General features: G+C 38.3%; 2 protein-coding genes across 3 annotated transcripts; both read left to right on the plus strand.

Moving 5' to 3' along the window:
* The first annotated feature begins 7,496 nt into the window (after positions 1-7,496).
* On the plus strand, positions 7,497-10,262 carry gpr78a (G protein-coupled receptor 78a). Its single transcript, XM_081360435.1, has 3 exons — positions 7,497-8,498; positions 8,582-8,695; positions 9,076-10,262. Exons 1-3 carry the CDS (start codon positions 7,828-7,830, stop codon positions 9,332-9,334), a joined length of 1,044 nt encoding a protein of 347 aa, XP_081216561.1. The 5' UTR covers positions 7,497-7,827; the 3' UTR covers positions 9,335-10,262.
* A 458-nt stretch (positions 10,263-10,720) lies between these two features.
* cpz (carboxypeptidase Z) lies at positions 10,721-26,388 on the plus strand. Of its 2 annotated transcripts, none has more exons than XM_081361663.1 (11): positions 10,721-10,940; positions 11,524-11,553; positions 14,963-15,337; positions 15,562-15,777; positions 16,401-16,636; positions 17,413-17,574; positions 17,869-18,030; positions 18,118-18,253; positions 18,526-18,665; positions 23,976-24,075; positions 24,210-26,388. In XM_081361663.1, the coding sequence occupies exons 1-11, from the start codon at positions 10,799-10,801 to the stop codon at positions 24,554-24,556; spliced, it is 2,046 nt and encodes a 681-aa protein (XP_081217789.1). In that variant the 5' UTR covers positions 10,721-10,798; the 3' UTR covers positions 24,557-26,388. The 2 variants fall into 2 exon arrangements, with proteins under 2 accessions (XP_081217789.1, XP_081217790.1); XM_081361664.1 differs by having other exon boundaries at positions 16,401-16,597.
* Positions 26,389-72,089: the final 45,701 nt, after the last annotated feature.

Here is a 72,089-nt window from a genome sequence, read left to right on the forward strand (position 1 = left end):
GTGTGTTCATCTAATGAGTAATACATGAGTAAAGAAAAATGAAAGCAAATAAAAAACATCATTTCAATTTCAATTAACGGCTTCATTCAATTTATTTTCAGTTTAATTAATTCAAATGAAATAAAATCACACTTCACAATAAGGTCTCATTTAATAACATTAATTAAAGGAGTAGTTCACTTTAAAATGAAAATTAGATTTACTCACCCTCAAGCCATATGACTTTCTTCTCTCAGACGGAAGCTAGAATTTTACTTTGTAACGTGTTAAATACGAATATTTTTCTTAAACTCATCACTTTGCTTTAGAAGGCCTTTATTAACCCTTCGGAGCTGTGTAGAGCACTTTTATGATGGATTGAGGCACTTTTTTGAGCTTCAATCTGATGGTTGCAATGGTTGCAATCCACTGCCATTATAAAGCTCGGAAGCATCAGGGTGTTTATTAATATAACTCCGATTGTATTCGTCTGAAAGAAGAGAGTCATATACACCTAATGGCTTGAGGGTGAGTAAATCATGGGCTAATTTTCATTTTAAAGTGAACTACTCCTTTAATAAAATACTTATCATGAACTAACTATGATCAATATATTTTTACAGCATTCAAAATCAAGCACTTGTGCCATGGTGAGTGAAGACAGTGTTCTAAATGTACTTTATAGATAACCGTACACAATATACACAATATATGAAAAGTACAGATTATACATAAAATACACTTAAAAATACACACAAGTACACATAATGCAGTATAGATGTGCATTGGATTTGGATTCGTGATAGCAGATAGATCATTGTATTAAAGTGCAGTGTGTCCAGTATGTTGAATTGACTTATTAACTTTTGTTCATAAAAATACAACTGTTCATACTCATGTTAGTTCACAGTGTAAAACTTTAATGTTAAATGTAATGGAACAATTTACTATAAACTAAGTTTAATAAATGCTGTAGAAGTATCACTAATGGTGACTTATCAAACCTTATTGCAAAGTGTTACCAAATTCTCTAAAAACAATATTATGGACACTAATATGGGGGTAAAAAAAAAAAAAAAAAAAGGATGCAAAGTATCATAAAAGTGGTCCATATGACATGTACTACATTTCATGTCTTGTGCAACCATACGATCACTTTTTGGAGAACATTGCAATGAAACTTTAATGAAAGGACTGATCAACTACAGATCTAATCTGGTTCTCGGGGTCTTAATGTTTCTAACAAAACTATCATATGGTTTTTGAAGATTTGGAATAGTATAAGTACAGTTCACGTGGACTACTTTGTTACTTTATGGTGCTTTTGTGTCCTTTTTAAAGCTTCGATCACGAACAGTAAATTCTTTAAAATGTCTTTTCCTGTTTTCAATTTAGCGTAAACTATTTTTTTCCCCCCAGTGAGTTGTGTCCAATACATTCCATCTTATTATGTGTGGACTGTATGTATCGGGGAATATGGGAGGACTGTGATAAGCCTGTGGAGCCAGTACTGATTACAGAGGTGCTGAATACATTACTAGGGGGCTTGTGCAATCTCATTATAAACAAGGCAGATTGAAGCTAAGTGGCTTGTAAAAACAAAAGGAGAGATGTTAGTGTTTACAGCAGGGTAAGAATGGCCTAGTCGCACGGATGAAATCAAGAGCTCAAGTAAATAAAAATGTAATGCAGCCTGCTGTTATAAATACTGGTGCATGCTAACTGTAAGTGTGGGAAAATTAAGAAATGAAAAAGTACCTTTTCTGTTGGATAAAAGGAACATTTATATTAGATATTATGCAAATTTGCTGATAATGTCTTATGATGTCAATAGTAGATGAAATTATTTGGGATGTTCACTGTGTTGTATGGTCTCATAAGTCATAATGATTTGGATCTTGAGTGAACACAACCCCATCCACTCCCAACGGAACACTCACACAAGTGGAGAGCCCATTAAACTGAAAGGGAAAACAAGTTCATAGCAAAACTGAAATTCCTGTCGCTTTAGTGTAACATGTTGCTCCATTTACAAAGGAATTAAACAGGAACTATTACCCACAGCAGTGAACTCCTTCAAACCCCAGAGCGCTTGAGAGGCTCGAAAATTAATGGGATTTTTGTGGAGGAGTAGCGTATTTCACAAGAGTCTTTGGGTTCACTCCAAACTAGCCTGGCTCTGGGTCCACTTTTACTCAATGTGATCAAATCTTTTTTCAGTGTTGTTTTATCAACTTTATTCTCACAAACTTGATCCGAGACCTCCCGTCTACCTACCATCTGGACATGTTGTTGTCAGCCACTGAGCCACTATAGTCCCACAAAGCACAAGATGTTAATCAGCACCCACAACATAATTAGCAGATATATAAGCAGATAAGAAATGCAAACAAGACAGTTTTCCTGCTTACACTATCAGTTAGTGACAGGACACAGCCTACAGATATACTCTCATACTGAACTTAATAATTTATGGAATGCTTTATTGCTTCTGTCTTTGCATTTTATGAGCTGATATTTTTTAGATATGTCATCATGTCTGTTGAGGTCATTTAGAGCTGATGCCTGTGGGAAAGATGCACCGTAAAGTGTCCTGGAAATATGACACGTGATAAACAATACAAGTTCAACCCATTAGAGGAGAGGAGGAAATCGTTTCCCATCCTTAAATCATGGAGTTGATTTAAACTAATACTTAACATTAATATTTAATCTCTGAAACACAATTACACATTGAAACAAGTGAGGAAACATGCCTACACATGTGAGATCACATGAAGAACAGCAAGAACTGCAGGCAATGAGCCCAATTTTAGACAGGAGTTTTTGGTGAATTATTTACTAAAGCCTGCAGTGCGGAGGAAAAGCCTGTTGTACTTAAGTGACTTGTGTATGGACAGGTCTGTTTTTTTTTCTTCAGATTTCAGTAGGCCTATTTGAAATCCAATATATAATAGGCTATACAGTGGATATAAATTATACACACCCCTGTTAAAATATTTATTTTTTTGTGATGTAAAAAATGAAACGAGGATAAATTATATCAGAACTTTTGCACATTTAATGTAGAAATTACAATGCAACTGAAATCACTTGGCATGACTCATTTCAAATAAAAAAAAGGTGTTTTAACAGGGATGTGTAAACTTTTTATGTCCACTGTATATACAGTAGGGCCATAGGTCATTCCACAGATATTCATATTTTTGCAAATATACAATGTTTGCATCAAAATGCCCATTTTAAATTATTTATACACTAGGGCGTCATATATTGACGCTTTTGACATTTCGTTGACATCGAACGCACATGGTAGCCTGGTTCTACCAGACTCTCGTACATTTCATTTGTACAGAGAGTCTGGCCTCTCTCCATTGAGAAACGTTTACTTCCTTGTAGGCGGGTTCTCTGTTAAAGTTCAAAACTATTGGATCTGCCCAGAGTCACTCAGGATCTGCCATAGCCAATCGCTAACGTGTGGTCGTCCGAATGATCAGAGGATTATGTTTAGAATAAGATGTCTGTCTTTTATAAAGTTTATAAAGCGACGAGAATACTTTTTGTGCGCAAAAACAAAAAAAAAAAACGACTTTATTCCACTATTCATTTCCTTCTCTCTGTTCCTCGAGTCTTGATAAAGCAGCGCGTCTGTGTGTTGTACGTCACACGTAGGCTCACTATTGGCCGACGCTAGTCATGTGTGTGATCACATCAACGTCATCGTTCTCAGCCACTCCCTCTATTCGCTGATTGGTCCTACAAAAAATTTGTTTCTGGAAACCTAAGAATATACAGCAGTCCCAGACGTAGTACTGAAGGAAAATGAAATTGAGCGGAAGTACGTAGGAGGGCGGAGCCAGGCTACGCACATGGCACCCTTTAGCGTCAATATGAGACGCAGATAGAAATGGGCCAGAAGGCGCCTCCTAGCGGTCTAACCCTAACCCTACACCAAACTTAAACCTACCCATAACCGAACAAAGCTCTGTGCGTCTCATATTGACGCTAAAGCCTGTTTTATACTTCTGCGTCAAACTCACGCCGTAGCTACGTTGTAAGCTGTGTGTAGCGCGCGTACCCTTCGGCGTACCCTGACGTGCACCTCTCCAAAAATGTAACAACGCGTCAACTCTACGCGGACGCAAGCGCTGTGATTGGTCTGCTTGGACCGCTCCCTCAGGTTTCACATGCTCCCTCTGCGCGCGTCAACGCGGACAACGACGCAGAAGTATAAATGAAAACCAACGCGTTGCCTACAGCGTAGAGGCTCCGGCGTAGGTCCGACGCAGAAGAAGGGTGCCATGTGCGTTCGATGTCGACGAAATGTCAAAAGCGTCAGTATATGACGCCCAAGGATGAGAATGCGTTGGAATTAATTAGCTAATTATTCCACCATATGCAGTTTCATTTGTTTGTCATGGGGAAAATAAATGTTACGGCTTAAGTTGATCATAACTGAAAGCACATTATTTTCCATCTATGGGGATGGAAAGTTTTTGATCTATTTTAAATGCTAGCCAGCCTGCTGTGTGTGTGCCTGTGGTGCAGGGAAGCTGAAGACAGTGTAGGGTCAACCTGTCTTATCATATTAATATAACTGGAGCAATAGCAGAACCACCAGTGGCTTCTTCTCTTCCTCTTATACTCATGTTCTTCTCTTATTGCATGTATTACATTACATTACTTGTTTTTACTGCATAAAGAAAATTAAAATTAAAATTTAACATCATGCCTTTGTTAAATATAGGGGTGTAATACAGGAAGTCATTGTTTACTTTGGTTAGATGAACTGAAGATATTCTGCAAACAGTCTGTTGATTGTATGACGCTGTAGGCTGCTTAATTTGATAAAGACTTAAATATAGTGGCAGATGTGATCCTGAATCGGGTCAAATGTAGGTTCGTAAATGTTGTTGACACAATATATATGACAATTTGGTGTGTGCGAGTCAGGTTTTTTAATCTATGCCACAAGGAAATCGTAAATCCTGAAGTCACAACACATGCTCATTGGAAAAATGATGATTACAGGGGCAGATTGTTGATTAATAAAAGCTTTTTTCTTTTAACAACACTATGTTGTGACCTCAAAACACTTTTACCATCATTTGTAAACTAATACATTTTGACGTATGCATCACATAACCAGACGTAATAAACGTTATAAAACGTTGCCAGATTCACGTTCAACTGTTTTTGATAAAACTGAACACACTTTTAGTGACATTCAATGTTCATTTCACTTTGAAGTTGACACGCAACGTAATGTCATTTTTGCAGAAATGTCATCACTGACTCGTTTTTCCATACAGGCACGTTTTTCCAATGAGCCTGCATGGGTTGTGGGTATCAAGCACCATTCGCCAAAACAATATATTTCTTCATGTAAATTCAAAGATTTTTCTACGAGGGGTAGGGAATAGAATATATCATTGTCTCAGTATAAAAACAGGTGAAGTCAATGTAAATTGCCCAATATGATAGGAAATCAAATGTGTGTTTTTGAGAAATGTGACCCTGGATTACAAAACCAATCACAAGTAGCGCGGTTATATTTGTGGCAATAGCCAACAATGGATTGTATGGGTCAAAATTATCGCCAAAAATCATTAGGATATTAAGTAAAGATCATGTTCCATGAAGATATTTTTGTAAATTTCCAACCCTAAACGTTTATTTTGTGTGTGAATGCAGCACAATTGCGAATATAAATGGACAACTTTAAAGGCGATTTTCTCAATGTTTTGATTTTTTTGCACCCTCAGATTCCAGATTTTCAGATATTTGTATCTCGGCCAAATATTGTCATATCCTATCAAACCATGCATCAGATGATGTATAAATCTCAATTTCAAAAAAATTACCCATGTGACTGGTTTTGTGGTCCAGGGTCACGAATGTGTATGTAGTTAGCCTACTTTATGGACAAAAAATGGCTCGAGGTGTCCATGTGGATGTGAGTACAGTACACCTCCATATGCACAGCAAAAATTCATCCTGACCTCAAGACATCCTGTTATGTAATCTCTCTCTCTCTCTATACAGCTATGAGGAGAGTGAAAGAGGGAAGGCAAGAGAGGTATACCCTGACTGTTGACATCTTAAGTGGTTCTCTCATCAGCACTTTCTTGCGTAACATCCTCTCAGGGTCTGAACATGTGAACACAAAGAGGTTTCCTCCTTTACCACAGGACACTTCCTCAGCACTCTAGAGGTTTTCCGGCAAGACATCTAAAATGACCATGAGCAGAATAGCTAAACATGATGAGAGAACACTTTTCTCAATGCATGATAGTAAAATGTTGAAGAGCTGTCAGAGACTTGCGAATCTGCAAATTGAATCACAGCAGAGACAGTTTCATTTGCATCTTGCTTCACTACACAATGCAATGCAGTATGACGACACCATGTTGTGTTACCAAAGCTATTTGTAAATGAGGTGATGAACACATTCTGTTGGTGATACTTTGAAGTTTTTATACACAGTCTTTATTTAACCTGCACTGCATGCTCATCATCTTCATCGCCTGGCTCTGAATGCAGAGGACTCTTGTCTGAAATCATCTTAAATAATAGACAGAGGTTGAATTTATCTAATGTAATAATACAGGTAGTTTTACCAAACTGACAAGGAAAATATGATTATTCAGATTAGCCTTTTGTGTATTTAGTAAGAGCCATGTATAAACATAGCACTGCCAGTATTTTGTTTATTTGATTTGATCAATTTAGTTAAGTTGAGTTTAGTTAAGTAGGGTCAGGCATTGGTTTTCTTTCAGTATTCAATAAATAATAATACATTTTCAACCAGAAAGAAAATCCTTAAGGGGTCTTTAGTCCCATTGCAGATCAGCCGCCTCAAAATACTACCCTGACAAACAGGTTTCATAAATTGTTTAAAGAACTAAAATGATGGAAAAAAATCACATGCTTTACAAGTTGCCATATGATGATGAAAAATAGCCCTGGCTTTACCTGCTGAGCAATTTTGTGTGTGCGTATGAAAGAGACACGGTTCACATTTATTCTCCCTAGAAAGAAAGAAATGCAGAAGAAAATGGAAAATGTTGTGCACCTATGTATAATTTAAGTTAGTCAAGCACTATATGCTATGGAATATAGAAAATATCTTTCAATTCTTCACTGATCAATGGCTAATTTTCAGCTCTCTCCATTGTGTTATTTCCATTAGGTCCAGCCTGTTAAGAATCCTCACAATTGTGCTGCTGGGAATATATAATTCGCGAGTAAATGTAATTCGCTACTTTCCACCTCTGCCTATAATCAAGCTTCTGATTTTTCTGAGAAATCTTTTTTTTTTTTGATGTTACAATACAGACCTCAAAACTTAGGCTACTGCATAACATGAATTAGCCTATTTTATATTTGAACAGAGTTTTGCAGCTTCCTTAGGCTTAAAATAATCCATCTCTTCCATCTTTCCCGCTGGCCAAACTGCATATTTATCAAGCAAACGTCACATGCAATAAACTGTATGCACGTGAGCCGCTCCGCTCAGAGAAGAGTAATTCCAATGCGCATGAGCACGCGCTCCGACTGCGCGCACTCAATTCACCTTCGAACGTGTTGTTTTGCGTTCCCTAATATACATTCATACAAATATGATCATTTTAACCCAGTCAATGTAGACGACAGGATTGAGCTTAATTAAAGGATGTGATGGTAATCAAGTTATTCAGAGATTACTTCAGCACACTGGACAGCACTCGTCGCCAGTTTTTACCAAAGCAGAATGGAAAGCAGCAAAGATGAGCCAACGAAGACCCACGGGGAAATCACGGACAAAACACCGCAACAAATCAGCAGTTATTGACTTTAGAAAGAGACATGAACTTATTGGAAATATTTCTGGAGTTACTCATCGTTGTAATCGCAGTTGTGTCACTCGTGTCGAACTTGCTAGTGTTAGTATGTTTCACCTGCAGCGCACAAGTTCGTGCACAGGTGCCAGGGATCTTCATCATAAACCTCTCATTCTGCAACATCCTCATCACCGTTCTCAACATGCCTTCTACACTATTTGGGGTCTTAAAACGGCAAAAGCCGTTTGGCGATCACTTTTGCCAAACGGTGAGTTTTATGGATACTTTTCTGACTACCAACACAATGTTGAGCATGGCGGCTCTCAGCATAGACCGCTGGATTGCCGTGGTTTTTCCTTTGACTTATTCCAGCAAAATGAGACTCAAGAATGCCGCGCTGATGGTCAGTTATGCCTGGCTTCACTCGCTCGCGTTCTCGCTGGCTGCTGTCCTGCTGTCGTGGGTCGACTACAGTCCCGCGTACGCATCATGCACTGTGCACCTGGGAGACGATGATGGGAGCCGTGGGCACTTCATAGTGTTCACCGCAGTGTTCCACGCATGTACTTTCGCTCTCTCTCTCTTCATCCTATGCTTTACCTACCTGAAAGTACTACAAGTTGCTCGCTTCCATTGTAAGAGGATAGACGTTATAACGGTGCAGACAATCATGCTGCTTGTCGACATTCACCCAAGGTACATTTAAAACATTATATAGCAACAGTTACTGTTACATATTATAAGCATGTGTATTCGTGACGTATTTTTTTACTTCTTAGTGTGAAACAACGGTGCTTACTGGAGCAGAAGAAAAGGAGACAGAGGGCCACAAAGAAAATCTCCATATTCATCGGGTCGTTCGTCCTGTGCTTCGCCCCCTATGTCATAACACGGTATTGCTTTATGATAATACATTTTAGTAGAAAGGAGATTATAAAAAATGTGCACATAACCGGAATAGATTGCCTATACTTCAATAGTAAGGGGAGACAGGGGCTAGTTGTCACAATTTTTACTCGATCCAGTCAGAGTAGGTTTATTTGTGAAAGTTAACTACTGTATCTTAATGTCTTTCTATCAAAACTATTTTTTGTTGCACGTGGGCCCTATTATGTAATATGATTAAGTCAACCTCTGTAATAATCCTGCTTACACACTACAGGCTAGAAAATACTAAGAACACTGGTTTATTGTAAATTGTTTCCAGCATAGTCATACATCAGTTTCGCCATATTGAATGTTTCTATAGCCTAATATCCTTCTTTTCTCATAGACTGACTGAACTGACTCCTTCGGTAAAAATCGACCGTTACTGGGGGATCATAAGTAAGTGCTTGGTGTACAGCAAAGCTGCCTCTGACCCTTTCGTCTACTCCCTCTTACGGCAACAATATAAGAAGGCCCTTTTTGAACTGTTTAACAGGATTTTGGGACGGGACTCATACACACTGTCTGATCACAGTAGCCCCTCAGACATGGAAAATGAATGCTGCTCACAAAGGGTTAACAAGCTGAAGGAAAACTGTCACTAGAGCAGGTGAAAATGCCAAACCAAACTGCCTATAATTTCTGAAATAATGGCTTATACTGTATAATTTCTTAGTCTTTTGAAACCTCGGGTGGCCACAAACTTTACCAATCACTGGATTTTCTTTTATTGAAATCAGAACATTTGCACACTCATCTGGGATTTGACACTTTATTCACAACATAGTCATGTAATGTGAATTATTATGTACATTCTGAAATAAAAATAATTATTGAAGAGTAAGAATTGTATAGATATATGATGCCATAGCATGACATATTTATTTGGATAAACTTTACTTTTTCGCCATCCATCAACACATATTACCTAATAATATGCCTAGCACGAATACAAACTTAAATCTCTCATGTAATTAAATATTTATAACTTTTTTCTTCTAAGTGCAGAGTCTCTGGCAGGGCCACAAGGCTATTAAAATGTGTCCTAAAGTCACTCGCAGTGTTGTCTTGAAAGGTGAAAACTTGTTTAAAATGTCTGTTTCTGTTTGATTTGATATTTTAATAATTATTTTATTGCCTTACCGAACTGCCATCATCACTCTGGTTGCCACTGTTATTTTTCTGGTAGAACTTATGTGTCTTTTAGAAGTAAATTACAGTTGACAAGTCACATTAAAAAGAAACATTTTGAAACATCAATCATAACAAGACATACTGAAATGCACAGCTTACAATGAGTTATTTCTATTCAATTTAGAATTACTGTATTGGTAAACAAATAAAATTTTAAAAACAATGGAATTCAACACATTAAGTTAGCGAGTTTTACATGTTCAGAAATTCAAGTTAAAGTCATAAATGTGCAGGTGTGTATACATTCCCATACATCCATCATGCATTGTCCTTTGACCCTTGTGTTCTTTCCTTTTACCTATGACATATTAACAACAAGCAAGAAAATATATGCAATTTAAAACAAAATATATAACTTCTGTGGTAGCCTACTTGCATGTATCAGCCTACCAATTCTACACTTTTTATTTTTACTTCCAAAGGCTCCACATCAGCTCTAGACTATAGTGAAGATTAGTTTCTTACTCGTATACGATATGCTTTTTGCAGGTCTTGAGTTATAAGCTGTCTTAGATTTTGGTCTGAAACAAATAAGTGTGGGTCTTTATTTAGCCAGGTGGACCCGCCTTTCTGAATCATATCCAGGCAAATGATTTTACCACACACAGGGGATTACAGTCAAGTTCTTGAAAATGAAAAGAAAAGTGTTTATTCCCTTTCTTTTTCTTTAACACTGCATTGAGTTTGAAACAAGTCTATACCACAAAAAGGGTAAATGTGAAGTCAGGCTTTCTGAAAGAACTGTAATTACAGTGGGTCCCAGACACAGCAGAAGAGCGGCCGCCTACCGCGGGAGTGCTGTAATTTGATCATTTGGCAGCGGTGCTCGTGCAGGCTGTCCCTTAAGCGATGGGGGTAGCGGGACTTTTCGGAAGATGATCAACTTTGTACGTCGCTGCGAATGCCACATCATTCAGTTTATGGACAACAAAATGTTGACGGTTTTAATTCTTTTAAGCGCACTGGCGACATGCTTGAGCGTCCCACGACGATGTGAACCGGAAGAAGCAGCAATAGGTAACCTTTTACATTCATTCAGTGTTTGCACCCATGTTAGTAGGCTACAGTTAACTGCAATTTTATGTGAGGGGAAACTGTAAACGTGTAGGCAATAACTACACTACTAGTCTGAATGCTCTTTTGAATTAGTTTATCATGGTCTTATTTTTTAATTTTATTTTTTTATATAAATATGAATTGTATATATATATATATATATATATATAGTGTATAACACTATTATTAATAAATAATTGTTTTTAATTAACGTATTTAAATAGTGTGTTTTATTAGTAAAGGGAAAAAGCAAAAGCATTAGTATAAAATGTTAGTTAAAATGTACTATACATTTAAAATGTGTAAATAGCTATAATACGGAATGAGAGGGTGTGAACAAACTTTTGACTGGCAGTATAAATGCTCAGAGGTCAAATAACTTTTTGCATTTACAAGTGTGAGAAGGATCGACATTGTCATGCAATATTCCTGCAGAAAGATGTCTTTCTTTCCACTGTGTACTCTACTGCCATCTAGCCTTCAGAGACTGGCTTTGCACTGACTTCAGCAGCTGTAACATCCTCTGTGAATAATTGTTTTTTAGGAAGATGCAGAACACCTGCAGAAGAGAGGCGTAAGTATACTCATTTTAATCCATTGTGCATATGAGTGAGGTTGCCGCATGTACCTATTGTGTTATATCATGTTGCATGGTGTTCTGAAATAGAGTGCAAAAACTTTTTTGTTTCACAGCTCTAGCCTGTAAGGTATGGGGGGAAAAGATACTCTGAATACCAAACATCACTGCAAGATGGGGCTTGTCTACATCACTGAAGAAAGGCCTTAGGGTGATTTATTAGTAAAAGTTGTGAGATGGCTTATAAGGTGCAATTTGGTTAAAAACAAAAAACAAATAATTAATCTGATATACTAAATAAGCATTAATGTCTTGTCATGCTGGGTGTCACATACTGTCATTTTAAGAAGGTATTTATTACTAAACTGCCACTCAGGGCCGGAGTGGGGCCACTTTTCAGCCCGGGAGTTTCAGGCCCAAGACCGGCCCACTTTAATTTGGAATTCCAAATTAGCACTTTTTCCAAATTGGTTAAATGAAGTAACAGTTCAGCTCTTAGAGCTCTTAGCCTACTATTGTGTAGTTTGTATTAATACCATGGTTCAACAAATAATGTAAAGGTTTAATAATTCACTTAGACTTTCTAAGAAACAATTGCGACTTTATTTCACACAATTCTGACTTTATAACACTCAATTGCGACTTTATTTCACGCAATTGCGACTTTATTTCACGCAATTCTGACTTTATATCTCGCAATTCTGACTTTATAACACGCAATTGCGACTTTATTTCACACAATTCTGACTTTATATCTTGCAATTCTGACTTTATAGGCTAACTCAATTGCGACTATTTCACGCAATTGCGACTTTATTTCACGCAATTCTGACTTTATATCTCGCAATTCTGACTTTATATCTCGCAATTCTGACTTTATAACACGCAATTGCGACATTATTTCACGCAATTCTGACTTTATATCTCGCAATTCTGACTTTATATCTCGCAATTCTGACTAAATATCTCGCAATTCTGACTTTATAACACGCAATTACGACTTTATTTCACGCAATTCTGACTTTATATCTCGTGAAATGAAGTCAGAATTGCGAGATGTAAACTCGCAATAGAGAGATAAAAAGTCGCAATTATCTTTTAAAATGTTTTATTCTGTGGCGGAAACAAGCTTCCATACCTCCTGGCCTCTTCCTCCCATCTATCCTCCCTGACGCGTAGGCTACCGTTACAGTAAGACCGGCCCAGCTATCGGTAGCCGCCGGTGTTGTGCCGAATTTCGACCCCCGCCAAATTATTACCCCCAGTATTGGTAGGTTTAGGATTAGTTGTGGGGGAGGGGTTAGGATTAGTAGTGGGGTTAGGATTAGGCAATCAGGTACTGACTTCTACGAGGGGGGTAATAATTTGGCAGGGGGTCGAAATTCGGCACAACACCGGCGGCGCCTCGGTATCCTACATAGACAGTAAAAGAAATGGACACAGCGACCCCATTGGATTCAACGGAGACAAAGTGAAGCCAATTAGAAACTCTTACTTCCTGGGGGTCGAGCGTACTGCGCAGACTCAAACTGAGCTTGACTACGTAGATGTGACGTGAGCAAACCTGTCTGTCTTCTAGTAGCTGTGCCAAGAGAAATCTGAATCATTCCCTTCCGATTAATTACTTGTCATTTTGTCTCCACGTCCCCTGATTGCCCGCGAGCTTCTCCTCCGGTCCATACGGTAATTTCCTACTGTGCGACAGAGAGTCGCGTGGGTATGACGCAATCGTTAGCCTATTTTTACAAAAACTGCTTCTACGGGGCCGTAACGTAAACTACAAGGTAATGAAGCCTTTTATACATTTTCGTGTTTCTTTAGAAATAAATAATGGACAAATGGAGTCTTTAAACGCCTCAGACGTGAAGTTATTCGCTGTCAAAGTGACGCCAAAATGAATGGGAGTCAATGGGATGCTAACAGCAGGTGGGGGTCCGCTAGCCAATGGCGCCGCCCGGGGGTACCTTCAAAATAATAGAAATCCATGCCCCCCTGGTATCCTACCTGAGAAAACGTTTTGAAAAGAAAAGACGGGCTATGGACCCAACCAACTCTTTAATAGGGGAGGGAAGAACTCCTTCACATGGTACAACCCATGCAGAGGCTGCGATGTCAGAATGCGGGACGTGTGTAGCCTAATGTAACTAACGTGACAAATGTGAAAAAAAAAAAAAAGTTAAAGCGGCCCACCGGGAATTCTCCCGATTAGGGGAGAGCGGGGCACAAAGTAACGCTTTTTGACTTTCTCAGTTTGTGTAAATCTACTTATGGTTCAGAGTATTTATTTTTTCCCACATTCATTTCCCACATGTCTAGTACAATTATGTGTTTTTGTTTTATTAATACAGTATATACTTTTTTCTTGATACACCCCGAAAGAATGGAAGTGAAATGTGACAACATGACCCATAGGTGGGGTACATTGTAACATGTGTGGGGCACATTGTAACATAACGACAGCTTAAAATGTTATCTGATCTAATAAAAAATATATACAAGACAAACTAAAATATTTTCTAAATAAAATGCAATTAAAAAACTTTTTCATATAAAATAATGGCAATTTTGAATAATTAAATATAAACTCATTTTTGAGTTTTGACTACGAACACATGAAGACACAGCTATACAACATAGTTCAAAACAAATAATTAGTAATTTCTGAACATTGATTCTCAGTCTTTATTCACTTTTTTCTCACGTTTTCTCAATAAAATTAATAAAATTATAGAATATAATAGCATATTTCTAATAGGGGCACATTGTAACGCAGTGTTACAACATGCCCTCGCCTGCACAACTGGGATTTAAACCCTGCTAGTGTCTTCTGCTAGTTAGCGAAGCATTAAATAACTATCTCAACTGTTAACATCTTGGAGATTAAAATAATATCAGATTTGTCTTATTTTAAATAAACACAAAAAATAGAGATGAAAATTAACTTAAGTAAGAAATGTATCTTCCAAAAAAAAAAAATTTGGCGGAATTTTTTTTTTCTATACAGTGTTGATATGGCAACTAGTAAATACACAAAGTTTCGTCATCCAAGCATGTGCGGAAGTATTTAAAACAAGCGTGTTACAACTAGCCCCGCGTTACGTTGTGCCCCGCGCTCCCCTACCCACCCCGGGCCTGCTGCCACTAATAGGCTGAATAAGCGAAGCAGCCATGAATTTCTTTCTCAAAACTTTAAAACATTCCATATATTTGATTAATGAGGCCCTCCCTTCAAAATCTAATATTAAAAACATTCCACTGCAGATGACATTCCATTTCAAGAACTTGGAGCGATACTTTCCAACTTTCCATATTAAAAATGAAATAGTGCTACACCACCTGCAACACATTCTTCATCTATGCACCTCAAACTGATTCTAAATTAAAATCCTTTCTCTCCTGTCTCTAGCGCAGTGCATGGAGATGGTGCTTGGTTACTGTCAGGATGTGCCCTACAGCCACACCACATTCCCCAACATTGTGGGCCACCGTTCACGTCAGGAATTAGAGATGGGTGCAGAGTACCTTCTCTTGAGCGTGATCCACGGGCTGCTGCATGGAGAGTGTACTCCAGACATCCGTCTGCTGGGCTGCTCAGTGTTGGCTCCACGTTGTCAAGACGGCAGACTCGTGAAGCCGTGTCGTAGCTCGTGTGAGATGGTGAAAAAAAGCTGTATCCATGCCTTTGAGGCCATCCAAATGGCATGGCCTTACTTTCTGGACTGCGACCGATTCTTTGTTAGCAGTGAGGAGGGTTGTCATGACCCATTGTCAGAGCTAAGAGGTAAGAGTTGTGGAGTGATTAAAGTAAAATATAAGGTCATAAAAAATATGAATTACTATGCTTATATGATTAATTAAAAAGTATTAAAAGGGTTGTTCACCCCAAAATGAAAATTCTGTCATCCTTTACTCACCCTCAAGTTGTTTCAAACCTGTATGAATTTCTTGTCTCTGCTGAAAACAAAAGATGATATTTTGGAAAAAGCACATAATTTCTTCCCTCAGAAAAGCAGGATGTGGCCTTTGCCAACATATCTGATGGTGGTCTTTCCACTATCCTTCGGTTCACTTACCACTCCAACTATCAGATGTTCAGCATCCTGAAGAAGACGGCAGCTAAATGCCCCCATATCTCAAATACGTACAGCATTGGACGCAGTGTGGAAGGAAAAGACTTGCTGGTTATTGAATTCTCTAATAACCCTGGACAACATGACCTATGTGAGTATGAGGTACACAACAGTTCAATTTATTTATTTTTTAATCAAAGCAAGGATGCATTAAATGCCTCTAAAGTGACAGTAAAGACATTTATAATATTACAAAAGAAAAAAACAAAACAAAGTTATGTCATGAAAATCTAGATGGTGCCAGCTAATAAGTCCTTTACTAAATGTGCTTGCAATCACATCATTCTGATCTGCTACGGGTCCACATCCACACATAAATACAGGTAATTCATGTATTCTATATTGTACAGCAGCAGCATGTCTTATTTGCTCACAGCATGTCGTGTATGTATTGGCAGTAGCAAGTCCTGTACTTGCACTGCAGCAGCAATAACAGCAGCAGTGTAGCAGATCTATTCGACCAAGACCAAACATACCAACAATTTCATATCCGTTACCATGCCAAACACTCTTAAGAGTTGTCATGACAGAAATGTAGTTCTTTTGAATATTCTCAAAAGAATATCAAGCAGCACAACTGTTTCACAGTGCCGGCTCATCAGGGAAGGCAATGGAGGCACAGCCTATACAATCAAGAGTACTATTCTAGAATACTATTCTGAATTAAGCTTTGATTAAATTCCTGTTCCCATTTGTCTCTTCACTGCCCTCTAGTGGAGCCTGAGATCAAATTAATTGGGAACATGCATGGAAACGAGGTTCTCGGCCGACAGCTGCTGATATACCTGGCTCAGTATCTGTGCTCTGAGTATCTGCTGGGCAATGAGCGCATTCAGACCCTCATCAACACCACACGCATCCATATCCTGCCCTCCATGAATCCTGACGGCTACGAGATTGCCGCTTCTGAGGTAGCCGATAGGAACGACCCCGAAAACATCTACCAGGAAGTAAATATTTTGTTGTCTGAGTCTGTCTGCCTGTCTGTTTGTCGGCTGACTGACCATGCCAAACTCCCTGCACCAGAGAGTGTCCTCCAGAACAGGTCAGGCCTCAGAGGAAGTCCATGCTATTGTGGAATAATTGTGTTTTAAAGTTGGCACAGTTTATCACTGCTTAGGAAATAAAAACCACAGCAAAAATTGGTCTAGTGATTCAGCTATGAACTGAAAAGGACTACTGGTAGAGGGAGACCTTGACTAACCGCTCTAATAGACAATTGCCCGCATTTTCTTTGTCATATAACACAGCAGTATTTTAACAATAGCTTGTTAAACTAATAGTAGATTCATCTAAATCTCTTTACTGATCACCACGGGTGATGTTGAAGAATATAATGTGTTGTGTTGGAAACAATTGTAGGACGATGAATTGAATCTTAAATAAGAGGATAAAACCATGTTGGTCTATTCATTTAACACTAACAGACGTATCTTTGCCTGGTTCTGATGTTTTCTGTCTTTTTATATATTTTCATTCACTGTCTACAGTAACCCTTCGCCTCTTCCTTAATGCCTGACTTTCGTTTTGGCTTTCCGATCCATTCAATGTGTTAAATTGTTTAACTCCTTAATTGGTAATTTAGTTTGATGAGTAGCAAATGTCTTACATGTAAATTGAAAAAGAGTGTTACAAATGTTCTTACGTATTTAGTGACTCTCTTTGAAACCCTGTTAAAAATTTGCCCATGATTTTTTTGATGACTGGTGGGATTTGTAACATTTAGGGTCATGAGTTCAATGGATGGACCAGCGGTCGGACCAACGCACAGAATCTCGATCTCAACCGCAACTTCCCTGACCTCACCTCCATTTTCTACAATCGGCGTCGCTTCAGACATTTCCGTAGTGACCACATCCCCATCCCTGAGTCCTACTGGTTAAATAAGGTAGAAGTGAATGCATTCCCATCTCTATCATACAGTTGTATAACAAAAATCCATTTGATTCATGTTCTGTTTGAATATTTGAATAATCTTTGGTATATATATTTAAGTTACTTTCATATAAATGTACTGTATTATAGTAATGTTCAATATAGTGATTCAATATAGTGACAATACCTTGTTCATACAGTGAAACTATGAAGTGAAAATCACAGAATATGGTTTAGTGTTGAGCATAGAGAAACTGTGAAATTTTGGACATCTTGTGTTCATTTCTTTTTATTTATTTACTTTTAGGTAGTTGCACCAGAGACATATGCTGTAATGAAGTGGATTAGATCCTATCCTTTTGTTATATCTGCCAGTCTGCATGGAGGAGAACTGGTCATCTCATACCCCTTTGACTTCTCTAGACACCCCCAAGAAGAAAGGATACTCTCACCCACACCAGATGAACAAGTGAGTAAATGTATGTTCCTCCAACTGTTGCAGACGAAGCTCCTGCACGCACTTATTTTGCATAACAAAGTCATCTCCTGTGTGTAGATCTTTAGGCAGTTGGCTAGGATATATGCAGATTCCCATGCCACAATGTCCAACAATGACACAGAGAGATGTGGAGCCTCATTTGCCAGTAAAGGAGGGATAACCAATGGAGCACTGTGGTATAGCTTTGCTGGAGGTAAATGCTTTCCTTAAAGAAGAGTCATTGTGTCGTTGAGGCTTAAATAAGTTAAATATGTAGCCAACCTATCCATGAGCAAAATGAGCAAGCCATTTATTTTGTGTAAAATCTCCATCTAGCTGTACAGTTTGTGAGACATTCCCTAAAAAATCCCCCAAAAAACTTCATGAGGACATTTTGCAATCCAGTGTGTGTTTTGTCAGTGTCCACATGTTGTCCACACATGACACTTTCTGTTTCCCATGTCTGTCTGTGTGTTATTGTTTCAGGGATGTCAGATTTTAACTACCTGCACAGTAACTGTTATGAGATCACAGTGGAGTTGGGCTGTGATAAATTCCCCTCTGAGGTTGAGCTCTACCCTGAGTGGCTCAGGAATAAGGAGTCACTGCTCAGCTTCATGGAGTCTGTGAGTTCACTCTTCTTTTGGGTCATCGAGCTAAGCATAGATTTCAAAGTTGCAGCTGCCTGGACTCTTAAATTTTTTTATTTTTTTTTTGTTTGTTTGTTTATTTCCTCGCATGCTAAATTTGTGCTTGATTTAAATTTCTTTTCAATTTTAATTCTGGCTGTTGACAGTATTTTCTGATTTATGGAATCATACAAATAGATATCCAAAATCCCCTTTGTAAAAACCTTTGGCACTAATATTTCAACAAAATGAAACAAGAATTTTGAACCTGGCTTTATCAAATGTTCAGATTTCTGTTCTTGAAATGTCTGCAAATTAGTGCATATTTGATCTAATAATGCCTTGTTTGCATATTGAAAGGTAGACTAAGTAACTTTTTTTGTTCAAAATTAACAGAATTTAAATAATGAGTTTATACATTATAAATCCTTCCAAAACATGACTGACTAAGCCTATTATATTATATTTTAGACCTGACGGGATGGTTTTCGTGGGAAACTGTGTACATATTTCACCTGCCCGTGCACGTCTTGTCATATCTGTAAATAGAGAAAAGTTGCTCCAGCTACTTTGACGCGTGTATGGTGTCGGAGTGGCATAGGTTAGTTGTCACACCGAGTGAGAAAGATTGACATGGAGCAGCTTAATCTTCAACCTCCGGGTATCATCTGTCTTAAAAAAAAAACGCAGAACAGATGAGAGTCTGCTGGCAAAAGAGAACGCGACAGAGCTTGTGATAAAACCAGAATCAACATTGGCTTGACTGTTCGGAGATGGCAAGAACTGAGGGATTTGAAATGTTGTAAAAGTGACGTGGAGATGGCGTGCCATTTTTATTACTCAACAGACGAGTAAGGTATTTTATTGAACAGATAAATTGCCTTATGTAGCTCTCTAACAGAGTTCATTGTAAAGCATTATTTATTGTGAAGGGTCATTTCATTATGGTTGTATAACTCTGCCATGCAGCGTGGGTATATAATGAGCAGAAGGTGCGATTGCACTTCAGTTTTTCACTGAGGAGCCAAGCAGTTGACCCGGCCACGCAGCGGGGTACAGGAGCTGTGGCGAGGGTACGTATGTCTCTGTTCCCTCCTTTGTGGAACGAGGGTCACTATATGTAACCAAGACGTTCCCTATCAGTCGGTCACTCTCGACAGATGTCGGACTGAGTAATAGGACTCCATACCAAAGCGCCACAGCTGCTACCCCCTTTCAATGGGAAAGCGTGCCCTTTCCACATGACGGAGAACGCTGCGGAAGCCACATTCTTCCCCGAAGGAGTTATGTGGAGATATACATATGGACTAACCCGTAGGTTGTACTGCATATGAAATACTGTAGTGACTTAGCTCAAGGGAAAGGCACAGGCTTCCGTTTAGGAGCAACCGAGGAGAATACACATGTGGGAACCCCAAAGGGTCGCACATATGGCACCCAGCCTAGACCTGGTTCTCAAGGATTCAGCGGGATAAAGGCCTGGTGTCGGACGCTCCGCTACATCCAGCCCCATAGGGTGGTGGAGGACTTGATGGACTGGAGCAATATAGTGCACTATAGGGCGCATTAAGCCGACAGAACCGGGCTTCTCAGTGCTTCTACCCGTTTACGGTGAGAACACGGGAGGAGACCTACTCTACACATAGGCTATAAAACCTAGCGAACATGTTAGGTGTCACCCAGCCCGCAGCTCTACAGATTTTTTTTTAGCGAGGCGCCGCGTGCCAGTGCCAAGGAGGATGCAACGCTTCTCGTGAAGTGAGCACTCAACCTGAGCGGGCAGGGCATGCCTTGTGCTTGATAAGCCAAGGCAATGGCATCCACTATCCAGTGGGCCAACCTCTGCTTGGAGACAGCCTTTCCCTTCTGCTGGCCTCCGTAACAAACAAAGAGCTGGTCTGAGGTCCTGAGGCTTTGAGTTCTGTCCACGTACAGTCGCAGAGCACGGACGAGACAAAGCAAAGCCACTGATGGGTCTGCCTCCTCCAGGGGCAGTGCTTGCCGGTTTACCACCTGGTCCCTGAAGGGAGTGGTAGGAACCTTGGGCCAGGCCGGGGTCTCAGTACCATGTGGTTGTCACCCGGCCCGAACTCTAGGCACGATTTGTTGACCGAAAATGCCTGCAGGTCCCCTACCCTCTTGACTGAGGCCAATGCAACCAGCAGCAAAGTCTTCATGGACAGAAGCTTTAAGTCTGCTGACTACAAAGGCTCAAAGGGAGCATCCTGAAGTGCTCGAAGCACCAGGGAAAGATCCCAAGAAGGTATGGAGGGGGGTCAAGGAGGATTTAACCGACTCGCCCCCCTAAGGAACCTGATGACCAGGTTGTGCTTCCCCACTGATTTGCCATCTATGTGGTCGTGATATGCTGAAATAGCGGCAGCATATACTTTGAGGGTGGATGGAGACAGCCCTTTCTCCAACACTTGCTGCAGGAAGGAAAGCATGGACCCTCGCGTCATAGCAATGGTGTAAAGTACCTCTGGGGGTAAGTCACCTAGAACCTCAGCGCCCTTCCTCAGAGGAATGGGCCAAGGAGGGGCTGTCACGAGGAGCATGAGTTCCGGGAACCAGGTCCAGGTGGGCCAATAGGGAGCCACCAGCAAGACCTGCTCCTCGTCCTCCCTGACTTTGCACAGGATTTGTGCAAGTAGGCTCACTGGGAGAAACACGCATTTACGTAGGCCCCGGGGCCAGCTGTGTGCCAATGCATCTGTGCCAAGTGTTTCCTTGGTCAGGGAGTAAAACAGCTGGCAGTGGGAGGTCTTTGGAGAGACAAACAGGTCTACCTGAGCCTCCCTGAACTCTCCCCAAATCAGCTGAACCGCCTGGGGGTGGAGTCACCACTCTCCAAGGAGCGCAGCTCATGAAAGCTCGTCGGCCACACGGTTGAGCACACCAGGGACATGAATGGCCCAAATCGAGCTCAGATGCTTCTGACTCCAGAGGAGGAGATGGTGGGCGATTTGCGACATGCAACAGGAGTGTAGATCACCTTACCGGTTAATGTACACAACAGTCACAGTGTTGTCTGCAAGGAGCAGTATGTCCCTGCCCTGCAGCGGCCTCTTTAAGCGGCTCAGAGCGAGACGCACTGCCAGCAACTCGAGGCAGTTGATGTGTCAATGCAGTTCGGGGCCCGTCCACACCCCTGACACTGCATGCCCATTTTATGTGGCACCCCAGCTGGTGACAAAGGCATCTGTGAACACCACAGCATGTCAAGACACCTGTTCCAAGGGCACTCCTGCCCGAAGAAACAAGGTGTCTGACCACGGGCTGAAGGTCTGGCGCCCATCTTGGGACTCGGCCATGAAGCCAGTGCTGAAGCGGTCTCATATAGAGCAACTCAGGCTGTGTTACCGCTGCTACCACTGCCATATGCCCCAGGAGCCTCTGAAAAAAGTTCAGTGGGACCGCCGTCCTGCCTTTGAACATATTCAAGCAGTTCAGCGCCGACCGAGCACGTTCCTCTGTAAGGCGCGCTGTCTGTGCAACTGAATCCAACTCCATACCGAGAAAAGAGATCCTTTGCACGGGGGAGAGATTGCTCTTTTCTCAGTTGACCTGAAGACCCAACTGGCTGAGGTGACTGAGCACCAGGTCCCTGTGTTCGCATAACTGATCTCAAGAGTGTGCCAGTATGAGTCAGTTGTCGAGATAGTTGAGGATGCGAATGCCCTGTTCTCTCATGGGAACAAGGGTCGCCTCTGCGACTAGGCGTACCCACAGAGGGGCAGCGAGGTTCAGGGGGCTCTCTTTGCAAGGCGGGCAGTAGCGGGGTGTGCTGTGCAACACTCTCACTGCTCTCCGTATCCTCTTTGGACCCAGAGATGGAAGAAACTGCTATTTTTTTTTGAAAAATTGGGTACCGTTGGTTTTGAGACCAGCAGCGGAACACAAACAAAATGAAACATACAATTTTCCACCCGGCCCTCTTCCAGGGGAGGGAGTGGTGCGGTCACCATCTCCTGAAAAGCAGTCCCCTCCATCTCCGGGTCGCCCGTCCTAGGGCCTCTTGCCTTTGCCGCCCCTCTTGGTGGGGACCTGGATGTGCTGGGCGGCCTGCCTGCGGTGAGGCAACGATCGTGACCATCCCTCGATCCCAGGTATCGACCGCATCCAGAAACACATAAGTAGAGTGACATCTTTAAAAAGACGCAGCTCTACTTGTGAAAGTTCTTTCAGGGAACTGCTCTCCTTGGGGCTGAAGCTGTTCATTATATACCCACGCTGTGTGGCAGAGCAGCTGCTGCAAATGATTGCTAGCTAATGTGCAATTGGCTCATGTAGTTACACTCCTAGCGAGATTCATATTAGTCGGTCACTCTCGACGTACGCCGGAACGACTAGGGATAGGGAACAGTGTTTAGGAGTAGCGTAAGCTTTGATGCCTCTCGCGGTTCAAACAGGGCTGGGCAACCGCGTTCGCTGCTGGAAGCTAGTTATTTTAATTGATAAAGTTTTAAATATGGATATTTTTCTTACACAAATGCATCACTTCGCTTCAGAAGGCCTTTAACCCCCCAGAGCTGGTTCGAGCACTTTTATCACGGATGGATAGGGTTTGATGGACTTCCAAAAACATATATCCATTGACTCCCATTAAAAGATTTGGAAGAGCCAGGACAATTTTTAATATAACTCTGATTGTATTCGTCTGAAAAAAGAATGTCATATACACCTAGGATGGCTTCAGGGTGAGTAAATCATGGGCTAATTTTCATTTTTGGGTGAACTATCCCTTTAAACATAACATTTCCAAAATCTTGTAATACAAACATTTTTTTGTAATTCTTAATGCCATCAATTAAAAGTATGGTCATATCTAGTTATTTTTTTCCACCTTATTCCTTTATGTAATTGGTTAAATCAATGTTAGGAAATGTTTATATTGTATAATTTATCCTTCATATTTTTTCATATTCCTCAACTTTCTCAAACTTTTTAACAGTATCTAACAAATTAAATGAATGAACATTGCCAAAAATGCAGCAACACACTGGACTAGTCCAATCTCATAAGAGAGGATGACTGTTTTGATACCTTTTTTTGTGGTAAAAATTGTTTAAATTATTTAGATTAATTGTTGCAGTGCACACATAAAAGAAAGAACAAGACCTGGAACACTTAGAAAAACAATGAAATAAATGGGGCTATTGGGAAAAACAATGAAATGGGGCTATAGGCCCTGATCTCTTCTAACTACACTAGTATCTATAGTTGAGAGAAAGGATTATTTTAATTGGCTATATGGCACCAAATGAGGTAAATAGCAACTTCATCATCCTGAGCTGTTACTTGCAGGTCCACAGAGGTATAAAGGGCATTGTAAAGGATGAACATGGAAATGGCATTAAAGGAGCAACAATATCTGTTAGGGGGATGCGACATGATATCACTACAGGTAACAATTTATAGTAAAGTCATAATGCAACCTTCAACACACTTTTACAAACCTCTTGTGTTCCTTTGCATTGACCTGAAATGAATAATGCAGTTGTAAATGAGTGTTGATGTAACCTCTGTCTCTCTCTACAGCTGAGGATGGTGATTACTGGAGATTGTTGAATCCAGGTGTTCACATTGTGACTGCAGCTGCCACTGGCTACTCTAAAGTATCTAAGCGCCTTAACCTGCCAAAGAACATGAAGGTGGGCAGAGTGGACTTTGTGCTGAAGAAGGTCCCACGAGATCGCTCTCTTGACTACTTTAACATCCCTGAGCTGGACAACTATGAGCGCTTTGACCCCTATAATCAGTTTGAGCAGTACAGCCAGCGGGAGCTGGGAGAGAACGGGGAGGAGAGAACTGAGAAGCCCTGGTGGTGGGCTTATTTCAGCCAGTTAGGCATATCTGCGCCTACTTGGCTCCTGCGGAACTACTAGGGACCCTCAGGACACCGTTGGAGAGCAACCTGATCCCTAACTTTTTGCACCCAAGCCATCACGGTGGTGGCATTAACCACATGCTATAGATGTGCAACTAACCACTGGGAATAGTGAAGCATTGCTTCTTTGGTAAATTGCCTATCTTATTAAAAAGTCAAACTTTGGAATAATTATGATTTTTTTAAAATGTTTTTTAAATAAATATCTTATGCTCACTAAGGCTGCATTTATTTGATCAAAAATAAAAGAGTTACAAATAGTTAAAACATTAATACTGTGAAATTAATTCTAAATTCTAAAACAATAGTTTTATATTTTAATATTTTTTAATAATGTGTCACATGATCCTTCAGAAATTATTCTAATTTGCTGATTTGTTTTTGGTGCTTAGTTATTAATAATGGTTCTTCTTATTATTGTCAATGTTGGAATTTTTGTTGTTGTTGTTGTTGTTGTTGTTTAATATTTTTGTAGAAACCGTGATACATTTTCAGGATTCTTTGATTAATAAAAGTTAAAAAGAACAGGATTTATTTGAAATATAAATCTTTTGAAACATTATAAATGTCTTTTCTGTTACTTTTGAATAAAAGTACTTTTTTTCTTACCTTCCCCAAACTTTTGAATGGTAGTGTACAACAATTTCCATAAAACTTAATGCATCAAAAACTGTTTTTAACATTGATAATAATAAGAAATGTTTCTTGAGCACCAAATCAATATATTAGAATGATTTATGAAGGTTCACGTGACAGTGAAGACTGGATGAAGACTGGATTAAATTGCATTTAAACATATATTACAATTGTTATTTTAATTTGTAATAACATTTCACAATATGACAGTTTTACAGACTTTTTGATCACATAAACGCAGCCTTGGTGAGCATAAGAGCACTTCTTTCAAAAACATAACAAAAATATCTCAATTATTCCAAACTCTTGACCGGTAGTGTATATCAGACTGGCGTCAACAGAATTCACCTGTAAAACTAAGAGGAAGTATTATTTTACTTTTATTTTCTCTTTGATTCTTTGTTCAGCACTAGATCATATTCCCTAAATGCAGCTATAAACAGCTTATTCTGATAAAGTTTGGCAGCTAGAAATGGGATGGATAGCATTGCATATAGTAAATGATAGCATTGCTGTGGCTTTTGCAGTGTGTTATCTGTTATCAGGGCATATATTGTATATTCATCTTTTTCTAGCACATTAAGGATGTTCAGTGCATGACGTTTGAGGCTGTCATTAAAGTGTTAAATGTACTGTTTTAATTAGCCATAAACAAATAAAAAATAAAAAACAATGGACATGGACTGAACATCAGGTGTGTAAGATAAATAAAAACAAACTTGAGTGCAATTTCTGATTATTATTATTTTTTTTTTTTTCATTCTACAATTCGATGTACATTAGAGTTGGATTATCCTAAATATTTAAATGAGGATTCCTAATGGACCTCAATAAGCTGATAAAAAGAGAGTTCCTTAAAGGCATAGTCTTACAAAATTGTTTAATTCATGTCATAATGGTGAGTACATTTTCATTTTCAGTAAACTATTCATTTTAAATTGTGCAAGTCAAGGAATACCATTAAAACATTGATGTAGTTCATACAATGTAGGGTATATACAGCATAATGTTGTTCTGTTATAATATTCTTTTCCCCCTATTGTCAACCTTTTTATAAAGGTTTAGTAATATGCAAAATCTTGGTACAAATGCTTTCTTGAACCACTAGATGGCAACCAAGTCTATATAATGATGAATCAGTTCTATCTAACTAACTTTAGGTACATACTTGTTTTGATTTAAATACATTTTGGTTACTGTAAAATGCGTTTTTTTTTAAACAATGAAAATAGAAAATATATAATAAATATATTACTATTATTTTGATCCTTGGGGTTGATTGATAGGAAATCGAGCCTACAGAACAGAGTTTTCAGAGTATTATATATATGTGTGTGTGTGTGTGTGTGTGTGTGTGTGTGTGTGTGTATGTATACATATATATATATATATATGTATATATATATATATATATATATATATATATATATAGAGAGAGAGAGAGAGAGAGAGAGAGAGAGAGAGAGAGAACATGTCATTGTGTTACCGTAATATTATTACTAAGAGAATATTTATTTATGTTACTTAAATTTCTGTTTTGAGTTTGCTCTTGAAACTGGTTGTTGTGTAAAATCCAAGAGGAAATCCAAGGAAATGGTTATTGTGCATCAGTCCTGTCTCAGTGTGTCAGCAATGTTAGCTCAGATTTAGCACAACAACTCTCCATTTGGCTTCAAACCACTTTACAACTGACCCATAAATGAACTGGTGGCAGGGGTTAATCCAGTGTCACATTCAATTTAAAGATGTAATAGTAATGCACCCATAAAGCATACTCAGTTTTAATGGCTACATTGTATTATCTCAGTGTTATTGCAGAATATTACACCTATATTCTGAACACCAAATGTTGAGAGCAGTATAAGGCAGTATAATTTGCTGTCAGCATAGCCTATCGTAAATTACAATTGATGTCATAACACCGCAGCTGCAGCAGTATTCTTTACAGTTGAGCAGGTGTCTGTCCCAGTGGCTTTGTAAAGAAAGTCTCTAAAGGCCTGTAATACGACTGCATTCACAAGCTCCAAACACATGCTGATGGAATTTACATGCAGCAAACATCATAACTCGCTTCTGCAAGTGCCCCGGATGCATATCACACTGGTTGTCTTTATTGCAGCAAATCATTTTGACACATTAGCCTGAAGAATAAGCAGAGTGGGGTCAAAGTATCACAACAAAGGCGCCGCTGTAAGTGCCTTTTCACACGGCCTTGTCAAGTTCTGCACTCTGCATGCCTTTCTTGCAGCCAGTACATCTTCTGTGGTTTTTGGTTATAGTCTGCTAACAAACCCTCAGGAATAATTACATAGCCTGTGTACTTTACCTCTGAATTAGAAATTGTCATCAGACCAAAACAAACGCACAATCACAACTTTCTTAGAAACTAGAAAAACGAAACAAAAACACCCTGCAACTTTCTGAACAGCCGGTAAGATTTTATTCTGCATATTTTTTCAACATTTTGCACGGTTGGCCTTAGAAAATGCGATTTGGTACATTTATTTACACATCTTTGTTGCTTTGGCAGGTCTTGCTTTTATATACTTCTTACCTTTTACTCATTCTTACGGTTTTAAATATGTTTGGTTAAATTGGGCTTTTAAAAAAATCCATCATATGACTTTGCCCTCACATAAACCCTTGTCCTAGTTAATAAAAAAGGGATTTTGATTTAAAAACACATTTTTTGCAACTCAAGTTTTACTCAATGAGACATATATCAACAGGCACAAGATCAAAGCTGTTGAATACTGTTCTTCCTTTTGCAGTGATAGCAAAATTACAACGAGTGACTAAGTACTATTTAAAAGGTTAAGGGGTTTGCTTATATAATCAGGGTATTTACTCAGTTTTCTGTAAGCTCTTGTTTCCAATAAGTTATAAAATTTACATTGCTAACTGAAGCTTTCTGAAAATAGGAGCAAATGACAAATTCTAACAGCTCAGTATGGTTTTATTCAGTCATCCTCAATGAGTTTATACAAGAGAAAACACCACTAACTATTATGCTACCTTAACATGTCATATTTTTTTCTATACAATATAAAAATACTATATTATTTATGTAATTTAAAACATTATTTATTTAATGATTGTGTAATTTAATGATACATGTTAAAGTAATATCAGTTTGTGAATGAGAGACAGTTCTTAAAAAGGCGTATTTGTTTATAACGAATATGATAATGGACCACTCTGCAAACACTTTGTTTTCCATACCACAAGTCATCCTCACAGTGGCTTTTGAAATAAAGCATAATTTTACACATAATTTTTGAAAGAGCTGACACCATATAGTACATCCAATGAAGAAAACCTAATGAATGAAATGGTTGCACATTTAACCTCAAGCTAAATGGGTCATTCACACTTATGGCAGCTTGTCACATGCTCGTTCATGAGAAGTTTGAATAGAATAAAATACCAGTGTCCCGTCATCTTAAGCATACCGTATAATGAGGATATCATGAAAATCTTTCATGTGTTCTGCTGTCTCCAACTTAAGATGAACCTCTTTCTCCTTTCTCGTTTTTTTTTATTTTCCCATCCGTTTGACGTGCAGCTCAGCCTCTTTCCCAGATTCTTTTCCCCACTGTATAATTGGAAGCACAGTACATAAACAATGCAGCTTCAGTTGGAACATGCCAGCGTGGAATCCGTGGTTTAGGCCTATGCGTCCATGTAAAAGAGCTCTCTTGGTAGCCTTCTTTCTTCTTTCTCTCTCTCCCGGCGGTGAGGTGTGCTCAATGTGGCAGAGATAATTTGTTTGCTTTGCAATTATTTTCCATCAGTGGAGACAAATTGATTTGTACAGCATAAAGCGACAGTGAGAGTGTAGTGCACTATAAGCAGCTCAGACAGATCAGCACTAACTTGCTTATGCTAAAGTCTGACAGACAATGGCACTGTTCCTGTCATTCACTCTCTGTTGAACTCAGTAGTTGGTGCACCTAAGAGAAAACAACTGTGGAGCTCTAAAATCAGTCAGCTGTACAGTATGTGATATGAACTGTTGTTTGCTTTAAGAAAGTTACCAAGCCCTGTGCGCATGATTGTATTATTGCATGACGAAGTAAGACAATATCCAGAAGTTTTCCATGTTTCTGCATATAACATTCCATGCAACTGATTATTTTCTCTGAGAAAAAAAAAAAAAAACTGGTCAGATATATACGTTTAATAAGTAATAATTAAACTATAATAATAATAAGTATAATACATTTTTATTTATTTATGAAAAAGTAAATATGTGACCATGGATCACAAAACCAGCACCGGGTATATTTGTGGCAATAGCCAACAAAACATTGTATGGGTCAAAATTATTCGATTTTTCTTTTATGCCAAAAATCATTAGGATATTAAGTAAAGATCATGTTCCATGAAGATATTTTGTAAAGTTCCTACCGTAAATATATAAAACATTTATTTTTGTGAGTGAATGCAGCACAATCGTGAACAAATGGACAACTTTAAAGGCAATTTTCTCAATGTTTCAATTTTTTGCACCCTCAGATTCCAGATTTTCAAGTTGTATCTCAGCCAGATATTGTCATATCCTAAATAACCATACATCATTGGAAAGTTTCATCAATGAAAGCTTATTATGCTTTCAGATGATGTATACATCTTAATTTAAAAAAAATTACCCATATGACTGGTTTTGTGGTCCAGGGTCACATATGTGAAAGTTTAAAGTGGGGCAGCCAGTATTGTTAATGCAATATAAATTATTCTAAAACTATAATTAAATATTAATATTTTGCCTACTTTAGAGTGGCATCACAGTGTCAGGGTTAGCTAAATTCAGTGCTTGTGTTAACATCAGATACATTTACAATTTGTTTTCAAATCACAACAGTAAATGTAGTAGTTTATTACTCTATCACAAGAATGAAGCCATGCTGTTCCACTGTCCGTGAAAAAACCCCACCTTTTTGATTAAGATCACAGAGCTTTTACAGGTTTCTTTGGATTTTTAGTCAAATATAATTGTCCGTTTTTTCTCTGTCCCTAAACTGCAGCAAGGACATACAGTAGGCCTTTATATGATTATTTACATTTACTCCATGATGTGAAGTTTCATACACAAAACTTTCAAGCTAAACAAAATCAATGTTTATTGATTGAACTATATTTAGACATTTTCCAAATTTGGCTAACCTCTAGCAAACCTCGAAAATTGCAAACCTCTTATAAAGTAAAGAGAAAATAAAATGGCATATCTATATCATATTTATAATTTTATATATTTATTTATGACCTCCTGAGTTTAAGTCAACATTTTCTGAAGGCAAGTCACTGTACATTGCAATACACGGTAACTGATTGTAATTTGAATAGTATTTTACTGTAATATTTACAATAAGATACTGTACATAAAATGTGTATACAGTATATTACTGTAAGCAGCAAAGGATTGTGGGAAAATGGTCACTACTGTAATTCTTTTCGTAAATCTTTTTACATTATGAACTGACCAATGGCGAGGAAGATTTTTGGTGGTAGTGGCGGTAAAAAAAAATAAAAAAAAATAAATAAAGGAAATTATCTATTTTATATGAAAACTTTAGTCAAACAGAGAAACATAAATGTTGTATGTTATGTTGCCTTTTTAACATAAGTTAGTCATTGGTCTCTTACAGCGAGGTGAGCTAATGTGAAATAGTGAGGGAAAGTGAGGTATTTAACACCATCATTTAAGTTTTTAAACAGTATTTTCAAGTACATCTTTTTTTTTTTTTTTTTTTTTTCATATTTGAATTTAGTATTTCAGTTTCATACCCTATTTTGTCCCCTGTTCATGGAAAGTGTCTTAACAGGTTGTTGTCAGCTTAACACTGCAAGGTATATCAACAAAACAAATTAGTTAATAACCTAATAATAGCAAACTTTAGAACAGCTTTTGCTACATTTGTTGAAATTTGATTACATGTTTACTGATATCAAAGTAAAGTTATAGATTGCTTATGTCTGCTAATAAAAAAAGCTGTGTATGACTGTAAAACAGAGAGCTCTCTCTCTCTCTCTCACTCTCTCTCTCTCTCTCTCTCTCTCTCTCTCTCTCTCTCTCTCTCTCTCTCTCTCTCTCTCTCTCACACACACACACACACACACACACACACACACACACACACACACACACACACACACACACACACACACACACACACACACACACACACACACACACACACACACACACACACACACACACACACACACACACACACACACACACAAACACACACATTGCTCCCCCATGTGAGCCAGAGTTCAGGGGTCACCAATTACTTGGGGAGGCTGAGAAAGTTGCAGAGGCCAGCCCACGGCTGCCATGTTGAATTAATGTCTGTTTGCTCATAGGTAGGAAGTCAGACCTCACTACAGCTCAGTGGATCTTTTGAGTTATAGGCCAGTCATGCAAATGCATAAAGTATTTGAATTCACTAACACGTATAAAAAGTAATTTATCTTAAAAACTAGCACTGTTTTTGTATATGAGGTGCTTTTAACATAAAACAAAGAATATTTCAGACATACATTAATAGCATTAACATAGAAACCATTGTAACAGTGTGGTTCAATCAAATGAAGGATAATATCAAATTCCAAGAATTTGTCTTTTGATAATAAACCAAAATAGATCATACAAACAGGCATAAGAACAGAAAACCACATGTAGTCTCAACAAGAACCGACAGGCGACTGAACTGAACGGGGTATATAGACAGGAGTAAATGAGTTAACAAGTGGCAGGTGGTCACAATAGGTTATATGTTAACAAATAGGCACACACTAGGAAACCAGCGATGTGTCTGAAATCACCCCCATACCCTTAAATAGGACATTATTTGAGGGGACAGCCATTTGTAGTGGTGTCCGAAACCGAGTGCACTAATTCAATCCCATAATGCAACGCAGTAACAAGTGTACAACTGATTTAGGCTGCGTTCCAGTCCAAAATTGTCATGCCCTTCACTCGCTACTCCATCTCGTTCACTCAGATGTACGTCATTGCTTACGTTGCATAAGTGCCCACTACTGGCGAAACCTTTGCAATAGACTGAATTGGAATGTGCTAAGCCCTTGATCACTTAGAATTCACTATGGGGCTGATTTATTATTTATTTTTCCCTTATGAAATTGTTTAACGCAGCATTCTATACGTATATAGGTGTGTTTGAGTTGTTTAATTTTTATTTTAAATAAGTAATATATCATAGAGTTTTTTGTGGCGGGGTAAATTAAACGCAATATACGTTGACGTCACACGGTCAAAATCGAGGGAGCGAGGGTCTGTCCATATAAACTTCCCTCGTCCACTTCACAAAGTGTAAACTCACTTCAAAATGGCGGCAGGGATTCCCCCGAGGGGATGTGCTTAGGGAAGTTCGCAAGTGCGTGTCTAAAAGTGGACTGGAATGCAGCCTTACACTTAATGGCAAGAGAATACCCATAATGCACTGTGAGGGTCGTGCCGAATGAATTCCCACACAATTCGCCTGAAGATGGCGCCCGCAGCTGAATCATCCATCGACCCATTTACCAAACCACTGGTCCAATGTGGCTATAGCATAATATCCTACAGGTATAATTTCCTTTTTAATTGATTATTAAGGTTTATGCATGCTATTTTCCATGACATATAAAGATAAATTCTCTTTCATGACTCCTGGAGCTGCCAGTTTGCGAAGTTTTAAATGATTATTAAACAGCGAGCACAAACTACGCAAAAGCAGCAGTCCTTCTGGCGCACTCAGTGTCTGAATTTGCTCACTTGTTTAAATTCACTTCTTCAAGTGGACTATATTAGTGGAGTAATGTAGGGAATAGTGAATGAGGGTATGGGGCGATTTCGAACACAACTCGGGACAGGAAAGACAGGAAATGTATAAAGAAACTGGGAGCACAAAACTAAGCCAAAACAGAACATAAACCTGACATTAAACCCCCTCCTCCTTGTGCCATAACAAAAACAAGTCCAACAGAGGAGGGAGGGTTGGGGCTCTGGAGCTGGAGAGAGGTGTGACCAAGGGGGGGCCTGACAGAGGGAACCACCATGGAGTAGATGATGGAGGGAGGAGCCAGATGATGATCTAGCAGCACGCCATCCTGACAAAGACCCACGGTGGAACCGATGGAGGACGGAGCCACGATGGAGACTTGAACCTAACCGACATCAGTGGATCCAGGAGACTTGGAGACCCAGGCAGAGCTGAAGAGCCAAAGAGACCGGGTGACACCGTAGGTCCTGGTGGAGCCGTGGTGACGAGTGGCCGAGGTGGAGTCAGGGTGCCGGAGGACTGAGGCAGAGCTGGTGGGACAGAGAACCAAGGTGGAGCCGGGGGGAATGCAGAGCCCGATGAAGCCGAAGGGGCGGAGGGACAAGGCACAGCCAAAGGCCAGGAGATCCATGTTGTAGGCAACTGACCAAGGCAAAACTGGAGGGACAATGGAGCCCGGTGGGGCCGTGAGCACGATGGTCCCAGGTGGAGACCTTCCCATGCCCTTGAACTCACTCACAGACTCACTGTTGGCCTCGGGCTCCATAGCAAAGTTTGGCTCAGGCAAGCGTTTCTGGACTCGGGCTCTGGGTCCATGATCATGGTGAGAGTGGTGAGGTGCTGGATGGGGTCTGGGTCCGTGACTGGCATGATGAAGGCATGGTGATGGAGATGGGAGGATTTCTAAGATGGGGGTTCCTGGGATGACACACGATGGCAACAGTAGGACAGGAGTGGACTGGGAGGGCTGCGACTGAATGGCATTGTTGTCTTTTACTTCTCTAACTGTAAAGGGTGAGCCACTCAGCAACAGTGCATAGTCGGCATACTACGCCAGGGTGCAAGATGTTTCTCTCCAAGGCATCGGACAAAATAGATAGTTATCCAGCCCACTCCAAAAGCATACCTTGGTGTCGTTCCAGGACACCAGGTGGAAGATCTCCAGGAAATCCTCCACATAATCTTCCAGTAAGTGGCCAGCTTGAGATATGGTGAGTAAAAGTTAAAGTAAAAAATTCTGATTCTGATAATAATTCCTCGGGGGAGAAGGCTGAATAATCAGTTGAGCTCATAATTAGGGTCAGTTGTTCTGTAATGGTGTGGTTCCATCAAATGAAGGAGAATATCAAAAACCAAAAATTTGTCTTTTAATAAAACAAAATACTCAGGACTAAATGAGTGAGTTAACAAGGGGCTGTTGGGCACAATAGGTTACTATGGTAACAAATAGGCCTAGGAAACTACAGCTGTGTTTGAAATCGTTCCCTATACCCTCATTCACTATTCCCTACATTGGCCACATTAGACCAGCGGTTTGGAAAATTATTGGAAGGAGTCATGATTGGCCAGCAAAAGGGCATATACAAAGAAAGCTGGATCAAGAATCGGACATGGGACCTCATTGATACGTGGCGCCGACTGAAACAAGTCTGGGATCAAGCCTCAACTGAACCTGCCCTTCAAGCTGCTGAGGAGAACTACCAGGCGGCTGATCGGATGGTCAAACGAAGCTATCGGCGAGACAAACGCGAATAGATCGAGGGGAAAGGACAAGTAGCACAAGAAGCTGCCGACCAAAATGACACAAAGATGCTGTATCGGATCGCAAACGCCCTAAGCAGATCAATTTAGCGGCCAAGGTGCACCGATCAAGAACAAGGATGGCTGTCTCCTCTTAACAGTCGAGGAAAAAGAACAACACTGGATCGAACACTTTGGTGAAACCCTGAACCAACCGGAGCCGACGTTGACATTCCCTTAAGACCCCAGCCGAAGACCTCCCAGTGGACATTGGCCCAATTACAGTGGTGGGGACCATGGCGGCGATCGTGGCTTTCAAGGTATTGTATATTGGACGAGATATCACCCAAAAATGCTGAAACATGGTGACCAAGCCTTTTTCGAAGCGCTGACAACTCTCCTTAACACCTGCTGGGATGAGTCTGTTGTGCCGCAAGATTGGAGAAAAAGCGTCATAATCAAGCTCACAAAGAAGGGAAATCTTGCTGATTGCAACAACTGGCGAGGAATAACTCTACTATTGGTTCCCGGAAAAGTCCAAAGCATGGTCATACTCCGGCAGATGCGACGTGCAGCCAGTGAGCGGCTACAGGAAAACCATGCCAGATTTAGGACCAGACGATCTTGCTCGGAACAAATTTTCATTTTAAGAACAATTAGACAATTATAGGGGGCGATTTCGGACACAGCTCTGGTCAACTAAGGAAGACAGGAAATGAACACAGGAACTGGGAGCACAAAACTAAGCCAAATCATAACATAAACCTGACCACCATAGCATGTTTTATTATTATAATAAACAAAATTAAGCAATATCTCACAAAAAATAAATAAATAAACTGTATTTGATTGAGATGTAGAAATTAAAATTGAAATGATTCAATAATAAATTTGTTATCATTAAATGTGTTAATTAAATATACACTATGTGTAAGTTTTGGATATGAATATAAACTATTATGTGTCAATTGTTTTCTTTTTCAATCTTCCTGAGCAAAAATTATTTGTACAAGCACAATCTGGATCTGAGCACTGAATTCCTCACATCATTGCTTTCCTAACTCCAGTCACTCAGACACAATTTGTTCAATGTCCGAAAGCTCTCTCCCCAACCTGTGTAAAAAGAAAAAAAGAAAAGTGGCCATTGTTCAGGTCAGAGTTTGCAGAAGGCAAGCCCTTTGCACTTTGTGAATGATTTAAGTCTCAATGGGTCTGATTCATTGTGTTCAGCCAAACCAGCATAATTTGCAAAAACAGCACTTGATTTTGTAATAAAGGTCCAGTGTCGTCTTCAATTGAGTCCTGCTGCTCAGTGGCAGTAATTACAGGGGCCTTCTCTGTCTCTCTCTTACTGGGTCCCCAGTCTCCCTCTCTCAGCGTCAGTGAAAGTCCAGCTGAGCTCTGATGCAGAGCTAATGCTAATGTACTCAGTCCAGTATGTGCAAAACACACAAAGACAAATACAAATTCACTGCATTATTTTTTGATTGTTGGTAAGTACATACAGTACCAGTCAAAAGTTTGGAAACGTTACTATTTTTAATGTTTTTGAAATAAGTCTCTTATGCTCATCAAGCCTGCATGCAGTTAAAAAAAAAACAGTAATATTATGAAATATTATATTATATAATATTATATTATTACAATTTAAAATAATGGTTCTCTTTTTTAATATACTTTAAAATGTAATTTATTTTTGTGATGCAAAGCTGAATTTTCATCAGCAAGTACTCCAGTCTTTGGTGTCTTATGATCCTTCAGAAATCATTCTAATATGATGATTTATGATCAATGTTGGAAACAGTTGTGCTGCTTAATATTTTTTTTAGAACCTGAGATACTTTTTTCAGGATTATTTGATGAATAAAAAGTTAAAAAGGACTGTATTTATTTAGAATAGAAATCTTTTGTAACAATATACACTACCGTTCAAAAGTTTGGGAACAATAACTATTTTTTTTAAAGAAATTAGTACTTTAATTCAACAAGGATGCGTTAAATTGATAAAAGGTGATGGTAACGATTTATATTGTTAGAAATGTTTTTATTTTGAATAAATGCTGTTTTTATGAATAAATGCTGTTAACGTTTTACTCATCAATGAATCCTGAAAAAAGTATTCCAAAAAAATATATTAAACAGCACAACTGTTTCCATCATTGATAATAACTGAGTATCAAATCATCATATTAGAATGATTTCTGAAGGATCATAAGACACCAAAGACTGGAGTACTTGCTGATGAAAATTCAGCTTTGCATCACAAAAATAAATTACATTTTAAAATATATTAAAAAAGAGAACCATTATTTTAAATTGTAATAATATTTCATAATATTACTTTTTTTTTTTTTTTTTTTTTTTTAACTGCAGGCTTTATGAGCATAAGAGACTTCTTTCAAAAACATTAAAAATAGTAATGTTTCCAAACTTTTGACTGGTACTGTATGCAACGCATTTCAGAATTTTCTGTTCCTGTACGATCAGCTCCTACTCTGTAAAATTCACATGAATCTCTGCATTCTGCGCATTTGTTTGCACTAATATGTGGCAACACTCATATATGGGCCGTTGCTTTTGAGAACTAATCGAAGAAGACAATGGAAAATGATGAAGGTGGAAAGAAATGACAAAAATGCAAGGATTTTTTAGAAGGTACCTGTTTATACAATATGAATATAAACAGGGCCGGCCCTGACCAATTTGCTGCCCTAGGCAAGATTTTACCTGGCGCCCCATGCATCACAGCCCATTTCACCCCGTCATTGTGTTCATGATATACAGTATATTTATATATATATATATATATATATATATATATATATATATATATATATATATATATATATATATATATATATATATATATACACACACACACTACAGGCCAAAAGTTTGGAAACATAACTATTTTTAATGTTTTTGAAAGAAGTTTCTTCTGCTCATCAAGCCTGCATTTATTTGATCAAAAATACAGAAAAAAATGTAATATTGTGATATATTATTACAATTTAAAATAATTGGTTTTCAATTCATTATACTTTAAATTATCATTTATTTCTGTGATGCAAAGCTGAACTTTCAGTACCATTACTATCACATTATCCTTTAGAAATCATTCTAATATGATGATTCATTATCAAAGTTGGGAACAGTTCTGCTGCTTAATATTTTTTCATAACCTGTGATACTTTTTAGGATACTTTGATGAATAAAAAGTAAAAAAATAAAAATAAAAAAAGAAGCAAATGTTTTAAAAATAGAAATATTTTGTAACAACAATATACACTACTGGTCAGTAATTTGGGGTCAGTAATTTTTTTTCTTTATTTTTTTTTTAATAAATCAATACTTTTATTCAGCAAGGATGTGTTAAATTGATAAAAAGTGATAGTAAGGAAGATTTATATTATTAGAATTTTTTTTTTTTTTTGAATAAATGCAGTTCTTTTTAACCTTTTATTCATCAAATATATTAGGCAGCAGAACTGTTTCCAACACTCATAATAAATCAGAACATTAGAATGATTTCTAAAGGATCATGTCACATGTGACACTGAAGACTGGAGTAATGACCCTGAAAAATAACAGAATCACAGAAATAAATGATAGAAGAACTTCTTTCAAAAACATTAAAAATAGTTGTGTCCAAATTTTTGGCCTGTAGTGTATTACATCTAGCATTCAAGTCAAGTCCCCATTATCTTTTATAGCGCTTTTTACAATACAGATTTAATGTGAACTTTGCTATTTTTAATAAACCTGTAAATAAATATCATTTCTAATTTTTGCAAATAAATTTTAAAAATGCCATATATCCCCCAAAACTGCACAACTGTAGTGTAAAACATTAATTAAAAAAGTGATAAAAAATGCGTCTTAAAACTGACATGATTGTTATACAAAATCACACTGTCTGTGGCCTCTGGAGAACTCACAACTGCTAACATTAAGTTTAAGGTTAAAATAAATGCAATTAAATGATAGTATCTTAGGCTACTACTATGCAATTAGATAAACTGTTAATTCACTACATCATGCACTTTACCTGTCTTTATCCCCTTTTATCCTCTTCTCTTCTTTTTGACACTGTATTTATTGCAGACTATAATGCTAATTTATAATGTGTCATGTAAATTTGGCCATCCGTCACAATCAGGAAACTTTCACCGTGTCTAGACCTGGCGCGAGCTGCCAGGTCCGTTTCTACAGGGGAGCCGAGCCTGAGTGTGTTAAAACAAACAAAAGCAAACCAAAAGCAATGCTGTCTACATTGGATGCGGCGTCGCGCACGCTACACAGCAAATTACCAACAACTGATCGCGCGCGCGCTGTTTTTCTGACGCACTTTAAGCACTCGCTGGGCGGGGGAAGATTGATGTGCCGGATTTTTTTTTTGCTTTATTTGGTAGTATTTCGAAGTAATGGTTTAAATAGTATTATAAAAAAAAAAAAAAAAAAAAAAAAATTCACTCGTTCACTCATTTTGGCGCCCCTATGGATGAGTGGCGCCCCTAGCATTTGCCTATACTGCCTATGCGATAGATGTTTTGAAAAACAAAATGTTATTTAGTTATATTTCAGCATAAACACAAAGACAGGTAGTGAACATATTCTATCTAACATTTATAATTAATTTGCGGCTTAAATGTTGCAGCTATATGTAACAAAGTATTTATCCCAATGTTCCATAATGGATACAATGTACCATTAGAAAAATAAATATCAAAAAATATCAATTCTGCTGTTGTTCATAAATAATGTCACCATCAATGTCCCAGTGCATAGTGAGCCAAGGTCCTCATTCCATGTAAATGATATACTGATTCACGACCTATAGTGAACTGACCTATGCACCATATTAGTTAAAAAGTGGGGACAATACATTTACAGTATGTATGTTTTTGTTTTTTAATTGTTGTGGCTTCCATGTACTTGTCTTGTATGCACCTGTTCTTGTTAGTCCCTGATTAGTTAACCTTCATCCACCTGTGTCAAGTTAGTTCCTTGTTTACCCTGTGTATATATTCTCCCATTCAGTTCTGTCCCTTGTTGGTTATTGTTCGTGTGAATGCTAACATGCTGTTACATTCTGTTCACCTGCTGTTGGATTAAACCTTGTTTACCATTCAAATCTACGTTGGTCTGTCTGCTTCATCTGCCAAATCGTGACAGTACTATTATCAGGCCTACAATTCATAATTATTATGTCAAACTGACCCTAACTGTTTTTAGTACAGAACATTTTTATCCTATTATAAAAATTGTAACCACTGCAAAGAGCAAACAGATCAAAACAGTATATTATAACAATATTCGCAGACCTATTTTGATAGATTAAGTGGAAACACAGACAAGCACCCGCAGATGAAAATGGTCTCATGCACAGATGTGTGGTTAGACATGACCACAAATAGAAATAGATCTGACCACACACACCGTCTTGTAAGAGACTATTGTCCAAACCTCCTGAGGCTTAACAGAGCCAGGTTTAGTTAGGTTAGAGGTATGCCAAGGCTTTGTTATATTACTGTCTCCAACACAAAAGACAGTAAGTGGTGCTGGTGATGGTTTTGGGTGGTGTGTTTGTGTGTGCACGCAAGTCAGTTTAGTCAAAAACACATTGGCGGTTACGCATCCTTGCATCACAATGGCCATCAACGGTGCTTAGAGAAATTTCTCTGATTTCTCGGAAATGTGGGTATTGTTTTATTTGATTTTGGCTGTAGAAGCATGACGTTCACAGGTCATCCAACACAAAGCATGTGTGGTTAAAGCTCTGACCCCTATAGTAATTGGACAGCTTAAGGCTTTTCATAGTCGTAGTTTCAACCAACAGTGTTTGTTTACATTTCCCCTTCTTTTCCTCTCTATTTGTTATGATTTCTTTTTAACACTCTGGTGTCCCCTAGATGTGGTTGGTTTAAGGAGAAAAAAAGAAGTTCCTGGAATTTCTTCCTTACTTTTGTCATGGGATTACTTAACTTAGGCTCTGATGATTTTTTCCCAAGTGAAGCTTTTTATGTTCAGGTCAACCAGATACAGAATGATTCTGTTATAAGCTGCCTTAAAGATGTATTGGCTGACTGATTGCAGTTGTCTCGACTTTACCTTACCCTTTCCCAAGAAGTAATAATGTACACTGTAAAAAAAAATTACATCCCCAAGTCAAAATTTTCAAGTGACCGATAACATCTACATTTTTCATAGTCTGACGTATTATTTCTCATTGAGCCAATGTTAACAGACTATTGCAACAAGAATTTCACTTGGGCCAATTGAAAAATTTAGATGTTATTGGTCACTTGAAATTTTTGATTTGGGAGGTTTAGAAATGTTTTACAGTGTATGATGTTATTACCATTTTAAATAGCACACACTGTTCGTTCTTGTAAAATGTTGTAAATTGTAATATTTTGAATGGTTCTCACATGACCTACCAAGTGTCTGATGGATGTCCTAAAAATGAAGATGGGCACATTGTGAAATATAGTAAACTGGTTGTCTGGTTCTACACTATAAATACTAGTGAATTTACTGTGGAGTCTGGGTGTTATACATGTTCATTAAGACTCTGAAATTGCTAGTAAATTTCACAACAATTGCAAAGAAATGGCAAGCACAACCCATTCTCACAGGAAAATGTAACTATTTTACAAGGTGGCGATTTTGTATGAATTCGTACAATGTAAATCGTACGAAAATGTGCGATTTTAGGAAAAAAGTAAGCATGAAGGTCCTCGCTTGACCCCGCCCATAAATCTAACCTTCACTGGAGCATAAGCAGATCGTACAAAAAATATGATTTAGCAACTATTTCGCAAAAACTTTAAATAGTTACAATTTGGCAATTGATTAAATTAAATGTTAAGTTGTGAGGTAGCAAAACTGAAATGGTATTTTCTTGTAAAGCATACTGCCATATTATTAAGTTAAACGAGTGCACTGTTCTTGTATCATCCTTTGTTCTCCACCACAAAGTGCATTTGTCAAGTTAACTCAGATGAACAGTTTGTAAGGGAATGCAGTGACTCATTCTAGGTGCATTAACTCCTTTGAATAGCTTAATGGTTTAGTTGCCCGAAGGCCACTGAAACCCAGTGAAACAAACGTAAAACCTAACTCAAGCTGCTGAGACGGCAACAACATGTAAGCTTAGTTTGAGAGACTACTAAGTAAATGTTGAAAAAATAACCTTGACAAACGGTTGTCTTTCTTTGTGGCATTAATGGAGTCATGATAAATTGAGATTAGGGTAAATACTTTTGAGCAGTTGAAATGCCTTGTGGTGTGACATGTTATATATATTGATATATATAAATTGATAAAATGTCATGCTTCAACTAGCCATGTGATGATATCTGGAATAATTCAGTATTATGTGCTTTGCTTCAAAACAGAAATAGGGATTTTAAAGACAGCTTGATGGCGATGAGAAGTGCAGTTTGAATGACTCTGAGTGTAAATGTCAAATGACCTCAGTCTTTACAGCTGAAGCAAGGCTATTTCCCAAAAGGCCATTGCAGGAGCAGGACTCCATCCTCTATGCCATGGCATTTCTCTGTCATTGGCCTTATAAAGCTGCAGGATTATGTGAAGCTTCTATTAATTCCTCTCTTTGTCTTTCTCTCTCTTTCTCTATCTCCCCTACTCTATCTCCCCTTCTCCATTGCATTCATTTCATCCTCATATAACCGCACCATTCGGTTAAAACAGTTCGGATTTTTATCCTGAGTGTGTGTGTGTGTGTGTGTGTGTGTGTGCTTGTGTATCTCAGGCATACGGCCTGGACAAGTGAAGTAAATGCAATTCAATTAGATACTGCCCTCAGGCCTGTAGTGTTCCTGCGTCTCTCCATCGCACATATTTATCTTACATAACTCACAGGAACTAGTCCGTCCATTACTGCACACTCACTTTTTAAGTGCTTCAGCCCAGAGAATAACAAATAAAGATGGTTGAAGGCAGTGTGTTTGTAAAATAGCTGCCTGAAAGTATTGTTGCGTTGGGGATTTATATTTTCCTGTCAGCAAGGATTATGATTCTGGATTTAGTTGTCATCGCATGTCTAATGCTCAAACCAGTCCGTCAAAAGAACTATTGATTGAGTGGCTTACCGGCTATTTAGTGATTAAATTGAATTATGATTTATTTTTCAGCAAATAATATGGTTTTAGGATATTAAAGTGAAGCGACAGACTGACGTTTCTTCATGAGGCTATTATCTATGCATCAGTGAACGATAGAGCGAATCAGTTATCCGATTGTTTCTTTCAGGTGTTGCACAATGGTCTCCATTCAGGTCTGACTAGAGAAGACTCTCAGCTACGTCTTCAGCAGGATTCTGTTTCCTTAAATATATATAATACTTCATGTTAGTAACTAGGGGTGAGCCGAAAGGGCAAGGAATGTGTTCACTTTAATTGAACCAACCCTGACAATCTTTCACTCTGCTAAGATTCATATACCCAATCACTTGTGTGCTCCAAAATGGTCATAAAATTTAAACAGGCCATTTTGTTGCCATATATTACTCTACAGCCTCATCAACTCGTTCTTCTCTTCTTCTTTTTTTTTTTTTGTCTGTTATTGTGTTAAAGATATGAATGTTTTTATCCTAGCCTTTTTGCTTTATAGCTTTATAGAAAAGTGGAAAAGCAGAAGGAAGTAAGTGAGAGTTTTTGAGACTGTACAATCCTCATGAATTTTTAATGAGGTGACCGCTGGGGCAGTTTATGATTGGTTGTTTGTTGCTAAACCATTTGCTGTAGCTTCACACTGTACACCTTTGGCGTCACATTTAGGTGCTAGTTAACCATGTACCGGAGCAGGGTTTCATAACCCTGAATAGAAAGCAGTGTGATGACATAAAAAGAGTCACAGTAACCATTTGCTGCTTTGCTTTATCTATTCTTCCACTTCTTCAGTTTGCAAGCTCCTCATTTCTCTCTCTCACTCTTCCTGTTATATAGATGATTTAACTGATGAATCAAGCTGAGCAATGAACAGGCAGCAGAGATATGTTCCCTCTGTTGCCGTTCACTGTCTGTGTGCATCAGTCTGAGTTCTAGAAGCTGAGTCCTGCCATGCATGTAGCAAGTGCCTCTCTGAGCTCCAAGACACTCAGCTGTCACACATCTGTCTGCCTGATTGCTCTTCTCTCTGGGTGAAAAGTGTAAAGCATTTCCTCAAGCTGCTCTGTTGGATGTTTAAGTTGGCAAAACCTACCCATTTTTTAAATGCATGTTATAGATCTTATTATGAGCAATGCATCCATGCATGTTAATTTTTTTTCTTTTCTTTTAAATCTGACCTTGTAATGTTTAACCCTCTGGTGCTCCTCAATTGGGAGTCACATTTGTTATCTTCGCGGTCAAAAGTGACCGAAAAACACTAGAGGGTTAAAATGTCATAACTCAAACTTCCAGTGAAAATGACAAACTTCACTCTGACATATGCTGGAATTATTTAGTCCGCTTTAAGTCGGCATGAAGAAAGATTTTTCTTCACTGACATAATGTCAGAGTGAAACAGCTTCTCGAACAAAAAAAAAAAAGTAGGACAGGACTTGATTTTGTCCATCAGGAATTGATTGGATCATTGTGGTTGGCTAACGTTGAGATGAAACAGATTGTCCCGCTATCGTGTCTGTAAACACATCATGATAGAAGAGATATCATTGTGAGTGATTTTGATTAAAGTTTACAAGGGCACATGAATTTGAAAAAAGTTGAGCACGGATAAATCATTAATAATAAACACTGCAATATTCCATAAAAACAAGAATTGTCCATTTTGTTTTTATGGTGATTTTTTTACACGGTCTCACTCCCTCCACAATCAATTGACTGCAAGCTATTTTTTAAGTGCATCGCTCACTTTTCAAAATTTAACAACCGGTGTATAGAACATACTTCCCCCTCTATGTATTTTTTCTTTTCAATAAACCGTTACACTTAAATGTATAGTATTTCACAATATGGAATCGAAGATTTGTCACTACTTCTGTTCAAATATATCTCAAAATATCTAATATTAGGGATGCACCACAGACCTTATTTGGCAAATACTGATATTGATTTTAACAAACAACTATTGGCTGTCTTTTGTTGTTTGATTAACATTAAAACACAGACAGCAGCACAGCTCGAATATTAGGCTGCTGTCACTTTAAGAGCTGCGCGGATCCAATATACTGATACATAAGCATTTTATTTCTCAACTGTTTACGTTCATTTAAGACATAACCAACTATGTTTTTATGTAATTTTGTGTGATTTAGAAAAAGTGAACAAGGAACTCAATTCAGTATTTGCGAGCTGTTTAGCTGTTTGGGCGCGCGCTTTGGATGTGTGAGTACGCAAAACTTCTCACACAGTGAGTAGAACTGAGTTCTCTTTCTCGTCTTCTTGAATATTTAAAATTGCAATGCTTAAAACTTTAGTGAAGATGCAGTTCAGTCCGTTGTTCCGAGCGTCTTTCACGCTGGTCCCGAGCAGTCCTCATTGTCGAGTCCTGCTGTAGGCTATTTTGTACAGATTTCGACCGATAAATATCGGCGGCCAATACATTGGTGCATCTCTAATCTTTACAATTTAAGGTAAAATAGTGCAGTTTTACACATTTTATGTGGTTCATAATGTTTACACTGGCTGATTTCTTAGATATGGGCAAAGCGAAATATCAATATGTCATACTAATTTTGTATCGAGAATATTGATCACATAAATTGTATTTCCTTAAAATATAAATCCTATAATGTTTGTCTTTCAATTTATTTAGCACAAAAATGTATGTATCATGACCTTCAAAGTAGGATAGGAACTATTTCTCATCTCAACACAAGCAGAAATGCTGAAAAATACATTTGTTTAGGACTATTTAATGTTAATTCTGTTCTTCATATTAAATAGTTACATTCTGTAATTAGTAATCACAACAATTTTTTACTTAATAGATGGATCAGTGTTGACATTATAGCAATACTTGCCTTATTTATTCTTGGTATCAGATTGGAAGGAAATTCACTCATCCCTAGAGGTTTTCAAATATAAAATCTACACAACTGTAAGTGCTGTGAAATAAGGATTGTTGTATTAACAATGTTTATGCCAGTTCTGTAATTTTACTTCAGACACAGAGCGTTACATATCTCTAATACATACCATATCTTCACTGCCTTTAACACAAACACTGAATAAAAGTACCAAATCACTCGCAGAACTTTTCAGACTCTAACCCCTCCAATCCCCTGCATGTGACCCATAAGCTAGCAGAAAATCTCCAGATGATCTTCAGCTAGCACATAGTGATCTAATTACACTGAAGTTGCAATTCATGTGGTGTAAAGTCACCATGCTCCGCTTTGAAATGGAGAAAAGAAGGAAAGATTTAAACAAGTGCAAAGCTTTGCAGAGGTGAGGAGAGTGAAAAATACACATTAAACCATTCAACCATTTAGGTGGGTTTTTATTAAGAAAGAGTACAAATGCAATGCTCTTATGAGAGTTAACACTGGGAACGTTTTGGGAATGCTTAATTCAGGATTGGTACTTTAAATGTCCTGTTACTTTTGTTACCATCAGCCGCTTTGTATTAGCCTGGGTGCACATGCTTCCAGGAAAGAGATGTGAATTTTAGTTTCCATGTTCTGCATACAAACAACAAACCAAAGAGCGCAACAATCAGCCGATCAGACCCCACTCCATACAAGCTAATTGCTACAACCCAGAAGGCTTCAGTAACGGGACCCCCAATTTAGTGTAACCGTATGGCTCTGAGCCTGAAGTTGGCATCCTTTTAGGAACAAGTAAATGGCCGCATGGCTGCATGACCACACTGGGGTGTAAGGCAGTACGCCATCTGTGCGTCTGGACACAGCCATAATGGCAGAGGGAGACTGTAGAAACACATGCTGTTTTTTGGGTTTTTTGAGTTTTTTTTACATTAGGTTGAACACACACACACACACACACACACACAGATTTATGTTTTCAGCTTTTAACACTATACATAACCTGTTCTGAAAGAACAAATAAACCAGCAGATTTTGTGTGTGTGTGTGTGTGTGTGTGTGTGTGTGTGTGTGTGTGTGTGTGTGTGTAAACATGTGTGTTTTACTCAAGATTCAAGACATCATTAGTGTAAAATGCCAGGTGGTTCTGACATTTCTGATATTTTTGTTGCATCATAATTATATATTTTTGTATTAATTTTAATTATTATTACTCATCAGAGAATGCTGGGTTGTTTCAACCCATGTTTGGGTAAAATATGGACAAATCCAACGTTTGTGTTTAAAAATGTACTTTAAAAATTTGAACCAACAGTTGGGTTTGTCCATATTTTACCCAACCATGAGTTAATACAACCCAGTATTTTTGTGTAGATGTTTCTAATAAGGCATAATCACCTTGTGAAAAAAAACAAAACGTGTACCAAATAGTATTTAAAATACGTTTATATCATATAAAGTACACTATAAAGCCATTAGCATATTTACTGACATATCACTTAAGACTCAACATTAAATATGATATATTACGATATAAATATTATAATTAAAAATTATTTGGAGTACTTTATTGCACAATGTACATTTCTTAATATTAAGCCTAAAATGTGTTTTAATCACTATTAGTAAGGATAGTATGATCACTGTATAAGATCAGTCTTTAAACGTGTACCTAAAGTATACTTGCAATAGTTCCATTTTAGCACAATCAAATATATGAAGTATATCTTTAGTTGGACCTCAGCACTATTTCCCGTTGACTAAAGTGCATTAAATACAAAATTATTTAGTTGTTCCAATTTAGCAGACTTTAAGTATATCAAATTAGTATACCAACAGAACAATTGCAGAGTATTTATATTAAGTACACAAATATGCAAATGTTTTTGTATTATAGTATAGTATATCTTTTTTGGTATATTTATTTTTCACTTGGGAAGGAAAGTAAAACTTTGTGATAAAAGCAAATAGTCATCATGAAGAAAAAGCTCATTAAACATAATCTAAATCTAAATAATGTTTTTATTTTTGGTTGAACCATTCCTTTAATCAAGGGTTCGAAAGGTTTTCTGTAAGGGTTAGGGAATAGAAAATATAATTTTCTCAGTATAAAATCATAGAAGTCCATGTAAATTCTCCACCGTCACTGTTAAACAAATGTGTGTATGAATATGGCACAGATGCAGAGAGAGGAAAACCGAGAGTCAGGCCCCAGCTGGAAGAGAGATAATAGCACACATTAACTCACTCTCTACCACCCAAACTCCTTGCAGTGAGAACTAGGACCGGCCCCTCCGTCTTCTACCTCACTACACACATCCAATTTAGCCCTAATCTCACTTTAGCTCCCATAAAATAACATTGTTAAATCCACTTATCGCCCTAATCAACCATGAAAGCAAGGGTTGCAGGTATAGTTCACTAAAATATGTTATTTCTCTGTTCGTCTGTTTATTTCAGGTTGCCATATGGGGTTTAGTAGTGGATGTGATTGGATCCATTTTGGCTGAATTGCTTTTTTTCCTGCTTAATTCTCAGAGCTTCGTAAATAATGCAAGTCAAAAGAAATGTAGTTTTGTCATTTTCTAGGAATTGGACGTGCTAAAAATAGAACGCCAGAAGTGTCCAGAAAAGACACAAAGAGCCGCAATAGAATAAAGAAACGAGTACTTTGCCGCTCAAACATGATCTTTTTTTTTTATTCTCCCTTTCTCTATTTCTACATCTCCCTCTCATATGGAAATGGCTGTGTCTGGCATTAAATATGTAAAATTAGCACTTTAAGTAGAACACATTTCTGTGTTGCGCTCCGAGCTTGCCCAAGCTCAGGCATGCATATGATATGCAATTGGTCATCCCCATGGCAACCCAGATTGGATGAAAAGGTTTAGTGAGTGAAAGTGGATCAGATTGGGATGATTTTTTATTTAGTGAGTTTATTCATGGCGTAACTCACACCAAGTGTCTGCTAGAAATGCTGTATGTATCTCTGTGGGGCGAGAGAGCTGTAGACAGACAATGAGGTGGAGTGACGCATAACTGCATGCTGTTTTTAAAATGGCTATTTGACTAATGTAAAAAATACTGTGGCAATGTTACTGGTATTAAAGGGTTAGTTTACCCAAATTTTTTTAATCTTTTACTCACCCTCATGTTGTTCCAAACCTGCAAGACTTTTGTTCATCTTCGAAACACAGATGAAGATATTTTAATGAAATCTGAGAGATTTCTGTCCCTCCATTGAAAGTCCATGCAACTACTGTACAAATATGACGCTTTAAAAAGTTAATAGAGGTCGTAAAATCAATCCATATGTATTGAGCAGTTTAGTCAAAATTTTCTGAAGAGATTACTTTTACTTTATATAATAAATATATTTCATTTAGGTTTTTATTCACTTATAAACATTCATGAACTCACACATCAGTTATGGTAAAAGGAAGTTCAAGCATGCTGAACCAATGAGGTTCATTCTCGTGTTACGCAGCACGTTTGAGCTTCTGCAAGAACCAATCAGGTTCGTTCTCGTGTTACGCAGCACGTTTGAGCTTCTGCAAGAACCAATCAGGTTCATTCTCATGTTACGCAGCACGTTTGAGCTTCAGCAAGAACCAATGAGGTTCATTCTCGTGTTACGCAGCACGTTTGAGCTTCTGCAAGAACCAATCAGGTTCGTTCTCGTGTTACGCAGCACGTTTGAGCTTCTGCGAGAACCAATCAGGTTTGTTCTCGTGTTACGCAGCACGTTTGAGCTTCTGCGAGAACCAATGAGATTTATTCTTATGTTACGCAGCACGTTTGAGCTTCTGCGAGAACCAATCAGGTTTGTTCTCGTGTTACGCAGCACGTTTGAGCTTCTGCAAGAACCAATGAGGTTCATTTGCGTGTTACGCAGCACGTTTGAGCTTCCTCTAGAACGAATGAGGTTTTTTCTTGCTACTAAGCAAGTACGTTGAGCTTATGTTTACAGTTCTCTGACCAATATTTATATGTGAATCAATTCAATCTGTTCATCATATATAAAGCAATCCAGTCTCTTCAGAAAATTTGGAGGATATTCTACTCGAGCTCCGATTTCAAGTACTGTACTTTTTTTTATTTGTCTGTTTTTATTTGCTGGTTTTTACAGACAGCTCCATGTTTAAAGTATCTTAAAGAAAATTAAAAATGACTGTACGTATGCATAAACACATGAAGCTGTTGACTCTTATTACAATGCATGTGCTGAGTTTGACCACAGCTCATATTCTGCTCTATCATTCCAGCTGTATCACCCTCCTGCTTTCCATTGCTTTGTCTTTTCATTATCTCCACTGCACCGACTGCATCAATATATCTTTTTTCCATCCTTACCTTTTTTTCCCTCTCTCACTTTTTCCACAATTTGTTTGCAACACATTTATTTTCTATCATAGTGGGGACTTTCCATTAACATAATTTTTTTAACTTAACCCTGATAGAAAGAAACCTTTTTTGATTTTAGATTTTTAGATTTTCATTAAGATATTTATTAAGCTTTTTTCCTCAGGGGGATCCAACAATGTATGTGATTTCCCATTTGACAAGTTTTTTGTAAGCTAAACCTGATTATCCTGACACATGTAGACAGTAATGCATTAGCTTTAATGTACTCTCTCTTGCTGCAGTCTTTGTGTGTCATTGGTTCCATATAGCTGTGACTAAATTAATCATTTAAAGGGAAAGTGGAGCGTGAGTAAAGCTGAGGAAATGTATATGGCTTGTGCCATTACATAAAAATGAAAGATTACTGAGTGTAATTTTTTTTGTTCTGTTTTGTTGTTGTTTATTTTTTTATTTTTCTGTTGTTAACTAAATGATGTAACATTGCCGAGAACTATAAGAGGATGAAATAATTTTTAAAAATATAAAACTTTACTTGGTTATTAGTGGTTGTTTTATTAATCTTGTTGTTTTATAAATATTTGTTTTATAAATATTTTATCTTCCCCAACAATATTGTCACAGCAAACTTAACTGAGACAGTATCTTGTAGCTGGTTTGTATATGCTATTCATGTGGATTTTATAATATAATTTGCCAAAAGCAAAACTCAAGAACTTGATAATCAACATGTTTTTTTTTGTTTTTTGTTTTTTATCAGTGGTGGCACCTCTGAAGTGACTTATATAGTGCTTTTCTTTTTTGTCTGCCAATGACATCTTTCTTAAGCCCAGAGAAGACTAACCATATGTGCTATGATAAATGTAATTAAATATTCAAAAGGTTAAAGGGCTGCTTATTGTTAAGTCCCAACATTTTAAATTAACTCGCTCTGAAAGAACCCAGCGTGCGTTTTTAAGGCTCAGCAGGTATATGTGTATAGAACAATATTTTCTTCATTGGAGAGTATATTTTAATTGTGCATAGCAAAAAAAAGTTTCATGCATTTAAAAAAAAAAAAAGAGTCAAATGTTCCAGCATACTCTTCAAACAGAGTCCGATTCTGCCATGTTGTTACGGCTTTAAACACTGTGATTTAAGACTATCCATAGTTTCCGTGACAACCCAAGGGAATCCCAGGCAACATGTTTATGATTTAGCACCATGCCTACCTCGAGCTCTGTAGTGTCAGCGATATGGCCAGGGGTTTGAAACCCTAACATTAGCCCACATGTTTCTGTTTTGACTGTGCAAGTGCTGGGAACCTCTCCGAGTTATTATGCTGCTTATTCAGTGCCTTAATCACCCCATACAGTACCTGCCCTCTGTCCTCATCCCATAATGCACTGCCTCAAGCAACCGGTGGCCATTTTGGCTTTGAACCAATCCCTAATGAAGAGGCATCTGTTTCGATGGATGTTAAACACCGCTGTTGACTTTCATTTCTCTTCTTGTCCCTCCTCTGTCCCTGGAGGATGGAGGGATGATAATGGATGGATGTAGGGTGCCTGTTTTTCTGCGAAATGTGAATTTGACGCCAGCCCTTTCTCTTCCTGGCTGCGGCCTAATCAATCATAACCGATCACAAATTCATCAGCTTGAATCAATTTCGGAACGTTAAGATTAAAAGCAGAAAAGTTTGCGGGAGGCTCTTTCTTCCTATGCCTAATTCGTTTAATTTAGGACAAATTAACCCCAATGCCTTTTAAGGGTAACCATAAGTCTAGTCATTACGGGTCTGTCCAGTGTATTTTTGAGACTTATCAAAAAAAAATGATTGTTTATATTCACAGCCAAGTTGCATTCAGATTCTCATAAATTTCTCAAGTGCCTCAAATACTAATATATTTAAATTCACTTCACATGAAAGGGTATAAAACAAAAAAAGCAATGCCAACTTCATGGCAATTACTCATACGCTCTCCTTCCACATATTTAAACACTTTAGCGTCCAGCTCTACGTCCGGAGTAGTGTATCTGTTTTGTAAATATTGATTCCAACTCAATTGCCAATGACAACTCAAAGAAACCTTTGCATTCATCAGCATTAAAGGCCCTGGGACAAATACTGTGCCTTCAAAGGCCTTCACCCATCCAGCAATTAGGGCTAATAGGTACTGCGGGCCAAAATCTTCCCCTTCCTCCACCGCTTCTTTCTCGAGCAATTCGCCGCCCCCCTCCCTTCACCTTGGGGTGGTCACAACCAGGGGGCCAAGCACAGGAAGTTGGTCAGCTTTGAAGATCGGAATTGTAGGTCCAAAGAGCACTTTCAGGGGTGAGCTATGGTCAATTTGGTGTTTCATATTCATTTAGGGGTGTGAAGGTGGAGATATCACTGCTTCAACCTTTGACCCAATCCAAAGGTGAAAGGAAATATTTCTCTCTGTAAGACATTCTCATTTCTTTGTCACTGGATAGTACGCCGAAAAGTCGAAAAGCATTTGACCCTCTTAAATGGAAAGTTCACCATGTTCAAAAACCACGTTGTTCGGACACCATTCATTGTATGGAAAACAAAAGTTTTCAGGTGAACTATCCCTTCAAGTTATTTTTTCCAAATCAACTCTAGTTTTTATACTTTCTATTGGTAATGCTTCAGACACAGCTTTATTTAATAAAAAACATCAGTTATACGTTTTGAAAGCTCTTCTCGCTAATCCTCCTACGCTAGTTTTTGACATATTTGGCCTTTGAGTCCAAGCTCATGGTAAACCTATTTCATACTAAATGAAATATTAGCTCTTCAACCTGCTGCAATATTAAACCCAGGAATACGCCAATGTGATTGTTTATTGTGTTCAAAACCTGAAGTTGGATCGCCCGTAGGAAACCATAGCGGCGGTCTTCCAAACCAGAGTCACGCACAACCAGGTTTGTGAATCCGGTTGGCAGCAGTATGAGTTTCAGTGCCGCCTCCGTTGAGGTGAGCAGAGGTGTCAGTTTAAACTAACGTGAAAGGGCCCGGTCGCTTTCTCTCTGCTCCAGGCTTTTTCAGTCCAGCACAGCCCCGTCAGGATCCCGTTTCCCCCTGGCGACCGACTCCTCCAGCACCAGACGCTCAAATCAGTCACAGATTGGCACGAAGAAGAGCAGAGAGTGCATGAAAAAGAAAGAGAAATGGGAGGAAAAGGAAATCCTAATGAATAACATTTGGGGTCCACACCTTGTCTGTCTATAGACCCCCCCTCATTTTTTCCATTCAGGCTTAACACTTTGATCACACATTCAATTTGTAAATGTTACCAATGACCTCAGTCCCTTTTTCTTTCCCAACTTCTCCCGCTCTGTCTCTCTTGCTTCTCTCTATAGCAGAGCTCAGCCCCCGGGCTGTCGATTAGGTTTCAAAGTGTTGATCCTCATCTGAAATCTATTGCTGTTATAAAGTGGAGGAGTCGGAGAATGTCCATCACCATGCGATCTGTAATCTGTGATCCCTTTGCTTTGGGAATATGATGGTATTTTGTTTCAGTCGGTGCCCTGCAAAAGGGCATCCAACACACGTTTTTGGGGGTATATATCAATTTTTCTTTGCTTTGATTTTTTTCCCCTTTCCATTTTGAATGACTTGAAAATGTGAGTGTGTTTTTGACTTAATACTCACTGATGATGAAGGTATTTCTAAATCGGTCATTAAGTTCCTTTGTAATATTTGATGATGAAATGCATCATTTTTCAAAGAGAAGATGGTTTTATCTGTCAACTGTGTCTATAGAGATTGGTGTAATTTCTGCTCTGGGAAAACACAGCCAAGCTTGAGCGGCTTTTCAGCTCTTTCTCTCAGTGTCCGGTACCACAAAAGGCCGATAACATGAATATTGGCGTTGTCCCTCAACACTTCCAATGGAGAAATTCCTGGGTAATCGTTGGCGAGGTCCACGGCGATTTTGACTAGATTAGCCCTTCCTTCTTATCCCCATTTAGATATACTTTAATGGATTTAGTTATTTCTAAGTGCTGACACATAACTTAGAAGTTGTCAGAACTTGTGGAGAGCTCATTTCTATATCCTGTTTTTTTTTAGTGTATTACAGTGTTTCTGGTGTTTTCTGAAGCACTCGCTCAAAGTTTTTCTTTAGTCATTGATGTGTTGTTTGCTGAAGTAAACGAAAAGCAAGATTATTATTTGGAATTTTTCATTTGAAATTAAATTTGAGGTATTCAGAGTTAAATAAAAAAAGAACAACAACAACATAAAAAAAGATTACAGATTAGAACGGATACAGTTCAAGCCGACAGATCAAGTCAGGTTTGCCGTGTTGTTAACAGAACTTAATCAGAAATCACTCACAAACGTCTTAACTGGAGTCTCTATGTCAGGTATTTCTGTGATCAGTGTCTTCCACAGCGAGCCAGGACTCCAGGTGCTGAAAGAGAACTAAAGAAGGGGGTTTGTACTGACCTTATCAGCATCTAACCCCTGTCATATCACAGCCTTTAGAGGCACACACACATCTCAACACCACACACACACACACACGCACGCACACCTCAACACGAACACTCGTTTCAATGTCAACCATTATATGAAATCCGCCGCTCTTATTTTATAGGTTATAATATTTGAACAATTTACAGAATGTATGCACTCTAAGATCCTCTAACTCTGAGCATCTTTCAGAAATTCATTGGAAACCAGCTACAGTAAAAATCCAAATAAATAAAGAAGTACAGTAAAAATCAAGTACAGTTGCATATCAAAATCTTTTTTTTTCTTCTTTTTTTTTTTTACTCATCAATCTGAATCAACTTTTTTTTCCTATTATCTAATATCACATCTTGAAATTTGTCAAAATGAAGATTCTGTCATTATTTACCTATGTTGTTACAAAACCGTATTATGTTATGTGTGGAACGCAAATGGTGAATTTTTAAAGAATGACTGAATGAGGACCAGGGCAACTTGTGTGTTATATTCAGCCCGTTCTCATCCTAGGGCGTCATATATTGACGCTCTTGACATTTCGTCTACATCGAACGCACATGGCACCCTTTAGCGTCAATATGAGACGCAGATAGAAATGGGCCAGAAGGCGCCTCCTAGCGGTCTAACCCTAACCCTACACTAGACATAAACCTACCCATAACCGAACAAAGCTCTGCGCGTCTCATATTGACGCTAAAGGGTGCCATGTGCGTCAGTATTATGACGCCCAAGGATGAGAATGCGTTGTTATATTTCAAGTGGTGAACAACAACTTTTTGATCTGTTCATCACACAAAACTAGTGTGTGGCTATAAGATGAACTCATGTAAATTACTACTTTATGGTGTTTTGTGCTTCAAGATTTTTCTTAGTCGTTTGTACTCACAACTGAAAATACCCTCACTAAAGCAATTTCTACTTGAGGAGACATTTCCATTACTTAGTCTCGCATATGGAACGAGTAACTGCCGCTCAGCTTTTCTATACGCCATAGTATCACTCACAGCAAGAGAAAGCCTGACAGAAAGCCTGTCTCAAAGGCATTGCAACTAGAGAGACTGTGATGGCGAACACACTTCACGTGAAATGTGCATGATTAATTGAAGAATCTGGCAGGGCCGCTCTTTTAAATTAATTTGTCTGAGGAAAAGACCAATTTAGAATACAGAAAATTATGGAGAGCAATGATTTACCAAAATATAATGTTTGACAACTAGTCTTTCATTCCAGCCAACGCAAACACCTAATTGGGCACCATAGAGCAACTGTTTGCAGAAAGCAAATAAAGCAACCACGGCTTTAGTTTGCCCATGAGTGTGAGGCGAAAGATGGACGGGGGCAGCACACGGGAGATGTTTCACACACTCAAACACTCCTCAAGATTGCCCCCAATAAACGCATTCACAGACATTCATGCGTTTCGGCATCTGCAATATTGATCATGTAGCAGAGGCGGGTCGGAGGTTTGAAAGCTTTTACAGTGTAGGAAGCTAAAAACGCCTTGTGGGCTCCTTAAGGTGAAATGCTGCACATCGCTTCAAAAACGAGCCTTTCCCATCCCAGAGGCCCCCAGAGCCGCAGCAGCAACTCTACACGAAATGCTCAATTAGAGCGGCACATCCAATATTTATCCAGTACACTGCCAAACTCGCAGCTCAATTTACTAGACACGACGATTTACAAGGCATGTCCTGGTTCAGGCATTCCTGAGAATTTTTGAAACCATTTCATTTTTGTTTGTTTAAAAAGTGAATTCGATTCCTTTTGGCACTTAGAAACACTATCTGCTCTTTGCATTTCTGTTATTATTGACTCTTAGTTTTTGTCATAGTACCTGATTTTTTATTTTTGCCTGTGGGGCAGAGGAAATCGTCTTTAGTCTTCAATCTCTCGCCCACTTTTATTCCTTATACACAGTCACATCTTCATTGGTGAAACCTAAATTGCACCTCTGTCCAATAAATGTTGCAGAGAGAAGAGGGGAGTAATTAGTTCTTTTAATAAGCAATAATTCATAGCTCACTCTGCACCCTGTCAGATGCAGAGATGGGACAAGCCACCGTTTCGCCTCCGGGACTGAAGGCAGCCTCATTAAAAGTGCATTAAGTGCTCTCTCTCTCACACACACACACTCATACACGCGCGCACACACACATGTGAATATGGAGTTGTTTAGTATTTAATGTGCTCTCTCATAGATACTAATAGAAGACTTTCCATGAGAAGTTCTCTGTGGTGTGCGTATGCATTGTGACAGCACGGTTACAGTTATAATTAGAGTAAGTAGTTTGTCTGGGATGGACTTGTGCACAAATAGGACATCCTGACTTTGAACATTATTCGATTGGTCTGTGGCAAGGAAGAGTTCGTTGCACTTGGACACACTTGTGTGTGTGGAAGAGAATGCGGCAATCCAGGACCGTTCCACTGAGCTCAGTGTTGATGAGAGCTGAACAGACAGGCCAAAGCAGGAAGCCCTCAAGTCATGCAAAATGCAACACAAATGCTCCTCCATGAAAGCCCTCTGATGGCACAGACACTAATACGCTCACGCAATCAGTGAGTCTCAAACACACACACAAGGATTCTCCCTTTCTTACAGATCTTAACACTCATGAACAAGAAGCACACACTTGTATTTACTCAAGTTCATTGACTATTAAATAAATACCTGTCCTCACCCAAAATAATCTTTCACTTTTCATGTCTGTAAAATCCTTAGCATAACACACATGGTAATATGGCTATATAGACTGCTTTACTTTAGTCAGACAAAAGTCAATATTCAACAGCTGGGCAGCTGCAGAAACGGTTATTGAGGCTGGAGAAATTCATCTGAGCACATATGAAAACAGCATATGCCTCTTTACCTCAGGGATGTAAGTTTGGATCTGGTCTTTTTTTTATATTTATCTGTGGTGCTATATGTTGCTATATGGTGCTTGCGTATACAACATTTATACTTTTGATTTTTCATAAAATGATTTGTTTATATCATGCCAGGTACATGCCAGTGATGTTCAAGATGTAGTAAAATGATCATAACTCAGGCATTGGAACAGTATTTACAATGTGAACCAACTTTAGGCAGATAATTTAAACAACAACAACAACAAAACATAAAGATAAGTTCAAAAACCTAGAAAGCTACCTTTCTGTCTACTGCTAGGCATCTTAACCTCTCAACTATCATGAAGCCTGAGAAGCAGAGCTGGGTAGATTACTTACAAATTGTAATCGGTTACTGATTACAAATTACATGACAAAAATTGTAGTTAATAATGTAATCCATTACATGACATATTTAAGGTAAAGTAATCAGACTACTTTTGGATTACATTAAATTACTTTTGCATTAACTTGTCCATAACATTGATTTGAATGGGATAATCTTGTACGATATTGACATAAAAATACAAAGAAAAAGAAAATATATTCCATTCTTTATAAAAAACATTAAATATTACATTACATCAGGGTTTCCCAGACTGGGGTTTGTTAGTTTAATGAAAAGCTATTAAGTAATTAAATCATAAAAATGCTAAATAAAAATAAATAAATAATAAATAAATAAATAAAATAAGTAAAAATAAAACACTTACTAAAAAATATTTTTACAAATATTTTATTTCTTTACCTGCATGTCATGTGACCATTAACCGACATGTAATTTTTTAACAGATCATAAGATTGTTCCTTTATTTGTCACATTCCTTATCTACAGCCTCTCTCTCTCTCTCTCTCTCTCTCTCTCTCACACACACACACACACACACACACACACACACACACAAATGGCCAGATATATCCACTTCTCCTCACATTTTCATTTGGCTGGAAGTTGTGGTTTCCACACATCAGTATCCGGTGGTGTCTGTTTGTGTGTCTGAAGGTGTTTGAGGACGTGTCCATTGTGTGCAGCCCGTAATGGAGAACATTAATGATTTAGACCCACAGAGAGGGAGAGAGAGAGAGTGGGTGGTTATGGCTTTATAGTTAGCACTGAAACACAGTGGGATATCTATAATCACTATTGTAGATTTTGGTCAACTGATTGTGATGAATTATGCATTGCTAAAAGCCTCCAGCTTCCACTGTAAATCTCCTTTTTTTTCTTCTGTTGTTGTTGTTAAAAGGCTGCACTTGCAACGACCACTTTATCAAAATCCCTGAATCCCAACATTCTCCTCACTTCTGCACTTATTCAGAGCAGCAAGCAAACACACACATAGAGACAAACAACAAGAATATTATATGTACAACACATCAGCCTTCTATTTTATGGTAAACTGGTAAAACATCTTCAAGACAACTAGCAGAGACCTCGTGCCCCAGTCCTCTCTGTTCAACCACACATCCTGATTTAGCAGAGTTAAACGTTTTCCTGGGTCAACATATTTAGTTGATTCTGGAACAACATTCCTGTCCAATGTAATTACAACCATACCCCTACGCCCAAAACTAACCCTACCCATAAGTTATCTCTAAAACCAGAGGGAAATGATAGGTGAATAACACTGATGTAGAAGCACCTTACCCTGGTTGTAAGTGTAAACTTGACATAAACTGTAAACTTCTGTCCCTGATTGGTAGATTGGAATGTTGTTCCAGGAACATGTACTTAAAATCAGGTTCAGCCACTCCAACAGGGCTCCCAGATGTCCACTCCAAACCTCAATCTGATTTGCAGTAGTTTTATTAGCAATGACCCTGTTGAAAATTCCAGTATAAACTGGCATGAATTCCATGCTGGTTAGTGCTGTTTTAGCTGGTGGACCAGCAAGTCATGCTGTTCTCAAGCAAACCGGAGCTGGTGAAGCATGGTCTTGTGGGGTTAAGATCATTGATTTTATTTGCAGTTGACTTAAAGGGATAGTTCACTTTGAAATTAATTTTTGATATGTTTTAGCTTACCTCAAGGGCATCCAAGATGTAGGTGTCTTTGTTTCCGCAGTAGTTTCAATTTTGATATTTTTAGGTCAAACCGTTCTTGTCTGTCAGTCATATAATGCAGGTCGATGGTCACTGGCTCAAAACACAAGCACAGAGTCCAAATTAAAACAATTCCCCATCGTCCAAATGAAACAATTCCCCATCATAAGTACACATTGATGGCCTAAGACACGAAACGAGCGGTTTGTGTGAGAAAACAAACAGTATTTATATCGTTGTTATCTCTTGAAAACAGCACACGTCCAAATGATCTGACGGCGCGGGCGGGTATAGATATATACATAGATGTCGCCTTGGCTACTGCAGTTCATTGGAACGAAACCGTAGCCAAGGCGACATCTATGTATATATCTATACCCGCCCGCGCCGTCAGATCATTTGGACGTGTGCTGTGTTCAAGAGATAACAACGATATAAATACTGTTCGTTTTCTCACACAAACCGCTCGTTTCGTGTCTTAGGCCATCAATGTGTACTTATGATGGGGAATTGTTTCATTTGGACGATGGGGAATTGTTTTAATTTGGACTCTGTGCTTGTGTTTTGAGCCAGTGACCATCGACCTGCATTATATGACTGACAGACAAGAACGGTTTGACCTAAAAATATCAAAATTGAAACTACTGCGGAAACAAAGACACCTACATCTTGGATGCCCTTGAGGTAAGCTAAAACATATCAAAAATTAATTTCAAAGTGAACTATCCCTTTAAAGGGGACCTATTATGCAAAACTCTCACTTCTACAAGGTATTTTAACATGAATATGTGTCAGCAGTGTGTGTACACAACCAACCTATAATGGTAAAAAACTTTATTTAATACTCAGCGCTGTCTGACATGCAGCTTTCTGTGCATGTGCTTCCGGTGTGTGAGCTCAGAAAACCATATATCAGAAGTTTAGACTTATATGGCTTTAAAATACATGCCGATAATAAACTATCATGATGATGAAGAACTGCAATGTCAAGTGAGCGTGACTGTGATAGAGATGATAATCAAAACCAAACAGATGTTTTAGTTTTTGGCAGAGTATCCGATGCACAAGCTGTAGGCTCCACCCTCTTCTCGAAAGTGGGGTGGGGAGCAGCAGCTCATTCCCTTCCACTCAAAAATAGGCATTTACAACATGGTATAATAAATGGTCTGTGGGCTATTCTGAGCTGAAACTTCACAGACACATTCTGGGGACACCTGAGACTTAAAAAAGGGGCATAATAGGTCCCCTTTAATCTAAGGCTGTGAGTCAGTTGTAGCGGTTCTGCTGTCTGCTTGTCTCTTTTTTACTGTTCTTGTTATTCCTCTTATCTTCAGTGATTCTGCATGTTAACCGCAGGTGCATCAAGGACATTCTATCTGTGAGCCGACACATGTTGGACACTGCCAACAATTTTTTTAATTGTATGTAAAAAAAAAAAGAAGAAAAAAATGCATTATACATTTCAAACAATAGCATGCTGTATTTCATCTCATGACTTTTTTTGTGGCCAACTCAGTTGGCCTCATTCGTGAAACACAAATGCAATTCATTGATTAAAATGTTTAGATTCACAAACGTGTTTGTATTTTCAAAATGTTAGTTGGTATGAAAAAAGGTTACACTGCTTCCAACCATGCAAAGCCTAAATGGTGTGTAAAACATCTTTTTAGGCAAAAAGATGACACTGCATTTTGAAAACACTTTTTTACCATAATAATAAATAATAACAAAGTGTATTAGTTAACCATTTAGTTAAAGCTGCAGTCCGTACCTTTTTTGGGTTAAAACATTATCCAAAATGAATTTTTGAGCAAGTACATAACCAGCCAGTGTTCAAAACTATCTGCTTGCCTGAGCTCGATTCAAACCGGTTAGCTTGTAATAATGTTTTTAACTCCAGTGGTACTGGTGTATTTCCGCAGGAAATTCGAGCATGTCTTTGCGTCATTACGTCACATCTGTACACATAAAGGAGTCTCGGCTAGTAGGCTATATTGCGTGTGAGGATGTTGGAGGTGGAGATTTATTTTCTCACAGTACTTGATATAATTAAACTTATCAATTTGATGGCGGATCCAGAAAGGTTCAACTGGAGATTCACCCATTGTAGAATGCAAAAGACTTCGGACTTCAGAGTGGCTACAGAAAAAAAGAGAATGCAACCGGGCCCAGATAAATATCGGAAGGGCTTTTGAAAGGTGGCGTGAACTCCGTGCTTTGAAGGGAATCAAAGGGGACGCAGAGACGGCTGTTCTGTTCTGTGCATCGGAATATTGAATAATGCAATAAATATGCATCTGATTACAGATACGTGTGTTTGTATATCAAAGAGAACCAGTTCTAAGGAACATTCATTTGTTGGTATGACAATTAGAAATTAGACTGCACAGAATTGGAAACTGAACTACAGGTATCCATAATATACATTAAATGTAGTCACGCAATGCTGATGTTTGAGAACAAAGTATGATTTGCACGGTTTGACGTGATATAATAAACGATCGTTAGATTTAATCAGAGTGATTTACTGCTTTTTTTCCCTTTAGTTGGTCAGAACAAAAGTGAATGTTACTTACTTGTTCAGATGACATTTTCCGGTGAAAATTCTTATGTTGGTCATACTTCCAAAAAGTAGAATCTGTTATTCTGTATGACAGTAGGCCTATCCACACCGGCGCTGTGACTGACGGCTAGCCGCACATTCTCCTCAAAACATTGGATTCATCCGCGCTGTGCCGTGCCGAGGCACAACCCATGTAAAGTTGATAATTCTGCGAATAACTGCAATTGCAGATTTCGAATAGAGATGGCGACAAAGAGGAAAAATTATGGACTGCAGCTTTAAATGTGGAAATAAATGTAATTTAGAAACAAAAATGGTAAGAAAAACCTGCTTAGTTGGTTTTTCTTATAGATTACTATTATTCTGAACACTTGTATTTGTCTGCCAGCTTTAATTGAATAATTCTTGGCCAAACAGTCTCTTTTGCTTTTATGCTGCCAAAGCTGAGAAGGGAGTCAGAAGATCCCCAAGAATTCTTGTACACATAATTTATGTTGTTGCTAATTGTGAATGAGTGAGCACGTGCACCCGATTTACGAATGATTTGAATTCAATAATATACACGTTTAACTATCGAGTCAGACGAGGACAGTTTTCTGAAAGGTCCATTTGTGCACAAATTACTCCTTGTGAAAGTTTTACTGTTACATGTTCTCCGTTTCGTGTACCTTGTGTTTCTGTTATTTTGGACTTTTAGGTTGTTTTCTGCTCAGTTCTTTTCCTGTTTCCTGTTTCCTGTTTCCAGCACCATTTTGTAGTCAGTGTGTAGTTTTTCTCGATCAGTTGTCTGATTGTTCCCAAGTGAGTCTTGTTTGCCATTATCCATTGTGTACAATTGTACGAGTACAATTCGTGCGAGAACAATTCGTATGAGTGATGAAAGGGTGGCTAATTCGTATGAATTCGTACGATTTGTCTAAACCCACGCGATAGGTAGGTTTAGGGGCGGGGTCAGGAGTAGGTCATTCGTACAAATTCATACGAATTTGGCTACTCAAAAAATATGTACGATTTAGCAAAAAATGTAAGAATTTGTAGAAATTAGCCACCTCATAAAATTCGTAGAGAGATCGGGTTGGTATAAATTTCCTGTTTTCTTTGTCAGGTCTTATCCATTGGATGTGTTGTTGGTGTCCTCAGTTCTGCTCCTGTGATTCCTGGTTTCTGCTCCTTGCGTTTGGATTGTTGCATAAGAAGACCCAAACAAAACACGATGGATCCAGCAAGGAAATTTCTGTTCCTCCAGCAAGGTACAGGCTCCATAGAGGAATATACAGTTCAGTTGTGTGCCCTGACTAACTTTTAAGACATGTTTCATTTTGAGATAAATGAGCCCCTGAAGTTATGTCTTCCAGGAGGAAATGGCAGAATCACTCTCAAAGAGTACATAGACTGAGGCTCTGCATTCTCAAGGCCGGCGGTCTCAACTCTCTCTAGCCCGGCGGTCTCAACTCTCTCAAGCCTGGCGGTCTTAACGCTCTCAAGCCCGGCGTCAGCTACACTTACTGTGATGGCAACCGCCATCTTATGTGTTTGGGCCATGACATGCTTCCCCCAAGGCGGCTGCATCCGCTACAGCTCCTCCCGAGGCAGCGTCCACTCTTGAACTCTCTGTGCTCTGAAGCAGGCCATCTCTGAAACCTCTGCCTGCCCGGTCATGGCCAAGGAGACCATTTTTGAACACTCAGCCTGCCCTGTCACGGCCAAGGAAGCTGTCTCTGGACTCTCTACCTGCTCTGTTATGGCCACTAAAGCCATCTCTGAAGTCTCTGTGCCCCCTGTCAGCTCTGTTACGGCCACGGAGATCGTACCTAAACTCTCTGGGCTTCATCATGTTCTTCGGCTTTGCTGTCTCTGCCATGGTACTCTGCTCTGCCTGCTCCACTGTGGTTTTCAGCTCCACCTTGGTGGTCTCCTGCCCTGTCTGCTCCAGGTTGTTTCCCTGCTCTGCCCTGGTTCGCCACTCCACCCTGGCTCTACACTTTTCTGGCTCTACTTCAGTCTTCAGACCCACTTCCTCGACAAGGGCCTGACCCAACATCCCTCCCCCGGTCCGCCTCCTGGACAACTTGGGTTGTATTCTGCGCGACTCTTTTCCTGTTCCCTGTTTCCAGCTCCATTTTTTGTCAGTTTGTATTTTTCCTTGATTACTGATGTCTTGTATGCCATTACCCCTTGCGTATATTAAACCCAATGTTTCCGTTGCTCTTTGATGGGATATGTCGTTGGCGTCCCCAGTTCTGTTCCTGTGATTCCTGGTTTTGTACTTGAATTCTTTTTTGTTTAAAATAAACTGCATTTGGATCCCACTCTCCCTCGTCTCTGAGTTCTGACTAGCATTGCATTTATGAACGAGGCCCATTATGTGCATGTTCAACTCAGCAAGTGGTGTCCAGTTATCATTTCAAAAATAAAAACGGCTATTTTGCATGTATTCAATAAAAGGTAACCCTTTATTTCGATGGTCCACTTTAGACATTCTACTAACTATAAGTAACTGTGCAACTGCATGTCAACTAACTCTCATTAATTTGCAACTACATGTCAACTAACTCTCATTAGAGTATTAGTAGATCTTAGGGTTTGTAGAATAAGTTGACAGCATGTAGTTGCAAAGTTACTTATGGTAAGTAGAACGTCTAAAAAAAAAGTAAATAAAAAAGTCATCAGACAAAAAAGTCGACTATTGAAAGGACTATGGATATAGACTATAGATTTAGATATACTATACATTAGAAATAATATGAGCATGGTAATAACAGCCACTCAGTGAGAAAATGTCAGTTTTTTTGTGATACGTAGCTGTCCTCAGGTCTCATGAGCTTTGATGACCTGACAGTGAGGCTGCAGTGCCTCAAGAACTCAGACGCTGGGGGGCGAGGTTAAGCCTCCAAAGTCCGAACACAACCATTTAGCACAGACCACTCCATCTCACACCAAATTAATATTTCAGCATTCAATCTATATTCATTATAGAACACACTGCCTCTGACCGCCGCTTCTGTGGCGCATACACAAGCTTTTATTTCTTCATCTTATTTATTTATTTCGTTCCCTGAAGCAAGTTGACATGCTGCAATTATTGCTGACTATTAAAGGGCACTTAAAACATCTCAACCGTTGCCACGGGCACAGCAGCGATGTGAATTAAAGAGACTCTTGGATAGGGGCAGGTGGGTCTGATGTGAAATGACAGGCAGAAGTGGGTAGCTGGCGCACTACAATTCAATTCTTTAAATACATCTGCAGGCTCACCTAAAGTCTTGCTGATGTTGGGGTTAGATATGATGATTTCAACATATCAGTGTACAAAAGGATAAGAATAAATAATAAGAATAAATCTTTTTTTTTGTTTAGTTTTTTTGTAATATTTCTAAAAATCACTATTAAAGTCACCATGAAATCTAAATTGACAATTCGTATTTTTCATGGAATATTGCATTGTTTATTATTAATGATTTATTTGTGCACATCATTATTTTATCAAATAATTCATGTACCCTTTAAAAATTCATGTAATCTTTAAATAAAAACTTCCCCTGTCCCTCAGAGAGACAATTAGCACATGACAATGGTCAAACGATTCAATCAGATTGACAAAGAAAAGTCCCGCTTTATATATATATATATATATATATATATATATATGAAGAGTTCAGATGCAAAAGCCTCTAAGTGCCATCTGAAATTTTCTAGAATGATAAGAATGATCTAGAATGATCAGTTCTAGATTGACAAAGAAAAGTTCCGCTTTATATATATATATATATATATATATATATATATGAAGAGTTCAGATGCAAAAGCTTCTAAGTGCCATCTGAAATATTCTTCTAGAATGATAATTTTTATCAAGCTCGTATATTTAAGTTCAGTAATTTCACTTAAATGACAATTAATAGGTAATTTTCATTGCCAATTAAGTGAAATTACTGAACTTAAATATGCGAGCTTTCATTCTAGAAGAAAATTTCAGATGGCACTTAGAGGCTTTTGCATCTGAACTCTTCATATATATATATATATATATATATATATATATATATATATACAATCAATGATATGTGCACTTTTGCCCAGAGCCGCTGCCATTTTACATAAAACTATGCCTTGGTTAAGCTCAGTAAATACGGCTTGACTTCCTTTCTTCTCTGTGACAAGCAGATGGCAGAAACGGAAAGTTGCATTTTGCTGCTTTGCGTACCTTGGTAACCAGGGTAGTTCTACTTTTCCAATTTGTATTCAGCCCATCTGCCATTTTCTTAGGCATTGGTCTAAACAGACATAAATTCAACATAACAAATAATAAATTCAAAATGTACAAATGTACAATCTACTCCAATTACATTTACTTCCACTCACATTTGCGTTCTTTTAATTCATTACACCACAATATTTTGATCTTTTATTGGTCACACATCTTCACTTGATACAAATTCGCAGCTCAGAATTCAGTGGAATGCAGCAACATTCCCATGATCTTGTGTTTGAATGGAAGTCAATGCAAAAAAGTTTGGTGTGACTGCATCTTTAAGGATTTAAACAATGCTGTCATGCTGTTTGTGCTATGGACATGACTGATACCTTAAGTTATAGAGGAGAGATTTGTTTGGGAGCTTTTTGTAGCGTACAAGAGGCTTTTCCCAACAAATTATGTTTTGAAATTGAACAGCCCTAGTAAAAAACTAGTTCTTTCAACAATTGCCTGCAATTTCTCCTGAATGTGTAACATATAGATGTATTATCAGTTTAAACAGCATCCTTCAGAGGAGCTGTGTCTGCTAAATATGACACCCTATCTTCTGTGTATTTTCACATTGAGGTGTCTCAGATCAGGCTGCAGAGAAAGAGTCTCTCACAGTTGAGCTAATCCCTGATCAGTGCAGCAGACAGTGACACAGTGCAGTGTAAGCTGTCTCTGGGGCCTCTTTCTGGAGCCTGTCACAGCTCTTGCATTTAGGTCACCTTTACTACATGCACATTTGCTTTACCCATCACTTCTGCTTCACTGCTCACCCTAGTACAAGCCACAGCAAGCTGAGTTTAGTTGGACACTCCCACTGGTTTATTTCTCTGTGTGTGTTTACATATGCATATGTGTGCAAATGGGGTATTTAAATGTAAATTCAGCTTATTATTCTATTTAAATGTCAAACAGTTGAATGCATACTGGTTCCAATAAATAATATCATTATTTATTAAGCATTAAAACATGTTCAGCCTGGCCACCTACAGTAGTCAGGGTATATACAGGGGCCTTCACTGATATTGCATTCCATCAGTAAGAGCAGAGTTTGAAGGTTGAATTAGCAGAGCTATAGCACAGTGGTACATCAAATATTGCAATCCACACAACATAATGGAAGACATAACAGATTTCAAAAGAGGACAAACTGTTGGTGCGCGTCTCGCTGGCTCGTCTGTGACCAGGACAGCAGGTCTTTGTGGTGTATGGAGAGCTATGGGTAATGTCGGCATACCACCACATAAGACGAACCACATCCAACAGGAGTAACTGTCAATGCAACAGGAAGCTGTCTGAAAGGGATGCCCAGGTACTAACACAGATCGTATCCAAAAAAGCATAAAAACACAGCTGCCCAACTCTTTGCAGAATTAAATGCGCACATCAACTCTCCTGTTTCCACCGAAACTGTTCATCGGGAGCTCCACAGAGTCAGTATTCATGGTCGGGCTGCTATAGCCAAAGGTCACCTGTGCCAATGACAAGTGTTAGTTTCAATGGTGCCAACACTGCAAATCTTGGGCTGTGGACAATATGAAACATATATTGTTTTCTTGATACTTAACACCCAGACTGTTGCACTGGCATAGCGGAATATTGAGCTTCACACCGCTCAGCTTCGCTCACATGATCTGCTCCACCAGCATCACAATGTGAATTCCTGGAAAAAGAATGGCTCAAAATCCCTTTGGCCGCTGTTTAGGACTTGTATCTGCCATTCCCAAGACGATTTATGCTGTATTGGCCACAAAAGGAGGCCCTACACCACACTAATTAACGATTCAGGGGTGGACCTTCATGCTTGTTTTTTTCTAAAAAATAATCGACTCGTCATATGTGTGAATTCACCACTTTTTTTTGTTGTTTCATTAAAGATACTTGACAATTTGAAATACCAAGTCTCTCATCATCATCTTTGTGGAGCAACCCGTGACAGAGTTTTGGACCCCATTGACTTTTTCTTTTGACATTCTTTATTCTTTAAAATATGACAGACTTTTTATTTTTGTCTGAACTATCCCTTTTAATGGTTGTCATAGCATTACAATACTCTGGAAAAGCTCAAAAATCTCTGGACAGAATCTGTAATATTTCACTAAGATGGTTTTCTGAGTATCGAAGATTCAGCTGCTTATTGAATCTGCAACATTTCATCTGTGTGAAGTGATTATGTTAACAACCAAATGCTAATAAACATTGATACAATTGTTATGGCCAATATAAATTACTCACCACTCTATTTATCACTCTATTTATCACCTCTCTATTGTATCAATTAAACACACTCCCCACAACCCAGTACACAAATGAACTTTGAATGAGCTACTAAAAGCAGATTATTGATCAATGAGTTGAGTGAGAGCAGAAGAGAACAGGAAGGGTGAGTGGAGACGGATTAGATGGATAATCTCTAGTAAAATGAAGAAGCCGCCGCCGGATCATTGATCAGGAATGGCTTGGAGTTGAGGAATGAAGGACCAGTACTAATTAGCATTTGAGTGAGAATAGCCATGAAGATCTATAAGTCCAGACACTGTCCAATGCCACTTGGGGCAAACTAATGCTAATATTCTCTCAGAAAGAACAGCTGAGTCAATACACCTCCATTAGTACATAGACACCCCTTCACTCCTCTCCTCTTTTATCTCATGCTCTTTCTCGCTCTCGCAAGGCCAAGGAGCCCCTTCTGCACCCGGATAAATTTCACCCCTGTCTTTCTGCTGTTCACACACACAGTCTTACTCACAAGCATGCTGGTCACTCAATTCATTCCCCCATTAGTCTCAAGTTTCAGCACTGCTGTGTGTGGAACATCGATTTTGTCTTTTCTGTCACACTAAGTGAGCAATAGACAGCGTTACTGCAATGGGTTTGAATCCAGGTTCTTAGAATGAACATATTTAAACATATCAAAGCATAAATTTGTGGCTACAGTTGATACAGTCTATGTTTCTTTTTGAGAATATCAACATATTCTGTATATGAAAAATTAGCTATAGGGCATTTATGGTCGTCACATATTTATGTACTGCCACATCAGTCATATTGGAGCATTTCTTTATTCAGATCCTCATTAACTACCACAAAGTGATTGCTAATCTTCCTTGGGTACGCATATACATTCAAATAAAAAATAATATTTAATTGAAATTAACAATGTATATTGTGACAAAATAAGGATAAATCTGCTGTAACTTTAATGACCAAAACTTAATTTTTCTCACATTTTGTTAAATATATGGAATATTATGAATAAATAAAATCTATGAAATACAAATAATCAAAACAAAAAATTTAAACAACAGTGAAAAATACAAATATAATATAATATAATATAATATAATATAATATAATATAATATAATATAATATAATATAATATAAACCTATCCATTTGTAAGAATATATTTAGATAACATGTTTTTAAAAGAATTTGTTTGCTTTATGTTGGTGGGATGCATGTTCCAAGTTTGATTGACACGTTAAAGGCAAATGGTCCATGCCTACTTGACGAGTTTATACGATACTATACTATTTAGGCAGTAGTGGCCAAAAGTGATGTCTGGTCTAGGAAAAACTCTTCACCCTTTATTCAAATATTATTAAAAGATTGTTAAAGATTTTGTAAGCAAGTTTGGCTTGTGCTTGAGTCAATTGTTTTATTTGTGATGACGCAATGAAACATGCCAAATTGTGCGGACGTAATTTTTGGCCTGGCTGTCACACAAAGAAATTATAAACAGATACAAAAACTAGAGAAGCAATGAAATATTAATAACTTATAATGCTGTAGTCATTTTATGCTTTTTAAAATAAAAAATAAATAAAACCTGTAGCTGATGTTTTCCTTGGCATTTTTGATGTTTAATTGAACTTGTAGGGTCATTAAAAACAAATATCCCCTGCAGACATTACTTATGGCCACTACTGTACATATTATGTATGACCAAAGCCAACATATAGCCTACTTCAAGGTGTTAGATCTATCAATCTAATTATGAATATTAAAAATCTAAGTGCACTGAACATGGATGATGTCATGTCATTTCCTGACATATCTGGTGGAACCTAATGCATAAATCAGACACCCAAGCTCCCCAGATACTCTAAACACATTTGGCTTTTCACCCTCTCCACTTTCAAATAACACACACACACATGCACGTCCTAACTTACAACCAGACAGAGAAGCCTGTGGTGTTCATACACACGTGCACCTCCTCTTTCTCTGTCTCAGTCTTCTGCTTCACTGATCTTCTTTTCCAAAAGGTTCATTGTCCACTAACCCCCATTCAATTTCCTTAAGCGCCAAGCATCGCCCAGGCCACAGAAGTCTACTAAATTAGTAGATCAATAAGCTATCTGAAACTCTTTAGGGGGTATTGAAAAGCCCTGTTCTCTTCTCCAGTTGCTCATCCTAACGAATAGGATGTTGTTTATGTTGTAATGTGCTGTGTCATGGAGTTCTTGTTACAAGTGTCCCCCTGGACCACTGGCCACTTCAGGGACTCGCTCACTCAGTCTCAAATTCAAATTCATATTGGTTTATTGGCGTTACATACTTTTGTATACTTTTTTTTGCAAAGCATTGCAGAGGGAAATAAATAAATAAATAGACAAAGAAATGAAAGAAAAGATAGGCTAAAACAATAATAGGAAGAAAGGAAGACAGTTAAACAAGAAAACAAATAGAAGTTGTGTCACTGTGTTTAATAGATATATATGGGTGGAAATTAAATATTTTGGGAAAGTTGATGTGATCCGTCATTTAAAACCATACTGAATTCTAAACAAATGACTAATTATTAGGCTAATTAATTTTTGACATGCATGACCATTAAAATTAATTTTACAATTTTGTAATGCAACCCTTTCTAATATCATTTTCTTTGTGTGGCAAAAAGTAATTATGTAATTTTGCTTTGGGTTGTCATGAAATGGAAGTTGCTATAGTCGTTCCTTCTCTATGACATAGTTTTTCCGATTGAAATGGCTTTTCAAACAAGAAAAAATGTTGGCTGGGTCTTGATTTTGTCCATCAGGAATGGATTGGATTGTTGTGGTTTGCTATTGCTGCAGGTTATCCCGCCCTCGCGCCTCTAAACACGTCATCAGAGATGCAAAATGGAGGGGGAGTTATTTTAAATATTGATGTGTACGGATAAATCATTTATAATAAACACTACAATATTCTATTAAAAATAAGTGGTGACTTTAAATCCCAGGTAATAATGGGCTAATCAAATTTGCTCACTGGCGTTTGGAAAAACGCTTTAGTGTTCCCTTCCCGCATTTAATAGTTTGACGCTTGAATTTAGGTTGCGCAGGCAGCATCGCCTATAAACTCAAGCCTACCACTAGGCCACTAGTAGGGGTGTAACGATACATCGATATGGATCGATGCATCGATATAACGTCTAACGATACGATGCATCGATTCCACACTTAAAATATCGATATGCACCTTTATTTTGACACTCTCCACATTATCACGACACGTAACATCCTTCCGCTAAAGCGCACATTTTCGTTTACTCACCAACCGCCTGCCGGTGTGTAACGTTAATCTCCTCATCTGAAAAAGACGCCTGAAAAGAAAGACTGACTAAACCCTAAACAAGGTTTTTTTTTTTTTTTTTTTTTTTTTTCACAAAAGCCGGTATTGTCCGCTGTCAAGGCATCGCGAGTTCATGTTTTACAGTAGAAACAGACAAACACTCGCAACCTTGTTGGTGAACACAACACGAGAAGTCCGTTTTAGCGACTCAGCGCGCAATATTCAGGTCA

This window comes from Scardinius erythrophthalmus, assembly GCF_964197995.2.
Source record: "Scardinius erythrophthalmus genome assembly, chromosome: 3".
NCBI classification, from domain to species: Eukaryota; Metazoa; Chordata; class Actinopteri; order Cypriniformes; family Leuciscidae; genus Scardinius; species Scardinius erythrophthalmus.

Bases quoted from the DNA above. Each gene is read 5' to 3' on its own strand.
- gpr78a (XM_081360435.1), top strand. From the start codon at position 7,828: ATGAACTTATTGGAAATATTTCTGGAGTTACTCATCGTTGTAATCGCA. The intron at 8,499-8,581 runs GTACATTTAAAA...TTTACTTCTTAG, and splicing joins CTTGTCGACATTCACCCAAG to TGTGAAACAACGGTGCTTAC. The intron at 8,696-9,075 runs GTATTGCTTTAT...CTTTTCTCATAG, and splicing joins GCCCCCTATGTCATAACACG to ACTGACTGAACTGACTCCTT.
- cpz (XM_081361663.1), top strand. From the start codon at position 10,799: ATGATCAACTTTGTACGTCGCTGCGAATGCCACATCATTCAGTTTATG. The intron at 10,941-11,523 runs GTAACCTTTTAC...ATTGTTTTTTAG, and splicing joins ACCGGAAGAAGCAGCAATAG to GAAGATGCAGAACACCTGCA. The intron at 17,575-17,868 runs GTAGAAGTGAAT...ATTTACTTTTAG, and splicing joins AGTCCTACTGGTTAAATAAG to GTAGTTGCACCAGAGACATA.